At 43.8% G+C, this 72,089-nt stretch overlaps 1 protein-coding gene and 2 long non-coding RNA genes across 3 annotated transcripts; all 3 read right to left on the bottom strand.

The window, feature by feature from the left end:
- Positions 1–47,050: 47,050 nt before the first annotated feature.
- LOC109776735 (nicotianamine synthase-like 5 protein) lies at positions 47,051–49,607 on the bottom strand. Its single transcript, XM_020335402.4, has one exon. The coding sequence runs from the start codon at positions 48,916–48,918 to the stop codon at positions 47,932–47,934; it is 987 nt and encodes a 328-aa protein (XP_020190991.1). The 5' UTR covers positions 48,919–49,607; the 3' UTR covers positions 47,051–47,931.
- A 12,995-nt stretch (positions 49,608–62,602) lies between these two features.
- LOC123494394 (uncharacterized) lies at positions 62,603–66,441 on the bottom strand. The gene is made up of 3 exons (XR_012188271.1): positions 65,889–66,441; positions 63,998–64,123; positions 62,603–63,490 (listed from the first exon to the last, which is right to left on the bottom strand). It is a non-coding gene; the product is annotated as an uncharacterized lncRNA (long non-coding RNA).
- A 3,257-nt stretch (positions 66,442–69,698) lies between these two features.
- Positions 69,699–70,858, bottom strand: LOC120966000 (uncharacterized). The gene is made up of 3 exons (XR_005758957.3): positions 70,702–70,858; positions 70,362–70,610; positions 69,699–70,109 (listed from the first exon to the last, which is right to left on the bottom strand). It is a non-coding gene; the product is annotated as an uncharacterized lncRNA (long non-coding RNA).
- Positions 70,859–72,089: the final 1,231 nt, after the last annotated feature.

Here is a 72,089-nt window from a genome sequence, read left to right as displayed (position 1 = left end):
CTGCAACGTCTTCTGGAAGATCATTGCGGCTGTGTCTCTGCGGGTCATCCTTTCGCCCTGTGTACTCACACATTAAGCCGGGGCGGCGGCTCAATGGGATCACCCGCCATGAGATCCAGACCCGGACCAGGTCGATTCCGTTCAGACCGTTGCCCAGGAGGGCCTTGATTTTGTTGATAGTAGGAAGCAGAGGCTGGCGCTCCGCTGGAGTCAGCTTGTCCGACAGTGGGTGAGTCGGCTCTAGACGTGTTGGGCGAAAGCCTGGCAGCGGGCTTTCATCAGCCGGGGACGTATCTTGGCAGTAGAACCAAGTCATGTTCCAGTCCTTGGGGTGGCTCGGCGGCTCTGCGTAAGGGAAAAGACAGTCCCTATGCCGCTGGATGGAAATGCCACCTAGCTCCAGACTTGGCCCGTTGGCGCACTCATTCTGGCGGTTTAAGTAAAAAAGCTCTCTGAAGAGCAGCAGAGTAGGTTCTTCTCCTAGGTAAACCTCACAGAAGACTTGAAAATTGCAGATGTTGGATACGGAGTTGGGTCCTATATCTTGAGGCCGCAAGTCGAAGAAGTTGAGCACGTCCCTGAAAAACTTTGAGCCGGGCGGTGCGAAGCCCCGGCTCATATGATCTGCGAAAATCACTACCTCCCCGTCCTTTGGCTGTGGTCTCTCTTCTGACGGGTCAGGGGCACGGTAGGACATGATTTCCTTCTTAGGCAAATATCCGGACTTAACAAAATTGGCTAGGGTCTCGTTGGTGACGTTGGACCTCATCCAGTTGCAAGTGATGGGAGCCTTGGGAGGCATGGTGAAAGTTGGCGGTTTATGACAAAAAGGAAAAATGTCCGGGTTAATTATAAGCCGGAAATCTACAGTTCAAAACTGAGGTGGCGGCTTATGAAGGGGACTAATGATATATACTCAGGTACAGTGGGTTATTTAAACCGCAGGGGCATTCAGAATAAGTTGGTTATCTACGGCCTTACCACAGTTAAGCCGGAGGATTCTACGAAGCATGGTTTTCTTTAAGCCGGAGGATTCTATGGCGTGTGGTTTCTTTAAACCGGAATTGTAAGCCGCCAAGATTCAATGGTTGCAGTTTTTACTAAATGTGGTAAAACAGGTTTCACATGTTGCAGTAACTTTTTTGGAACAAAATGGTCGGGTGAAATGAAAATTTCTAGACCTAGAAACAGACGAGCGGATGTTCTTGAGCTCGAACGAAGCTTTTATGCAGTGGAAAGAGATCTACTGGCATTTGAAATGAGGCCTAAACAACTGCCGCACTAGTTCTATACAAGGCTAAAGATCAAACAAGGGCAGTAACTATGAGAACTACCGAAGCTTATGGCAATGGAGATGAACACGAAGAACACGAACGAACCCTACGGTATATCTATCCTACAGGACAAGCAAGACTTACCGGAGCTGGAGAGCCGCGGAGGTTGTCACGTTTCTCTGGTCCGTTCAGGGTGATGCAACGGCCTAAGCTGGTGACGACGAGGAGACCCGCGGCGACGACGGCGGAGGAGCTTGAGCAGCACGGGACAGTGAGAGGAGGAAGATGACAGAGAAGGGAGCGTGAGAAGAGCCTGTCGGGCCGGCCTATTTATAAGGCAAGGTTATAAGTGGGCGCAAGATTCAAGGAGACCACGGCGTGGTTATCTCCCCCCATGACGCCTCGATTTTCAGGATGACAGTAAAAGCAAAGATCCGTTGCGGATCTGGTGGAGTAAAAAACGGGCTTAATGGACGATGACGTCACGGCGGATTACCCGGAGTCCAGAGGATGACGTCACGCCGGGTTATGGCCTTCACATGAAGGGTAAGCCGGAGATTTTTTCTGTCGGCAGAGTTGAAGATTGACATGAGCCGGCTCAAATCAATCTGGGGCCTAATGTTGAGGATATAGACCTTAGAGTCACCCGCCAGGAGGGGCCGGGTTACTTATATGGTCATTGCCAGAAGCCCGGAGCCAAGCTTGAAGACGATGGGCCAGAGATGGGCTAAGACCTGGATATGGCTTAAAGCCCGTAGTTACAATCATTATTATGGTAGAACTTGTATTGTAAGGCAAGTATAGTTGAGAGTCCGAGCCGGACACTCTTATGAGCCGGCCGGGACTCTAAGGGCTACTGGGCGTCAGCCTCCCTATATAAAGGGACGACCCGGCAGCGGTTTAGGGACAAGAACGATTTCATCGAGAGCCGGCCATAGCAGTTTAGCTCCCTGGTGATCGTAACCCTAATCAATACCACCTCAAACTGGACGTAGGCTTTTACCTTCACCGTAAGGGGCCGAACCAGTATAAACCCTCGTGTTCCTTGTCCCGCATTAACCCCTTCAAGCTTCCTAGTTGCGATGGCTCCACGACTAAGTCCTAGCCCGAGGACATCTGCCGTGACAATTCCACGACATGTAGCATGTTAAGTTCCTGTAGCATGTTGATTTCATGCTCTGAACATTGCTAACTGATGTTGTTTTCTGCCATGTCCAGTAATTTCACCAAGTCTGAGAACCTGTTATCTTTTGCACTTTTGCCATGCTTGTTTGAGCTTGATATGTTGTGATCTAGCCGTAGCTCACTGTTCATCTTTTGTCAAGCATCTCCTGTAGATTACTGTCATATGCTTTGTTGCTATGTTGGAGTGCTTTAGCATTGTTGCTTGTTGCATTTTAAGTGCTATCATGCTGTTAATCGCAGATTCGTGTCATTCTTGTTTTGCTTGCCATTTGCAAACCGTGCATCCGTTTCCGGTGATCTTTATATCGATTTCGACCGAAATCATCTCATCTTTCCAGTGGCATGCTTGGTTTACCAAGTTACTGCCATGTTCATCATTTTCCTTCCGGAGCACGCATATGCATCGCATATCATATCTTGCATATCATACATGTTTTGCATCATGTTGCTTATGCATTTCTCGTGATTGATTGTGGTTCCGTTGCTTGTGTTCTTGTCTTGGGTAGAGCCGGGAGACGAGTTTGTGAATGAGGAACCTGTTGAGTACGCTTATGAGGATCAAGCTTTCGACAACTCTGAGAACCTTGCAGGCAAGATGACCACCCCTCGAAATCACTTCTATCTTTGCTTTGCTAGTTGTTCGCTCTATTGCCATGCTACGCTACCTATCACTTGCCATATCATGTCTCCCATTTTGCCATGTCAGCCTCTAACCATCCTTTCCTAGCAAATCGTTGTTTGGCTATGTTACCGCTTTTGCTCAGCCCCTCTTATAGCGTTGCTAGTTGCAGGCGAAGTTGAAGTTTGTTCCATGTCGGAACATGGAGATGTTGGGATATCACAATATCTCTTATTTAATTAATGCATCTATATATATGGTAAAGGGTGGAAGGCTCGGCCTTATGCCTGGTGTTTTGTTCCACTCTTGCCGCCCTAGTTTCTGTTATACCGGTATTATGTTCCTTGAGTTTGCGTTCCTTACGCGGTCGGCTGATTTATGGGACCCCCTTGACAGTTCGCCTTGAATAAAACTCCTCCAGCAAGGCCCAACTTTGGTTTTACCATTTGCCACCTAAGCCTTTTCGCCCCGGGTTTTCGCGAGCCCGAGGGTCATCTTTATTTTAAACCCCCGGACCAGTGCTCCTTCGAGTGCTGGCCCAAACCGAGCGATGTCCGGCGCCCCCTGGGCAACCAAGGTCTATGCCAACCCGACGTCTGGCTCATCCGTTGTGCCCTGAGAACGAGATATGTGCAGCTCCTATCGGGATTTGTCGGCACATTCGGGCGGCTTTGCTAGTCTTGTTTTACCATTGTCGAAATGTCTTGTAAACCGGGATTCCGAGACTGATCGGGTCTTTCTGGGAGAAGGTTTATCCTTCGTTGATCGTGAGAGCTTATGATGGTCTAAGTTGGGACACCCCTGCAGGGTATTATCTTTCGAAAGCCGTGCCCGCGGTTATGAGGCAGATGGGAATTTGTTAATGTCCGGTTGTAGAGAACTTGTCACTTGACCCAATTAAAATACATCACCTGCGTGTGTAGCCGTGATGGTCTCTTCTCGGCGGAGTCCGGGAAGTGAACACGGTCTGAGTTATGTATGACGTAAGTAGGAGTTCAGGATCACTTCTTGGTCATTGCTAGATGACGACCGTTCCGTTGCTTCTCTTCTCGCTCTCTTTTGCGTATGTTAGCCACATATATGCTTATTGCTGCTGCAACTCCACCTCATTACACCTTCCTTTCCTATAAGCTTAAATAGTCTTGATCTCGCGGGTGTGAGATTGCTGAGTCCACGTGACTCACAGATTCTACCAAAACAGTTGCAGGTGCCGACGATGCCAGTGCAGATGATGGGGTCGATCTCAAGTGGGAGTTCGACGAGGAACGTGGTCGTTACTATGTGTCTTTTCCTGATGATCAGTAGTGGAGCCCAGTTGGGACGATCGGGGACCTAGCATTTGGGGTTGTCTTATTTTCATCTGGATCTTGACCGTGGTCGGTCTATATGTTTGTATTTTGGTTGATGTATGAGTTATATTTATGTATTGTGTGAAGTGGCGATTGTAAGCCAACTCTTTATCCCATTCTTGTTCATTACATGGGATTGTGTGAAGATGACCCTTCTTGCGACAAAACCACTATGCGGTTATGCCTCTAAGTCGTTATCTCCCACGTGTCGAGGCACGACTTAGAGGCATAACCGCATAGTGGTTTTGTCGCAAGAAGGGTCATCTTCACACAATCCCATGTAATGAACAAGAATGGGATAAAGAGTTGGCTTACAATCGCCACTTCACAGAATACATTAATATAATCCATACATCATCCAAAATACACACATAGACTGGCTACGGTCAAGATCCAAATGAAAATAAGACAACCCCAAATGCTAGATCCCCGATCGTCCCAACTGGGCTCCACTACTGATCATCAGGAAAAGACACATAGTAACGACCACGTTCCTCATCGAACTCCCACTTGAGATCGACCCCATCATCTGCACTGGCATCGTCGGCACCTGCAACTGTGTTGGTAGAATCTGTGAGTCACGGGGACTCAGCAATCTCACACCCGCGAGATCAAGACTATTTAAGCTTATAGGAAAGGATGGTGTAATGAGGTGGAGCTGCAGCAGCAATAAGCATATATGGTGGCTAACATTCGCAAGAAAGAGCGAGAAGAGAAGCAATGGAACGGTCGTCTTCTAGTAATGATCAAGAAGTGATCCTGAACTCCTACTTACGTCAATCATAACTCAAACCGTGTTCACTTCCCGGACTCCGCCGAGAAGAGACCATCACGGCTACACACGCAGTTGATGTATTTTAATTAGGTCAAGCGACAAGTTCTCTACAACCGGACATTAACAAATTCCCATCTGCCTCATAACCGCGGGCACGGCTTTCGAAAGATAATACCCTGCGGGGGTGTCCCAACTTAGCCCATCATAAGCTCTCACGGTCAACGAAGGATAAACCTTCTCCCGGAAAGACCCGATCAGTCTCGGAATCCTGGTTTACAAGACATTTCGACAATGGTAAAACAAGACCAGCAAAGCCCCCGAATGTGCCGACAAATCCCGATAGGAGCTGCACATATCTCGTTCTCAGGGCACAACGGATGAGCCAGACGTCGGGTTGGCATAGACCCTGGTTGCCCAGGGGGCGCCGGACATCGCTTGGTTTGGGCCAGCACTCGAAGGAGCACTGGTCCGGGGTTTAAAACAAAGATGACCCTCGGGCTCGCGAAAAACCTGGGGGAAAAAGGCTTAGGTGGCAAATGGTAAAACCAAGGTTGGGCCTTGCTGGAGGAGTTTTATTCAAGGCGAACTGTCAAGGGGGTCCCATAAATCACCCGACCGTGTAAGGAACGCAAACTCAAGGAACATAATACCGGTATGACAGAAACTAGGGCGGCAAGAGTGGAACAAAACACCAGGCATAAGGTCGAGCCTTCCACCCTTTACCAAATATATAGATGCATTAATTAAATAAGAGATATTGTGATATCCCAACATATCCATGTTCCGACATGGAACAAACTTCAACTTCACCTGCAACTAGCAACGCTATAAGAGGGGCTGAGCAACAGCGGTAACATAGCCAAACAACGGTTTGCTAGGAAAGGATGGTTAGGGGCTGACATGGCAATATGGGAGACATGATATGGCAAGTGATAGGTAACGTAGCATGGCAATAGAGCGAACAACTAGCAAAGCAAAGATAGAAGTGATTTCGAGGGGTGGTCATCTTGCCTGCAAGGTTCTCAGAGTTGTCGAAAGCTTGATCCTCGTAAGCGTACTCAACAGGTTCCTCGTTCACGAACTCGTCTCCCGGCTCTACCCAAGACAAGAACACAAACAAACGGAACCACAATCACCCCGCATGTAACTTGCCATATTTGTAACTCCGCGTCTTGCCATTTTCGGCTTTGTGTTATGAGATTCCCTCCGTGGTCGGGTTTTGTCTTTTGTTTTGCATTTTGTTCTTGTCATGCATTTCATATCATGTCATCATGTGCATTGCATTTGCATACGTGCTCGTCTCTTGCATCCGAACATTTTCCCCGTTGTCTGTTTTGCAATCCGGCGCTCCTATCTCCTCCGGCGCACCCCTCTTGCTTTCTTTCGTGAGCGGGTGTCAAACGTTCTCGGAATGGACCGAGGCTTGTCAAGTGGCCCTAGTATACCACCCGGAGACCACCGGTCAAGTTTCGTTCCATTTGGAGGTCGTTTGGTACTCCAACGGTTAACCGGGCATCCGCAAAGTCCATTTGAGTGTGCAGCAAAACCCCCTCTAAAACCAGCCCAAAACCCACCAAACTCTCTTCCATGCTCTGGTCGTTCGATCACGATCGTGTGGGCGAAAACCGCACCTCATTTGGAGCCTCCTAGCTCCCTCTACCTATAAATATGTGAGCACCCCGAAATTACAATCTCAGTCCAAACCCTAGCCCTCGTCCCTCTCCGCCGCCGGACACGTCCGGGCGGAGCCGGACGCGTCCAGTGCTCCGCCGCCGCCACGTGGCACGCCGCCGCGCCCCGCACCGCCGCGGCCCGCCGGCCCATCCGCGGCCCCCGAGGCCCGACGCCTCCTCCACGCCCGCGCCTGCCTCGCCCTGCCCCGCCACCGCGCTCGCCGCCGCCGGCCGCCGCCGCCGCCATCGCCGGCCCCGGCGTCCGCGCACTGCTCCGCCGCCGCGCCGTCCACCGGGCGCCCGAGCCCCGCCGGCGTCCTCTCCCTCCGGCAACCCGCGCCGGCCCCGCCATCTCCTCCGGCCGCCGCGCCCTCCTCCACGCCGGCGAGCACCGGAGCCCGAGCCCGAGCTCTCCCCGATCCAGATCCGTTCGGTTACTGTAGCAAGGTTGACTTTCCCGATCCCGTTTTTTCCCCAAGTCTTTTTCTGTCACGATATGTGCCCCTGTTCATCAGTGTATAACTTCTTGCATGTAGCTTCGATTCGCGTGTGTAATATGTTAAATTGTTCGCCTCGTGATGCTCTACATTTTGTTCAATTGCACCATGTTCCTTAGAGGTCATCTTGATGCCCAAATCTCTGTTGCAAGAGGGCTAGTTGCTGTTATCTGCAGGTTCTTAACAGAACTTGGAGATTTGTCATTTTTGTATCATTAAATCTGTGCATCTTATGGGCATGAGCTGTACATATGTTTTGTTGTATGCCATGCCATCTTTCCAAGGGTGTATTCCATGTATTTGTGTGATATCTGTGGTGACTAGCACAAGCATGCAAAGTAGGCTCCGTAATGTTTCTGATTTCAGGGACTTAGTGATTTCTCTAAGTCTTTGTCTGCTGTTATTTTGTTGCCATGTAAACTTGATGCTACAGAGAGATTCATGCATATTTTGGAGATGTTCAGTAAGGATGTTTTGTAGATATAGTTGTAATTGATCCATTCCTGCCCTTTTTTTGCAATTATGGAGTACCATAGCATGACTCAATCTTGCTCTACTTTTGCTATAAAATAATTTTGGCAGATTCTTAACATGATATGCAATTTTGCCAAGCTTATTGTAGTTGATCCATACATGCTATGTACTTGTTCTTACCATGGTTAGCTTCATAAACATGCCATCTTGCTGTAGGTATGCTTATTTTGTCATGCATTGTTTTGTGGTGAGTGCATCACCAACATGCCTACATATTATTGTTTCTGCCATGCTCTGTTTTCTGCGAAGTCTGAAACCTGTTAACGAAACTTGCTATGTTTACATGCTTGCCATCATATCTTCTGGTCCTTTTTGGCTTATGGTCAGTAAGGGACTTTTGTCATATGCATTTAGTAGAATACTTCCATGCCTTGTTTTGCTATGTTAACTTCCTGTAGCGTGTTGATATCGTGCTCTGAACATTGCTACCTGATGCTATTTTCTGTCATGTCCAGTTTTTCACCAAGTCTGTGATCCTGTTATCTTTTGCACTTTTGTCATGCTTGTTTGAGCTTGATATGTTGTGAACTAGCCATTGCTCAGTGTTCATCTTTTGTCAGGCATCTCCTATAGATTACTGTCATATGCTTTGTTGCTATGTTGGAGTGTTGTAGCATTGTTGCTTGTTGCATTTTAAGTGCTATCATGCTGTTTATCGCAGATTCGCGTCATTTTTGTTTTGCTTGCCATTTGCAAACCGTGCATCCGATTCCGGTGATCTTTATATCGATTTCGAACGAAATCATCTCATCTTTCCAGTGGCATGCTTGGTTTGCCAAGTTACTTCCTTGTTCATCATTTTCCTTCCGGAGCACGCATATGCAACGCATATCATATCTTGCATATCATACATGTTTTGCATCATGTTGCTTGTGCATTCCTCGTGGTTGATTGTGGTTCCGTTTGTTTGTGTTCTTGTCTTGGGTAGAGCCGGGAGACGAGTTCGTGAACGAGGAACCTGTTGAGTATGCTTACGAGGATCAAGCTTTCGACAACTCTGAGAACCTTGCAGGCAAGATGACCACCCCTCGAAATCACTTCTATCTTTGCTTTGCTAGTTGTTCGCTCTATTGCCATGCTACGCTACCTATCACTTGCCATATCATGTCTCCCATTTTTCCATGTCAGCCTCTAACCATCCTTTCCTAGCAAATCGTTGTTTGGCTATGTTACCGCTTTTGCTCAGCCCCTCTTATAGCGTTGCTAGTTGCAGGCGAAGTTGAAGTTTGTTCCATGTTGGAACATGGAGATGTTGGGATATCACAATATCTTTTATTTAATTAATGCATCTATATATATTTGGTAAGGCTCGGCCTTATGCCTGGTGTTTTGTTCCACTCTTGCCGCCCTAGTTTCTGTTATACCGGTATTATGTTCCTTGAGTTTGCGTTCCTTACGCGGTCGGGTGATTTATGGGACCCCCTTGACAGTTCTTCGATACAATGCACCTAGGCATCTGGAAAGTGCTCTTCAAGGCCGGTGAGACACCACCGCCCACGACCGAGGATCGCGGGCTTGGCTTGAAATGCCAGGCTAATTCGGTAGGTTCTTTCATGTTTTCAAGGTGTACCCTTTACTGGCATACTTTGAAGGAAAGGTCTAAGCATTCCTATTAATTTTTCAGGCCTGGATAGAGATAGCGGAGCAGATTAACTGTTCGGCTCTGCTACCCGAAGACCAAGAATTCCCACTTCTGACGAAGATATTGTTTCCGGCACCTTATGAGGTGCCGGAGAAGATGGCTAAGAAGGCGGCCCAAGGGGCCAAGAAGGGCCCTCGCCGTAAAAGCACTCCGGACGTGACGTCCGAGAGCGAGACTTCCTCCTCGTCTGCAGACGATGACGACGAGGAGGAGGAAGAAAACGACTCCCCACCCGCAGTGGGGAGGAGGAAGAGAGCGGCCCCCACAAGTCCGGGGGCGAAAACGCCCAAGAGGGTTAGAGGCTCCCTCGCGGATGACTCCGTGTGGGATGTTGATAGCAGTCCGGAGCGACCTCATCGGACTAAGCCTCGGGCCGCCTCGTAAGTACCAGAATCCGAAACGTCTGGCCTTCTTGGTATGTGATATTGATATACCTTAAACCATGTTATTGCAGTCCGGCACGCGATGGCTCCCCGCGATCCTCGACAAAGGAATCGCTAGACTCAAAGGAGATGGCTAGCATGTCTCTGCCACCTGCTCATTCCGTCTCTCCCAAGGGTGATGACGAGGTGGTGTCGCAAAAGACCTTCCCCAACTGGTGGGAGCTTCCGGAGATCATCGGGGTGGCGCCCCAGGACGATTCTTCAGTCGCCGGACGCATGGGGGAAAAAGTTTCCGTGGGGACTGGTGACGGGGCCCGAGTTCCCATCGGGCCTCAGCCGGATACCTTTACGGAGATCCAGCACGGCTTCGGGGTCCAGCGAACGGCACTCTCCACAAGGAGGGAACGTGCCTGCTCCACCGGTGACCTCTGTCCAGCCAGAGGCACCGGATAATCTGCTGGAGGCGCTACGAGGCGCCTCTATCGTAGATGAACATCGTGTCCTTATGGACACGGTAATAGAAAAGGTTCAGTCCGTCAAGAGCGGACAGACCGAAGCCTGCACTAGCCTTCTAACGGGCTTTGAGGTAAGTAATTCGGTTGTAAGAAAAATATCATAGTATAGACAGTAGCCCCTGATGCTCTATTTGGTGTTCGGGAAGAAAAGCTGAACAGAGGATCAAAAATAAATATCGCAGGAGTCTAACATTAGTTGTCTATGTGAATAAGCAGGTGTCGCTGCAGGCTGCCACTGCTCATGCTGCGGAGGTCTCCGGACTGAAGCAGAAACTGGAGCGGACCGAGGAGGAACTCGGCCTCGTGAAGAAGCAGCTGGAGGATAGCCAAGGTATGCAGTAACCTGTGGGTATATTTCGAAAAAATGAATAGTCTGAATGGACTAAAGTGCCAGAAACTGTATTAGGTGCCATGACCGAGGTGGCAACCCTTAAGAAAGCGCTAGTCGAGGCCGAGGACAAAGCGGCCAAGGAACGCGCCTCGCGCGAGAAGCACGAGGCCCGGGTTGGCGAGGCACAGCAATAGCTCCAGGGCGCGATAGAGAGATTTGAGTCCCTAGAGCGCAAGTGTGAGGCGCAAGAGTCTGAATTGGCGAAGGTCCGCCAGGGCGCGCAGGATGCACGAGCCGAAGCCCAGAGCGTCCTCCAGAAAATTCAAGCGGCCAAGGAGATTACGGCGTGTAAGCCTTTCACCATGCATAGCAAGTATATAGAAGAAATGTTCCTTGTACTTATCCTGAATTTGGATTTTCCAGGGGTATTTACAGATCTGCCGCAGAGTGTATCCGATGCTGCCGAGCATTACAGATCCGAAGAAGGGATGTCTACGGAGAAGCTATTCTAGTCCCAATATCTGGGATCCGAACATCCGGCGTCCTTCAGCGACCAGCTAAAGCAGTTGGTCGAGCTGCACAGGTTGGCAGAGCTAGCCATGAAGGACTTGATAGTCCGGCTGTGGCATGCCGATCCCGTATCCAGCAACTACTTCGGACTGGTGCAGCGGCTGGTGAGTGCCTGTCCGCGGCTCGAAGCCGTGAAGCGGTCGGTTTGCATTGAAGGTGCGCATATGGCATTTGCCCGCGTCAAGACGCATTGGGCGAAGCTGGATGCCAAGAAGCTGATGACCGAGGGACCGCCGGAGGGCAAGGAGCATCGTCGACCCGAGCACTATTTTGATGGTGTTCTGGAGGGGTCACGCCTTGTGGCGGAGCAATGTTCGAAGGATGTTATATTCCCATGAGATCATGTATATTACCTTGAACAATGATGATATGTAGTATAATGTTTATGATTTTAAATTTTACCTCCTGTGCGGCCGTTTATTAAATCTGAGGGTTGACCAGTCGTCGGCTTCTGCCCCCACGTAAATGGTACGGGGGTGTTCGGGATAAATCTAAACACTCTTTACTCCACATTCTGGTCCTTAAAGGAGGTGTTTAGCGCAACGAACAAGGCAATCAGACTATGCGGCCTTTACCGCCCTCACTTAGCCATAGGAGTTTGACGATTAAGAAAGTTGGCGAAGCCCCTTGTGTTCAGAAGGCCGAATTAGGGGCGTTATACACGCCTAATCGGAAGAACCGATTCTTCGCAAGAAGCGGAAAAAATCTCCAATGATTTGGAACCTTGCGAACAGCTGACCGGCTCTCGCCGCATCATGACAGTCAGTTTTTGGCTTTCTCTACTGAGGTGCTCGTCCAGAATAACCGGGACACAATCGCAGTGGCCCTTTACTACCCTAGCCGATATAGCAGAACGTAAGGTAGTAAACACAGGAGCCGGGCAACCCAACTATTGACCAAAGACATGATTCGGAGCCGATGCATATAATGCTATAAGTTCGGGGTGCCGAACTGTACTGTAAAAGTGTTCGGACTTTTATTGCCGTAGTGCGAGGTGTAATGAAGCCCCTGGCGTAGTAATACGTACCATGATGTACGTGTGCAATAAGCAACAAATACTAAGGTGAGAAAACGGGAAAGTGAAATATTAAGCTGGCGCTGCTGTGCATTCACCATTGTGATGTAACTAGTACGTCGAAGCATACTTTGTACAAGTAATGCGATAAGCAAATAAGGTTATTTAACATGCCGCAACCAAGGGCGAGCTACGTGCGGGTATGTAAAGCAAGTATGGCGATCGTTTAGAGACCACCTGGATATTCCCTTGTAAGCCGGAGCTCCTTGCCTCCTTGGTGTGTTCTTGCAAGCAGGTCGTCAGTATGAACCTTGAAAAGAGAAAAAAAACCGTAATAAAAGGAGAAAGTAAAAGCGTGCGAATCCATTGTTTGGTCGAGCCGCACTGTGGATCACGAGCGAGTTATGCTTCCCATGGGGTTTTGAGTGCGCAGTTATGTACGCGCGGTACCCATGACATTCCCTCACCGGGGTTGGGGTGGAGGCCAGATTGCTAATTCGGTTCTTGACGAGCCAAGTTGTCCTGTTCAGTGTAGTCCGAACTCTCTTGACGGTGTCCAGGGGCTCGACAGCCGGATTACGGTGCTGCTTGAGAAGGCCGCTATGTACTTCTGCTGCTAGGGCGGCTGTGTGCTCCTCTATACGGAGGGAGTGTTCCGTATTTCCATTGACTGTTATGACGCCGCGTGGACCGGGCATCTTGAGCTTGAGATAAGCATAGTGTGGCACCGCGTTGAATCTAGCGAACGCGGTTCGTCCGAGCAGTGCGTGATAGCCGCTGCGGAAGGGGACGATATCGAAGATTAGTTCTTCGCTTCGGAAGTTGTCCGGGGATCCGAATACCACCTCCGGCGTGATTGAGCCCGCACAACGGGCTTCTACGCCTGGGATGACTCCTTTGAAGGCAGTCTTGGTGGGCCTGATTCGTGAGGGATTGATGCCCATCTTCCGTACTGTATCCTGATAGAGCAGGTTAAGGCTGCTTCCACCGTCCATTAGGACTCGTGTCAGGTGGAATCCGTCGATGATTGGGTCAAGGACCAATGCGGCCGAACCGCCATGACGGATACAGGTTGGATGATCTCGACGATCGAAGGTGATCGGGAATGACGACCATGGATTGAATTTAGGGGCGACTGGCTCTACCGCGTAGACGTCCCTGAGTGCACGCTTGCGCTCCCTTTTGGGGATATGTGTAGCGTATATCATGTTCACCGTTTTGACTTGAGGGGGAAATTTCTTTTGCCCCCCAGTGCTCGGTTGCCGGGGCTCCTCGTCATCGTCCTCGCTCTGTGACTCCCCTTTTTTGCTGTTTACCTTGCTGGCTTGCTTAAAGACCCGGCAATCTCTGTTAGTATGGTTTGACGGTTTGTCTGGGGTGCCATGTATTTGGCAAGGACGATCGAGTATGCGGTCCAAGCTGGATGGTTTTCCGCTGCTCCTTTTGTAGGGCTTCTTTCGCTGGCCGGACTTGGAGCCACTGAATCCGGCATGAACTGTTGTGTCATCAGTGTTATCACCATTGCTGCGGCGTTTGTGTCTGTTGCGCCGGAGCTTGCCGGTGCTGCTTTTGTCCTCGGAGGGGCCTGTCTCGCTGGCTGTGTTGTTACTACGAGCCAGCCAACTGTCCTCACCCGCGCAAAAGTGGGTCATGAGTGCCGTGAGGGCTGCCATGGACTTCGGCTTTTCTTGGCCGAGGTGGCGTGCTAACCATTCGTCATGGATGCTATGCTTGAAGGCTGCTAAGGCCTCGGCATCTGGACAGTCAACAATCTGGTTCTTTTTGGTTAGGAACCTAGTCCAGAATTTTCTGGCTGTTCTCCAGGTTGTTGAACTATGTGGCTTAAGTCATCGGCGTCTGGCGGCCGGACATAAGTTCCTTGGAAGTTATCAAGGAAAGCCTCTTCCAAGTCCTCCCAGCTGCCGATAGAATTTTCAGGCAGGCTATTAAGCCAGTGCCGAGCTGGCGCTTTCAGCTTTAGTGGGAGGTATTTAATGGCGTGGAGGTCATCTCCTCGAGCCATGTGGATATGGAGGATAAAATCCTCGATCCATACTGTAGGATCGGTTGTGCCGTCGTATGATTCCATGTTGACAGGCTTGAACCCCTCGGGGAATTCGTGATCCAGCACCTCGTCTGTGAAGCAGAGAGGGTGTGCGGCGCCTCTATAGCGGGCCGCATCACGGCGGGGCTCTGATGGAGTCCGTCTGCGGCATTCGGTCCGGGCGTGGTTAGGTTTGTCACGTCCGAATAGGTATCCGTCGTCGTGCCTCGAGGCACGGCCTCGCGATCCGTAGATCGATCTTGTATGTCCTGCTCTACTATCCAGTTCCTGTCGGAGATCATATGTATGGTCCTGAGCTGGTATGTCCCTGTTTTTGCGAGGCGGTGGGTGATACGTCTCCGTCGTATCTACTTTTCCAAACACTTTTGCCCTTGTTTTGGACTCTAACTTGCATGATTTGGATGGAACTAACCCGGACTGACGCTGTTTTCAGCAGACTTTCCATGGTGTTATTTATGTGCAGAAACAAACGTTCTCGGAATGACCTGAAACTCCACGGAGCTTATTTTTGGAAAATAAGAAAAGTACTGGAAGAAGAATCCACGTCAGGGGGCCCACACCCTGTCCACGAGGGTGGGGGCGCGCCCCCTGCCTCGTGGGCCCCCTGACGCTCCATCGACCTCAACTCCAACTCCATATATTCGTGTTCGGAGAGAGAAAAATCAGAGAGAAGGATTCATCGCGTTTTACGATACGGAGCCGCCGCCAAGCCCTAAAATCTCTCGGGAGGGCTGATCTGGAGTCCGTTCGGGGCTCCGGAGAGGGGGATTCGTTGCCGTCGTCATCATCAACCATCCTCCTTCACAAATTTCATGATGCTCACCGCCGTGCGTGAGTAATTCCATCGTAGGCCTGCTGGACGGTGATGGGTTGGATGAGATCTATCATGTAATCGAGTTAGTTTTATTAGGGTTTGATCCCTAGTATCCACTATATTCTGAGATTGATGTTGCTATCACTTTGCTATGCTTAATGCTTGTCACTAGGGCCTGAGTGCCATGATTTCAGATCTGAACCTATTATGTTTTCATGAATATATGTGAGTTCTTGATCCTATCTTGCAAGTCTATAGTCACCTACTATGTGTTATGATCCGGCAACCCTGAAGTGACAATAATCGGGACCACTCCTGGTGATGACCATAGTTTGAGGAGTTCATGTATTCACTATGTGCTAATGCTTTTTTCCGGTACTCTATTAAAAGGAGGCCTTAATATCCCTTAGTTTCCAATAGGACCCCACTGCCACGGGAGGGTAGGACAAAAGATGTCATGCAAGTTCTTTTCCATAAGCACGTATGACTATATTCGGAATACATGCCTACATTACATTGATGAATTGGAGCTAGTTCTGTGTCACCCTATGTTATGACTATTACATGATGAACCGCATCCTATATAATCACTGATCCAATGCCTAAGAGCTTTTCCTATATTGTTCTTCGTTTATTTACTTTTTCGTTGCTATTGTTACAATCACTATAAAAACCCAAAAATATTACTTTTGCTACCGTTACCTTTGCTACCGTTACCACTACTATCATACTACTTTGCTACTAAACACTTTGCTGCAGATATTAAGTTTCCAGGTGTGGTTGAATTGACAACTCAGCTGCTAATACTTGAGAATATTCTTTGGCTCCCCTTGTGTCGAATCAATAAATTTGGGTTGAATACTCTACCCTCGAAAGCTGTTGCGATCCCCTACACTTGTGGGTTATCAGTGGGGCGGGCTGCTGTTCGGTCTGAGTTGCCGTTTTGCCTCGACCACGGGGTGGTCGGTCCGCCGCTCTATCCCGACCACGTGGTGGTCGGTCCGCGTTGCGCGAGGGAGGTATGGGATCCGGCGCCTCCTCATCGAACTAAGGTAGCAGTCTGCATTTTGGGTAGGTCTTGGCTGGGCGCTTGAGGCCGTATTCTTCGGCTGTCAGGACGTCAGTCCATCTGTCGACGAGCAGATCTTGCTCGGCTTGAAGCTGCTGCTGTTTCTTTTTCAGGCTCCTTGCGGTGGCTATGAGCTGGAGTTTAAAGCGCTCCTGCTCTAGAGGATCCTCAGGCACGATGAAATCTTTGTTGCCGAGGCTTGTCTCCTCTTCGGAGGGTGGACGGTAACTATTGTCCTTCGAGTCATCTTCTACGACCTGCTCATTAGGGTTGTCTTGCCTGTCGTCGTGTTCCTCTTGTTCGAATGTAGCTCCGATAGGGTCTTCGTTGTTTTCAGCGTCGCCCGGAGTACTATTTTCTTCGGTGCCAGTGTTGCTATCTTTTGAGCGACGAGGTTTAGAGCGGCGTTTGGGGCGCCGGCGCTTGGACTGTGTCTTAGAGGGTTTATTTGCATCTGGCTCTCCATTGTCGTCGTCAGATCCTTTAGGTGTATCAACCATGTAGACGTCGTACGAAGAGGTGGACATCCAATGTCCAGTGAATGGCGGGTTTTGGGACTCCTCTTCTCCGGCATCGTTGTCCATACCATCGATGTCTTCGGAGTCGTAATCGAGGTCGTCTGTTAGGTCTTCGACAGTGGCGATGAAGTGGGTGGCGGGTGGGAAGCAAAATTCCTCGTCGTCCGCCTCTACCTCGAACCGAATATAGTTCGGCCGTGGGTCCTTCTCCAAGGACAAGTTCTGCAAAGATTTTAGCACGTCACCCAAAGGTGAATGCTAGAAGATGTCTGCGGCGCTAAATTCGAAAATCGATAACCGATCCAGCTCGGTGTCCACAGGCGTGCCTGGTCCGGAACGTATGGCCGGAGACGAGTCCGGATTTCCATTGACGCAGACATGGCAGGATGTCAAGTCCTGGTGGCCTTCCGAGGGCACGATCTGCTTCGGTTCTAAGGCCGTTGCAGCAACAGGAATCATCTCCTGGATGTGATCTGATGACAGATTTAAGTCGTGTTCATCGGGGAGAGGGGGAGCGATTGCTGCGGTCTCAAACCCATTGAAGATCAAGTCTCCACGGGCGTCCGCAACGTAGTTCAAGCTTCCGAATCTGACCTGATGGCCAGGGGCGTAGCCGTTGATCTGCTCCAGATGGCCAAGCGAGTTGGCCCGCAGTACGAAGCCGCCGAATACGAAGATCTGTCCGGGGAGAAAGGTTTCTCCCTGGACAACGTCATCACTGACGATCGAAGGGGCCATCGAACCTTTCGTCGACGGCACAGTGGAACTCTCAATGAAAGCTCCAATGTCGGTGTCAAAACTGGCGGATCTCGGGTAGGGGGTCCCGGACTGTGTGTCTAGGATCGATGGTAACAGGAGATGGGGGACACGATGTTTACCCAGGTTCGGGCCCTCTCTATGGAGGTAATACCCTACTTCCTGCTTGATTGATCTTGATGAATATGAGTATTACAAGAGTTGATCTACCACGAGATCGTAATGGCTAAACCCTAGAAGTCTAGCCTATGTGAATATGGTAATGAGTATCCGTCCATCTGGACTACTCCCTCCGGTTTATATAGACACCGGAGGGATCTAGGGTTTACATAGAGTCGGTTACATAGGAAGGAATCTTCATAGTTGATCGCAAAGCTTGCCTTCCACGCCAAGGAGAGTCCAAACCAGACACGGGTATAGTCTTCGGCCTTCATATCTTCACAGCCCATCAGTCCGGCCCATAGATAACAGGCCGGACGCCCGAGGACCCCTTAGTCCAGGACTCCCTCAGGGGGCACCCCAAAGGCACTCGATGATTGGTCTTAGCCGTGTGCGGTGCCCCCCTCCACAGTTACATGATACGTCTCCAACGTATCTATAATTTTTGATTGTTCCATGCTATATTATATTCTGTTTTGGATGTTTAATGGGCTTTATTATACACTTTTATATTATTTTTGGGACTAACCTATTAACCGGAGGCCCAGCCCAAATTGCTGTTTTTTTGCCTATTTCAGTGTTTCGCAGAAAAGGAATATCAAATGGAGTCCAAACGGAATGAAACCTTCGGGAACGTGATTTTCGGAACGAACGTGATCAAGAGGACTTGGAGTCTACGTAAAGCAATCAACGAGGAAGGCACGAGGCAGGGGGGCGCGCCTACCCCCTGGGCGTGCCCTCCACCCTCATGGGCCCCTTGTTGCTCCACCGACGTACTTCTTCCTCCTATATATACCCATATACCCTGGAAACATCAGAGCAGGAGCCAAACCCTATTTCCACCGCCGCAACCTTCTGTACCCGTGAGATCCCATCTTGGGGCCTTTTCCGGCGCTCTGCCGGAGGGGGCATTGATCACGGAGGGCTTCTACATCAACACCATAGCCTCTCCGATGATGTGTGAGTAGTTTACTTCAGACCTTCGGGTCCATAGTGATTAGCTAGATGGCTTCTTCTCTCTTTTTGGATCTCAATACAAAGTTCTCCTCGATCTTCTTGGAGATCTATTCGATGTAATCTTATTTTGCGGTGTGTTTGTCGAGATCCGATGAATTGTGGGTTTATGATCAAGTTTATCTATGAACAATATTTGAATCTCCTCTGAATTCTTTTATGTATGATTGGTTATCTTGGCAAGTCTCTTCGAATTATCAGTTTGGTTTGGCCTACTAGATTGATCTTTCTTGCAACGGGAGAAGTGCTTAGCTTTGGGTTCAATCTTGCGGTGTCCTTTCCCAGTGATAGCAGGGGCAGCAAGGCACGTATTGTATTGTTGCCATCAAGGATAAAAAGATGGGGTTTATATCATATTGCATGAGTTTATCCCTCTACATCATGTCATCTTACTTAAAGCATTACTCTGTTCTTATGAACTTAATACTCTAGATGCATGCTGGATAGTGGTCGATGTGTGGAGTAATAGTAGTAGATGCAGAATCATTTCGGTCTACTTGTCGCGGACGTGATGCCTATATACATGATCATACCTAGATATTCTCATAACTATGCTCAATTCTATCAATTGCTCGACAGTAATTCGTTTACCCACCGTAATACTTATGCTCTTGAGAGAAGCCACTAGTGAAACCTATGGCCCCCGAGTCTATTTTCCATCATATTAATCATCCAACACTTAGCTATTTTTATTGCCGTTTATTTTACTTTGCATCTTTATTTACTCTTTATTATAAAAATACCAAAAATATTATCTTATCATATCTATCAGATCTCACTCTCGTAAGTGACCGTGAAGGGATTGAGAACCCCTTTATCGCGTTGGTTGCGAGGTTCTTGTTTGTTTGTGTAGGTGCGTGGGAGTTGAGCGTGATCTTCTACTGGATTTATACCTTGGTTCTCAAAAACTGAGGGAAATACTTACGCTACTTTGCTGCATCACCCTTTCCTCTTCAAGGGAAAACCAACGTAGTGGTCAAGAGGTAGCAAGAAGGATTTCTGGCGCCGTTGCCAGGGAGATTTGCGCCAAGTCAAGTCAAGATTTGACTCCCAACAACGAGCCATTTCTGGCGCCGTTGCCTAAGTCAAGACATACCAAGTACCCATCACAAACTCATCTCCCTCGCATTACATTATTTGCCATTTCCCACTCGTTTTCCTCTCCCCCACTTCACCCTTGCCGTTTTATTCGCTCTCTTTTCCGTTCGCCTCCCTCTTTCTCTTGCTCCTCGCTTTCTCTGTTGTTATGTCTGAAATTGGGGAAATTATTGTCGATTTGGACAATAATAATAACATGGAAAAATCTGATGCTTCTGCTGAAGAACCCCCTATCTTACATACAAAAAAAATTCAAATCGGTAGTGGTATTATTATGTGAAAAGGGGTTATTCAAGATTTCTTTACTTGTGCCGGTGCTTTACCTTCTATGGGTAGTTCTATTCTTCATAGAACTAGTAGTCTTGCGGACGTTATTGCCATGCTTATAGTCGAACTTGAAAGGCAATTTATGCACATGCATCCTTGCATACAAAGGATTTTCCTAGAATTCACTAATATTGAGCACTCTTCTGTTAAGCGCGCCGCTACTATCTTTTTGGCACATGAATTCAGATTTATAATAAAAGAGGCTAAAGAAATTTTTGCGCACTATAGGGTGGACGCTGGCCGTCCTCCTATAGAGGCAATCCTCTTTGATCAAGAGGAAATAATGCGTTTCCAATCTTTAGACTATGTTGCTTTCAATGAAAACCTTAGAAAAAAGGTTCCTACCAATGTTCTAGTTGATAGAATTTCTGAACTTAATGATGATTTTGCTATTCGAAATAAGGAGCTAGGATATTCTCTCGAGTATAGGCTCACGAAGTTCTGTCAAAAGAATGCTTATAGATGAATTGGTTGTGCAATATGAAGGGCCGAAGGAGGAACCTATACCTCCCAAAATTGATCTTGGGGACTTCTGTCCCATTAAATTTAGCCCTTTTGATTACTTTTGCTTGCCTCAAAGAAAACTTGCTGCTGAACGTAGAGAATATGAAATGAGTTTTCGTTATCTATCCTATTATTATGGCAATACTTAGATCTATCCTTGCTTTTATACCTAGCTAGGGGCGTTAAACGATAGCGCTTGTTGGGAGGCAACCCAATTTTATTTTAGTTTTTTGCTTTTTGCTTCTGTTTAGGAATAAATATTTGATCTAGCCTCTGGTTAGATTTGTTTTTATGTTTTAATTAGAATTTGCGCCAAGTAAAACCATTAGGATAACCTACGGTGATAGTTATTTGATCTTGCTGTAAAAAACAGAAACTTTGTGCGCACGAGATTAGTTTTCATAAATCACAAAAACGTGCTTTTCAGTTTATTCTTTTTGAAGTAGATCAATAAAAAAATTATATAGGACTTCCTAATTTGGTAGAATTTTTTAGGTTCCAGAAGTTTGCGTTAGATACAGATTGCTACAGACTGTTCTGTTTTTGACAATTCTGTTTTCCGTGTGTTGTTTGCTTATTTGGATGAATCTATGGCTAGTAAAATAGTTTATAAACCATAGAGAAGTTGGAATACAGTATGTTTAACACCAATATAAATAAAGAATGAGTTCATTACAGTACCTTAAAGTGGTGGTTTGTTTTATTTCGCTAACGGAGCTTACGAGATTTCCTGTTGAGTTTTGTGTTGTGAAGTTTTCAAGTTTTGGGTAAAGATTTGATGGATTATGGAACAAGGAGTGGCAAGAGCCTAAGCTTGGGGATGCCCATGGCACCCCAAGATAATCTAAGGACACCGAAAAGCCAAAGCTTGGGGATGCCCCGGAAGGCATCCCCTCTTTCGTCTACTTCCATCGGTAACTTTACTTGGAGCTATATTTTTATTCACCACATGATATGTGTTTTGCTTGGAGCGTCTTGTATGATTTGAGTCTTTTCTTTTTAGTTTACCACAATCATCCTTGCTGTACACACCTTTTGAGAGAGACACACATGATTCAGAATTTATTAGAATACTCTATGTGCTTCACTTATATCTTTTGAGCTATATAGTTTTGCTCTAGTGCTTCACTTATATCTTTTAGCGCACGGTGGTGGTTTTGTTTTATAGAAATTATTGTTCTATCATGCTTCACTTATATCATTTTGAGAGTCCTACAAAACAGCATGGTAATTTGCTTAAATTGTGAAATTAGTCCTAATATGATAGGCATCCAAGATTAGTAAAAACTTTCTTCTAAGTGCGTTGAATACTATGAGAAGTTTGATGCTTGATGATTGTTTTGAGATATGAGGATGGTAATATTAGAGTCATGCTAGTTGAGTAATTATGAATTTGAGAAATACTTGTGTTGAAGTTTGTGATTCCCGTAGCATGCACGTATGGTGAACCGTTATGTGATGAAGTTGGAGCATGATGTATTTATTGATTGTCTTCCTTATGTGTGGAGGTCGGGATCGCGCAATGGTTAACTCCTACCAACCCTTCCCCTAGGAGCATGCGTGTAGTACTTTGTTTTGATGACTTGTAGATTTTTGCAACAAGTATATGAGTTCTTTATGACTAATGTTGAGTCCATGGATTATACGCACTCCCATCCTTCCACCATTGCTAGCCTCTCTTATACCGCGCACTTTTCGCCGGTATCATACACCCACCATATACCTTCCTCAGAACAGCCACCATACCTACCTATTATGGCATTTCCATAGCCATTCCGAGATATATTGCCATGCAACTTACCACCGTTTCATTTATTATGACACGCTTCATCATTGTCATATTGCCTTGCATGATCATGTAGTTGACATCATATTTGTGGCAAAGCCACCATTCATAATTCTTTCATACATGTCACTCTTGATTCATTGCATATCCCGGTACACCGCTAGAGGCATTCACATAGAGTCACATTTTGTTCTAAGTATTGAGTTGTAATTTTTGAGTCGTAAGAAATAGAAGTGTGATGATCATCATTATTAGAGCATTGTCCCATGTGAGGAAAGGATGATGGAGACTATGATTCCCCCACAAGTCGGGATGAGACTCTGGATGAAAAAAAAAAGAGGCCATAAAAAAAGAGAGAAAAGGCCCAAATAAAAAAATGGGAGAAAAAGAGAGAAGGGACAATGTTACTATCCTTTTACCACACTTGTGCTTCAAAGTAGCACCATGATCTTCATGATAGAGTTATCACTTTCATATACTAGTGGGAATTGTTCATTATAGAACTTGGCTTGTATATTCCAATGATGGGCTTCCTCAAATTGCCCTAGGTCTTCGTGAGCAAGCGAGTTGGATGCACACCCACTTAGTTTCTTTCGTTGAGCTTTCATACATTTATAGCTCTAGTGCATCCATTGCATGGCAATCCCTACTCACTCACATTGATATCTATTAATGGGCATCTCCATAGCCCGTTGATACGCCTAGTTGATGTGAGACTATCTTCTCCTTTTTGTCTTCTCCACAACCACCATTCTATTCCACATATAGTGCTATATCCATGGCTCACGCTCATGTATTGCGTGAAAGTTGAAAAAGTTTGAGAATACTAAAGTATGAAACAATTGCTTGGCTGAAACCGGGGTTGTGCATGATTTAAATACTTTGTATGATGAAGATAGAGCATAGCCAGACTATATGATTTTGTAGGGATAGCTTGCTTTGGCCATGTTATTTTGAGAAGACATAATTGCTTAGTTAGTATGCTTAAAGTATTATTATTTTCATGTCAATATTAAAATTTTATCTTGAATATTTCGGATCTGAACATTCATGCCACAAATAAGAAGTTTACATTGAGAATTATGCAAAGAAGCATTCCACATCAAAAATTCTGTTTTTATCATTTACCTACTCGAGGACGAGCAGGAATTAAGCTTGGGGATGCTTGATACGTCTCCAACGTATCTATAATTTTTTATTGTTCCATGCTATATTATATTCTGTTTTGGATGTTTAATGGGCTTTATTATACACTTTTATATTATTTTTGGGACTAACCTATTACCCGGAGGCCCAACCCAGATTGCTGTTTTTTGCCTATTTCAGTGTTCCGCGGAAAAGGAATATCAAACGGAGTCCAAACGGAATGAAACCTTCGGGAACGTGATTTTCAGAATAAACGTGATCCAGAGGACTTGGAGTCTACGTAAAGCAATCAACAAGGAAGGCACGAGGCAGGGGGCGCGCCTACCCCCCTGGGCGCGCCCTCCACCCTTGTGGGCCCCTCGTTGCTCCACCGACGTACTTCTTCCTCCTATATATACCCATATACTGTTGGGAAACGTAGTAATTTCAAAAACATTCCTACGCACACGCAAGATCATGGTGATGCATAGCAACGAGAGGGGAGAGTGTGTCCACGTACCCTCGTAGACCGAAAGCGGAAGCGTTAGCACAACACGGTTGATGTAGTCGTACGTCTTCTCGATCCGACCGATCAAGTACCGAATGCACGGCACCTCCGAGTTTAGCACACGTTCAGCTCGATGACGTCCCTCGAACTCTGATCCAGCTGAGCTTTGAGGGAGAGTTCTGTCAGCACGACGGCGTGGTGACGGTGATGATGATGCTACCGACGCAGGGCTTCGCCTAAGCACCGCAACGATATTATCGAGGTGGATTATGGTGGAGGGGGCACCGCACACGGCTAAGAGATCCAAGGGATCAATTGTTATGTCTATGGGATGCCCCCTTCCTCCGTATATAAAGGAGGGGAGGAGAGGGCCGGCCAAGGGGAGGAGGCGCGCCCAAGGGGGGAGTCCTACTCCCACCGGGAGTAGGACTCCTCATTTTCCTATTTGGAGAGGGGGAGGGAAGGAAGAGGAAGGAGGGAGGAAAGAAAGGGGGGTCGGCCCCCTCCCAATTCGGATTGGACTTGGGGGGGGCCTCCCTTGCTCCTTTCCCCTCCTTTCCACTAAAGCCCATTAAGGCCCATATACCTCCCGGGGAGTTCCGATAACCTCCCGGTGCTCCGGTATTATCCCGATCTCACCCGGAACCATTCCGGTGTCCAAATATAGTCGTCCAATATATCGATCTTTACGTCTCGACCATTTCGAGACTCCTTGTCATATCCGTGATCACATCTGGGACTCCGAACTACCTTCGGTACATCAATACACATAAACTCATAATACAAATCGTCACAGAACTTTAAGCGTGCGGACCCTACGGGTTCGAGAACTATGTAGACATGACCGAGACACGTCTCTGGTCAATAACCAATAGTGGAACCTGGATGCTCATATTGGCTCCCACATATTCTACGAAGATCTTTATCGGTCAAACCGCATAACAACATACGTTGTTCCCTTTGTCATCGGTTTGTTACTTGCCCGAGATTCGATCGTCGGTATCTCCATACCTAGTTCAATCTCGTTACCGGCAAGTCTCTTTACTCGTTCCGTAATACATCATCCAGCAACTAACTCATTAGTTACAATGCTTGCAAGGCTTACAGTGATGTGCATTACCGAGTGGGCCCAGAGATACCTCTCCGACAATCGGAGTGACAAATCCTAATGTTGAAATACGCCAACCCAACAAGTACCTTCGGAGACACCTATAGAGCACCTTTATAATCACCCAGTTACATTGTGACGTTTGGTAGCACACAAAGTGTTCCTCCGGTAAACGGGAGTTGCATAATCTCATAGTCATAGGAACATGTATAAGTCATGAAGAAAGCAATAGCAACATACTAAACGATCAAGTGCTAAGCTAACGGAATTGGTCAAGTCAATCACATCATTCTCCTAATGATGTGATCTCGTTAATCAAATGACAACTCTTTGTCTATGGCTAGGAAACATAACCATCTTTGATCAACGAGCTAGTCAAGTAGAGGCATACTAGTGACACTTAGTTTGTCTATGTATTCACACATGTATTATGTTTCCGGTTAATACAATTCAAGCATGAATAATAAACATTTATCATGAAATAAGGAAATAAATAATAATTTTTGTTATTGCCTCTAGGGCATATTTCCTTCAGTCTCCCACTTGCACTAGAGTCAATAATCTAGATCACATCGCCATGTGATTTAACATCAATAGTTCACATCATCATGTGATTAACACCCATAATTCACATCGTCATGTGATCAACACCCAAAGGGTTTACTAGAGTCAGTAATCTAGTTCACATCGCTATGTGATTAACACCCAAAGAGTACTAAGGTGTGATCATGTTTTGCTTGTGAGATAATTTTAGTCAACGGGTCTGTCACATTCAGATCCGTAAGTATTTTGCAAATTTCTATGTCTACAATGCTCTGCACGGAGCTACTCTAGCTAATAGCTCCGACTTTCAATATGTATCTAGATCGAGAATTTGAGTCATCCAGATTGGTGTCAAAGCTTGTATCGACGTAACTCTTTACGGCGAACTCTTTATCACCTCCATAACTGAGAAATATTTCCTTATTCCGCTAAGGATAATTTTGACCGCTGTCCAGTGATCTACTCCTAGATCACTATTGTACCCTCTTGCCAAATTCTTGGTGAGGTACACAATAGATCTGGTACACAGCATGGCATACTTTATAGAACCTATGGATGAGGCATAGTGAATGACTTTCATTCTCTTTCTACCTTCTGCCGTGGTCGGGCTTTGAGTCTTACTCAATTTCACACCTTGTAACACAGGCAAGAACTCTTTCTTTGACTGTTCCATTTTGAACTACTTCAAAATCTTGTCAAGGTATGTACTCATTGAAAAAACTTATCAAGTGTTTTGATCTATCTCTATAGATCTTGATGCTCAATATGTAAGCAGCTTCACCAAGGTCTTTCTTTGAAAAACTTCTTTCAAAAACTCCTTTATGCTTTCCAGAAAATTCTACATTATTTCCGATCAACAATATGTTATTCGCATATACTTATCAGAAATGTTGTAGTGCTCCCACTCACTTTCTTGTAAATACAGGCTTCACCGCAAGTTTGTATAAAACTATATGCTTTGATCAATTCATCAAAGCGTATATTCCAACTCCGAGATGCTTGCACCAGTCCATAGATGGATCGCTGGAGCTTGCACATTTTATTAGCACCTTTAGGATCGACAAAACCTTCTGGTTGCATCATATACAACTCTTCTTTAAGAAATCCATTAAGGAATGCAGGTTTGACATCCATTTGCCAAATTTCATAAAATGCGGCAATTGCTAACATGATTCGGACAGACTTTTAAGCATCGCTACGGGTGAGAAGGTCTCATCGTAGTCAATCCCTTGAACTTGTCGAAAACCTTTTGCAACAAGTCGAGCTTTATAGACAGTAACATTACGGTCAGCGTCAGTCTTCTTCTTGAAGATCCATTTATTCTCGATGGCTTGTCGATCATCGGGCAAGTCAACCAAACTCCATACTTTGTTCTCATACATGGATCCCATCTCAGATTTCATGGCCTCAAGCCATTTTGCGGAATCTGGGCTCACCATTGCTTCTTCATAGTTCGTAGGTTCGTCATGGTCTAGTAAGATAACCTCCAGAACAGGATTACCGTACCACTCTGGAGCGGATCTTACTCTGATTGACCTACGAGGTTCAGTAACAACTTGATCTGAAGTTTCATGATCATCATCATTAACTTCCTCACTAATTGGTGTAGACGTCACAGGAACCGGTTTCTGTGATGAACTACTTTCCAATAAGGGAGCAGGTACTGTTACCTCATCAAGTTCTACTTTCCTCCCACTCACTTCTTTTGAGAGAAACTCCTTCTCTAGAAAGGATCCATTTTTAGCAACAAATGTCTTTCCTTCGGATCTGTGATAGAAGGTGTACCCAACTGTCTCCTTTGGGTATCCTATGAAGACACATTTCTCCGATTTGGGTTTGAGCTTATCAGGATGAAACTTTTTCACATAAGCATCACAACCCCAAACTTTAAGAAACGACAACTTTGGTTTCTTGCCAAACCACATTTCATACAGTGTCGTCTCAACGGATTTAGATGGTGCCCTATTTAACATGAATGCAGCTATCTCTAATGCATAACCCCAAAACCATAGTGGTAAATCGGTAAGAGACATCATAGATTGCACCATATCTAATAAAGTACGGTTATGACGTTCGGACACACCATTATGCTGTGGTGTTCCATGTGGCGTGAGTAGTGAAACTATTTCACATTGTTTTAACTGAAGGCCAAACTCGTAACTCAAATATTTTACTTCTGCGGTCATATCGTAGAAACTTTTATTTTTCTTACGATGATTCTCCACTTCACTCTGAAATTCTTTGAACTTTTCAAATGTTTCATACTTGTGTTTCATCAAGTAGATATACCCATATCTGCTCAAATCATCTGTGAAGATCAGAAAATAATGATACCTGCCGCGAGCCTCAATATTCATCGGACCACATACATCTGTATGTATGATTTTCGACAAATCTGTTGCTCGCTTCATTGTTTCGGAGAACGGAGTCTTAGTCATCTTGCCCATGAGGCATGGTTCGCAAGCATCAAGTGATTCATAATCAAGTGATTCCAAAAGTCCGTTATCATGGAGTTTCTTCATGCGCTTTACACCAATATGACCTAAACGATAGTGCCACAAATAATTTGTACGATCATTATTAACTTTGCATCTTTTGGCTTCAATATTATGAAAATGTGTATCACCACGATCGAGATCCAACAAACCATTTTCATTGGGTGTATGACCATAGAAGGTTTTATTCATGCAAACAGAACAACAATTATTCTCTAGCTTACATGAATAACCGTATTGCAATAAACATGATCCAATCATATTCATGCTCAATGTAAACACTAAATAACATATATTTTTAGGTTCAACACTAATCCCGAAAGTATAGGGAGTGTGCGATGATGATCATATCAATCTTGGAACTGCTTCCAACACACATCATCACTTCACCCTTAACTAGTTTCTGTTCATTCTGCAACTCCCGTTTCGAGTTACTACTCTTAGCAACTGAACTAGTATCAAATACCGCAGGGTTTCTATAAACACTAGTAAAGTACACATCAATAACATGTATATCAAATATACCTTTGTTCACTTTGCCATCCTTCTTATCCGCCAAATACTTGGGGCAGTTCCGCTTCCAGTGACAAGTCCCTTTGCAGTAGAAGCACTTAGTCTCAGGCTTAGGTCCAGACTTGGGCTTCTTCACTTGAGCAGCAACTTGCTTGCCGTTCTTCTTGAAGTTCCCCTTCTTCCCTTTGCCCTTTTCTTGAAACTAGTGGTCTTGTTAACCATCAACATTTGATGTTTTTCTTGATTTCTACCTTCGTCGATTTCAGCATCACGAAGAGCTTGGGAATCGTTTCCATTATCCCTTGCATATTATAGTTCATCACGAAGTTCTAGCAACTTGGTGATAGTGACTAGAGAATTCTGTCAATTACTATCTTATCTGGAAGATTAACTTCCACTTGATTCAAGCAATTGTAGTACCCAGACAATCTGAGCACATGCTCACTAGTTGAGCTATTCTCCTCCATCTTGTAGGCAAAGTACTGTCAGAGGTCTCATACCTCTCGACACGGGCATGAGTATGAAATACCAATTTCAACTCTTGGAACATCTTATATGCTCCGTGGCGTTCAAAACATTTTTGAAGTCCCGGTTCTAAGCCATAAAGCATGGTGCACTTAACTATCAAGTAGTCATCATACCGAGCTTTTGTAAAAAAACGTTCATAACGTCTGTATCTGCTCCTGTAATAGGTTTTTCACCTAGCGGTGCATCAAGGACATAATTCTTCCGTGCAGCAATGAGGATAAACCTCAGATCACGGATCCAATCCGTATCATTGCTACTAACATCTTTCAACTTAGTTTTCTCTAGGAACATATAAAAATTAAACGGGGAGCAACATCGCGAGCTATTGATCTACAACATAGATATGCTAATACTACCAGGACTAAGTTCATGATAAATTTAAGTTCAATTAATCATATTACTTAAGAACTCCCACTTAGATAGACATCCCTCTAATCATCAGTGATCACGTGATCCAAATCAACTAAACCATAACCGATCATCACGTGAAATGGAGTAGTTTTCAATGGTGAACATCACTATGTTGATCATATCTACTATATGATTCACGCTCGACCTTTCGGTCTCAGTGTTCCGAGGCCATATCTGCATATGCTAGGCTCGTCAAGTTTAACCCGAGTATTCTGCGTGTGCAAAACTGGCTTGCACCCATTGTAGATGGACGTAGAGCTTATCACACCCGATCATCACGTGGTGTCTGGGCACGACGAACTTTGGCAACGGTGCATACTCAAGGAGAACACTTTTATCTTGAAATTTAGTGAAAGATCATCTTATAATGCTACCGTCAATCAAAGCAAAATAAGACGCATAAAAGATAAACATCACATGCAATCAATATAAGTGATATGATATGGCCATCATCATCTTGTGCTTGTGATCTCCATCTCCGAAGCACCGTCATGATCACCATCGTCACCGGCGCGACACCTTGATCTCCATCGTAGCATCGTTGTCGTCTGTCCAACTATTGCTTCTACGACTATCGCTACCGCTTAGTGATAAAGTAAAGCAATTACAGGGCGATTGCATTGCATACAATAAAGCGACAACCATATGGCTCCTGCCAGTTGCCGATAACTCGGTTACAAAACATGATCATATCATACAATAAAATATAGCATCATGCCTTGACCATATCACATCACAACATGCCCTGCAAAAACAAGTTAGACGTACTCTACTTTGTTGTTGCAAGTTTTACGTGGCTGCTACGGGCTGAGCAAGAACCGTTCTTACCTACGCATCAAAACCACAACGATAGTTCGTCAAGTTAGTGATGTTTTAATCTTCTCAAGGACCGGGCGTAGCCACACTCGGTTCAACTAAAGTTGGAGAAACTGACACCCGCCAGCCACCTGTGTGCAAAGCATGTCGGTAGAACTAGTCTCGCGTAAGCGTACGCGTAATGTCGGTCCGGGCCGCTTCATCCAACAATACTGCCGAACCAAAGTGTGACATGCTGGTAAGCAGTATGACTTGTATCGCCCACAACTCACTTGTGTTCTACTCGTGCATATAACATCAACGCATAAAACCTGGCTCGGATACCAATGTTGGGAAACGTAGTAATTTCAAAAAAATTCCTATGCACACGCAAGATCATGGTGATGCATAGCAACGAGAGGGGAGAGTGTGTCCACGTACCCTCGTAGACCGAAAGCGGAAGCGTTAGCACAACGCGGTTGATGTAGTCGTACGTCTTCACGATCCGACCGATCAAGTACCGAACGCACGGCACCTCCGAGTTCAGCACACGTTCAGCTCGATGACGTCCCTCGAACTCCGATCCAGCCGAGCTTTGAGGGAGAGTTCTGTCAGCACGACGGCGTGGTGATGGTGATGATGATGCTACCGACGCAGGGCTTCGCCTAAGCACCGCAACGATATTATCGAGGTGGATTATGGTGGAGGGGGGCACCGCACACGGCTAAGAGATCCAAGGGATCAATTGTTGTGTCTATGGGGTGCCCCCTTCCTCCGTATATAAAGGAGGGGAGGAGAGGGCCGGCCAAGGGGAGGAGGCGCGCCCAAGGGGGGAGTCCTACTCCCACCGGGAGTAGGACTCCTCATTTTCCTATTTGGAGAGGGAGAGGGAAGGAAGAGGAAGGAGGGAGGAAGGAAAGGGGGGCCGGCCCCCCTCCCAATTCGGATTGGACTTGGGGGGGCGCCCCTCCCTTGCTCCTTTCCCCTCCTTTCCACTAAAGCCCATTAAGGCCCATATACCTCCCGGGGAGTTCCGATAACCTCCCGGTGCTCCGGTATTATCCCGATCTCACCCAGAACCATTCCGGTGTCCAAATATAATCGACCAATATATCGATCTTTACGTCTCGACCATTTCGAGACTCCTCGTCATGTCCGTGATCACATCCGGGACTCCGAACTACCTTCGGTACATCAATACACATCAACTCATAATACAAATCGTCACAGAACTTTAAGCGTGCGGACCCTACGGGTTCGAGAACTATGTAGACATGACCGAGACTCATCTCCGGTCAATAACCAATAGCGGAACCTGGATGCTCATATTGGCTCCCACATATTCTACGAAGATCTTTATCGGTCAAACCGCATAGCAACATACGATGCCCGAGATTCGATCGTCGGTATCTCAATACCTAGTTCAATCTCATTACTGGCAAGTCTCTTTACTCATTCCGTAATACAACATCCCGCAACTAACTCATTAGTTACAATGCTTGCAAGGCTTATAGTGATGTGCATTACCGAGTGGGCCCAGAGATGCCTCTCCGACAATCGGAGTGACAAATCCTAATCTCAAAATACGCCAACCCAACAAGTACCTTTGGAGACACCTGTAGAGCACCTTTATAATCACCCAGTTATGCTGTGATGTTTGGTAGCACACAAAGTGTTCCTCCGGTAAACGGGAGTTGCATAATCTCATAGTCATAGGAACATGTATAAGTCATGAAGAAAGCAATAGCAACATACTAAACGATCAAGTGCTAAGCTAACTGAATGGGTCAAGTCAATCACATCATTCTCCTAATGATGTGATCTCGTTAATCAAATGACAACTCTTTGTCTATGGCTAGGAAACATAACCATCTTTGATCAACGAGCTAGTCAAGTAGAGGCATACTAGTGACACTTAGTTTGTCTATGTATTCACACATGTATTATGTTTCTGGTAAATACAATTCTAGCATGAATAATAAACATTTATCATGAAATAAGGAAATAAATAATAACTTTTATTATTGCCTCTAGGGCATATTTACTTCATATACCCTGTAAACATCAGAGCAGGAGCCAAAACCCTGTTTCCACTGCCGCAACCTTCTGTACCCGTGAGATCCCATCTTGGGGCCTTTTCCGGCGCTCCATCGGAGGGGGCATTGATCACGGAGGGCTTCTACATCAACACCATAGCCTCTCTGATGATGTGTGAGTAGTTTACTTCAGACTTCGGGTCCATAGTTATTAGCTAGATGGCTTCTTCTCTCTTTTTGGATCTCAATACAAAGTTCTCCTCGATCTTCTTGGAGATCTATTCGATGTAATCTTCTTATGCGGTGTGTTTGTCGAGATCCGATGAATTGTGGGTTTATGATCAAGTTTATCTATGAACAATATTTGAATCTCCTCTGAATTCTTTTATGTATGATTGGTTATCTTTGCAAGTCTCTTCGAGTTATCAGTTTGGTTTGGCCTACTAGATTGATCTTTCTTGCAATGGGAGAAGTGCTTAGCTTTGGGTTCAATCTTGCGGTGTCCTTTCCCAGTGACAGCAGGGGCAGCAAGGCACGTATTGTATTGTTGCCATCAAGGATAAAAAGATGGGGTTTATATCATATTGCATGAGTTTATCCCTCTACATCATGTCATCTTACTTAAAGCATTACTCTGTTCTTATGAACTTAATACTCTAGATGCATGCTGGATAGCGGTCGATGTGTGGAGTAATAGTAGTAGATGCAGAATCATTTCGGTCTACTTGTCGCGGACGTGATGCCTATATACATGATCATACCTAGATATTCTCATAACTATGCTCAATTCTATCAATTGCTCGACAGTAATTCGTTTACCCACCGTAATACTTATGCTCTTGAGAGAAGCCACTAGTGAAACCTATGGCCCCAGGTCTATTTTCCATCATATTAATCTTCCAACACTTAGCTATTTTTATTGTCGTTTATTTTACTTTGCATCTTTATTTACTCTTTATTATAAAAATACCAAAAATATTATCTTATCATATCTATCAGATCTCACTCTTGTAAGTGTCTGTGAAGGGATTGACAACCCCTTTATCGCGTTGGTTGCGAGGTTCTTGTTTGTTTGTGTAGGTGTGTGGGAGTTGAGCGTGATCTCCTACTGGATTGATACCTTGGTTCTCAAAAACTGAGGGAAATACTAATGCTACTTTGCTGCATCACCCTTTCCTCTTCAAGGGAAAACCAATGCAGTGCTCAAGAGGTAGCATTACACACCTCGGTCATATCGTCGTAGTGCTTAGGCGAAGCCCTGCGCCGGTAACTTCATCATCACCGTCGCCACGCCGTCGTGCTGACGGAACTCTCCCTCGGCCTCAAATGGATCAAGAGCTCGAGGGACGTCATCGAGCTGAACGTGTGCTGAACGCGGAGGTGCCGTACGTTCGGTGCTTGGATCGGTTGGATCGCGAAGACATTCGACTACATCAACCGCGTTACTAAACGCTTTGCTTTTGGTCTACGAGGGTACGTGGACACACTCTCCCCGCTCGTTGCTATGCATCTCCTAGATAGATCTTGCATGATTGTAGGAATTTTTTTGAAATTACTGCATTCCCCAACACTACTATCCATGTGTTTTACCTTATTGTCGCCGCATGTTCCACCCGACTAAATAAAAACTCTTGTCCGATCTACAGAGAGGTAAGGCCCGAGTTAAGTGGTGATAATCAATCCATCCATGCTATCTCCCATAGACAATCAAGCCAGAGCCACTCATGCCACCGTGCATGTCTGTCGGCTAGTTTTTATAGCATTTTTGCAGGAAAACTCTCGATTTATTCATCAAACATCATGACAATACAAAGAACAGGAGAAGTAATATAAATTACTCCGTTTGTTCCTTTATATAAGGTGTATTTGTTTTATGATAAAATTCTATAATGTAAGGTGCATTTCTTCTAATTTCTCCCTTTTGATAGCCCTCCAGAAAAAGAAGTATCTCTCTCCCGATTGCATATATCTCTTCCTTTCCTGGCCTAACTGATTTACTTGTCGCTAACCAACAAATTAGCGAAGGATAGTTTCATCCTAAATTCTAGATAATTTGGTGCCTTGGTCACCATGCCAAAAAATACACCTTACATAAAAGGAACGGTGGGAGTACATCAGTGTTCGTAGACCACTTGGTGACGACTACGAACACTGGAGCGAGTCGAAGGCACGTCGACATCATCACCCCGCCCTCACTAGTATTCCTAGTTGCTCTAACATGGGAAGACAACGAGTGAATGTGGTGCTGTAATATAACCCGTAGAACTCATTAATTAGTTCAATTAGCTCATCACTTGTCTAAAATTTACATTATATTTGTAGTATGTTATTATTTGCCAGCCCGCCTCGTCTGCATCCCTAATCCCGAGGTTGGTGAACGGAGGGGCTTACGATAGTGAGCTCACTCTTCGATAAGTAAATTTACCAGAACCGGTAGCTAGTGGTGAAGTATCGACCATTGACTATTTAATCTAAGATTCACGCAAGTTTTATGCAATATTTTCGTATGTGTAGATACATCAGATTTTATAAATGAATACATGTACTCGCGTCAGAGCAGTGTCAGCTTTTACAGAACACACACACACACACACACAGAGAGAGAGAGATGAAGGAAATATGCCCTAGAGGCAATAATAAAGTTGTTATTTATATTTCCTTATATCATGATAAATGTTTATTATTCATGCTAGAACTGTATTAACCGGAAACTTAGTACATGCGTGAATACATAGACAAACAGAGTGTCACTAGTATGCCTCTACTTAACTAGCTCGTGAATCAAAGATGGTTAAGTTTCCTAACCATGGACATGAGTTGTCATTTGATGAACGGGATCACATCATTAGAGCATTAGAGAATGATGTGATTGACAAGACCCATCCGTTAGCTTAGCACTATGATCGTTTAGTTTGTTGCTATTGCTTTCTTCATGACTTATACATGTTCCTATGACTATGAGATTATGCAACTCCCGAATACCGGAGGAACACTTAGTGTGCTATCAAACGTCACAATGTAACTGGGTGATTATAAAGATGCTCCACAGGTGTCTCTGAAGTTGTTTGTTGAGTTGGCATAGATGGAGATTAGGATTTGTCACTCCGATTGTCGGAGAGGTATCGCTGGGCCCTCTCGGTAATACACATCACTATAAGCCTTGCAAGCAATGTGACTAATGAGTTAGTTATAGGATGATGCATTACGGAACGAGTAAAGAGACTTGCCGGTAACGAGATTGAACTAGGTATGGTGATACCGACGATCGAATCTCGGGCAAGTAACATACCGATGACAAAGGGAACAACGTATGTTGTTATGCGGTTTGACCGATAAAGATCTTTGTAGAATATGTAGGAGCCAATACGAGCATCCAGGTTCCGCTATTGGTTATTGACCGGAGATGTGTCTCGGTCATGTCTACATAGTTCTCGAACCCGTAGGGTCCGCACGCTTAATGTTCGATGACGATTTGTGTTATGAGTTATGTTATTTGATGTACCGAAGTTTGCTCGGAGTCCCGGATGACATCACGGACATGACGAGGAGTCTCGAAATGGCCGAGAGGTAAAGATTCATATATTGGAAGGTTGCATTCGGACATCGAAATGGTTCCGAGTGATTCGGGCATTTTTTCGGAGTACCGGGAGGTTACCGGAACCCCCGGGGGAAAGATATGGGCCTTATGGGCCATAGGAGGGAGGCTAACCAGTCCACAAGGGGCTGGTGCGCCCCCCACAAGGGAGGAGGCCAAATTGGACTTGGGAAGGGGGTGCCACCCCCCTTTCCTTCTCCTACTCCCTCTCCTTCCCCTTTTCCCCCTCCGGTAGAAGGAAAAAGGATGGGGCCGAATCCTACTAGGACTGGAGTCCTAGTAGGACTCCCCTCTCCCTGACGCGCCCCTTGTTGGCCGGCCTCCTCCTCCCCTCCTTTATATACGGGGGCAAGGGGGCACCCCAAAGGCACAACAGACAATCTCTTAGGCGTGTGCGGGGCCCCCTCCACAGTTTTACACCTCGGTCATATCGTCGTAGTGCTTAGGCGAAGCCCTGCGCCTGTAACTTCATCATCACCGTCACCACGCCGTCGTGCTGACGGAACTCTCCCTCGGCCTCAGCTGGATCAAGAGTTCGAGGGACGTCACCGAGCTGAACGTGTGCAGATCGCGGAGGTGCGTGCGTTCGGTACTTGATCTGTTAGACCGCGAAGACGTTCGACTACATCAACCGCGTTACTTAACGCTTCCACTTTCGATCTACAAGGATACATGGACACACTCTCCCGCTCGTTGCTATGCATCACATAGATAGATCTTGCGTGATCGTAGGTAAATTTTTTGAAATACTGCGTTCCTCAACAAGAGAGAGAGAGGAGAACGGTGCATGCGTGCATTCTCCCTCTCCATGCATATGACATGCATTTTACTTTGAACCTCGTATTTATAATGATCCATATCTTATTAACCAAATGTTCATTATTGAAACTTTTTAGATATCTGAATTCGTGGTGACAAGACCTTCAAAACAAGATTAATTTTGGATATATTTGAACTACATTTTATTTTGTATATTTCACTTATCTTTGAAGTCACTTTCAAAAACATTAGAATGTTTCACTATTTCATAAAAGTGATTTGTACTGTTTCGAACATTTTCACAAACTGGACTGTGGAACTCGCAAACACAATGAAATATCTTTCATTAGAAAGAAAAAAAGTCTAATAAATTTGTAATCAATTTTCACACAATGAAACAACAAAATTCACATATTTCAAATAACTCATTTCACATATTTTCACACACTGAAACAAGCAACTTGACAAACACACTGAAAAAGATTGAATGAAATAAAAGACTGCAATGCTACAATTTAAACATGTCCGAAATAATCAATTTCACATATCTTAAATAACTCATTTCACATATTTTTGCACACTGGAATAAGCAAATTGACAAACATACTGAAAAGTGTCTCATATATTTGAAACGTTATCCCCATCTCAGCCCAGGCTAACGGAGCCTGACTTATTCAGGGGAGAGAGTGGAGCCTATCGAAGCACTCTTGAGAGTAAGATCCTTGGCTACCAGTTTCATATATTTGAAATAATCAATTTCACATATTTTCACACACTGGGATAAGCAAATGGACAAACACACTAAAATATGTTTCATATATTTGAAAACTACCAATTTCATATATTTGAAATAATCATTTCCACACAAGGAAACGTTCGATTTCACACATTCGAAATAACCCATTTCACAAATTTATAGATTTTTTATGCAGTGTATTTGAAATAATCAATTTCACACAAACTGATTTCAATCATTTAAGGAAACTAAATTCAGAAAAATGGCTTCAATCATTTGAATTATTAAAAAAATGAGTGAAATTAATATTTTGATATGATTGAAATAGTAAAAATTAAACTAGTTGAAATATTCGAAATTGGTCTTGTTTTAAAGATCATGTGTCCAGGAATTTGAATATACAAAAAAATTCAATAAAAAAACATTACTGTAAAAGATATTGACCATCTAAAATTTTGAATAAATATAAAACGCATGGATTTGTTGGAGAGAGAGGAGACATGCTACAGCCTGCATGCACGCATACCATCTCACTTCCAAAAGTACTACCTATTCATGACATGTGTCCCATTAATCTGACATTGGTTTGATTTAATACAAGAGGTTGACTGCCACATATACGTATCTATACATTGGATGTGGGCCACCATAGCATGAATCACGACGCTATTGGCTTGTTGATTTTTCGCCGGTAGGTACAACAATCGGTAAAAAGAGCTTTGCGGCTCCGCAAAGCACTTTTTACTGGTTCCGGCTGCTAGCGGTGAAACATCCACCGTTCCCCGACTCCGTGATTCGTGCTACGGTGGCCCACATCCAATGTATAGGGATTATATTTGTGACAGTCAATCTCTTCTATCTAGTCAAATCAACGTCAGATTAGTGGGGCCCATATCAGAAAGAAGATAGTACTTTTTGGAGTGGATGGTACGCATGCATGCAACACTCTCTTCTCTCTCTCAAACAAATCCATGCATTTTATCTTTGTTTAAAATTTTAGATGTCCAATATCTTTTACAGTAATGGTCTATTATTGAAATTATTTATATATTCAAATTCCTGGACATAGGATCTTTAGAACAAGACCAATTTTGAATATTTTAAACTATTTTATTTTTTACTATTTCAATTGATGTCAAAATATTAATTTCACTTGTTTTAGTTTTACTTGTGTGAAATAATTGAAACCAGGTATTGAAATGATTGAAACCACTTTTCTTAATATAAGATTCTTAAATGGTTGAAACCAGTTTCTGTGAAATTTATTATTTTGAATACACTGTATAAAAAAACTATAAAATTAGGAAATGAGTTTTTCAAGTATGTGAAATTGAATGTTTCATTGTGCGAAATTCATTATTTAAAATATATGAAAATTGCACCTTTCAAATATATAAAACATATTTCAGTGTGTTTGTCAATTTACTTAATCCCGTGTATCAAAATATGTGAAATGGGTTATTTAAAATATGTGAAACCATTTTTATAATTGAATCAAACTAATTTTTGAAATGAGTGAAATCTTTATTTCACACGGTGATTTAATTTTTTTAAACTAATTATTTAAAACGTGTGAAACTGATTAGTTCAAATATTTTTTATAAATGAGAAAAATTTGTTTTATGGAGTGAAATTGTTTTCTGAATTGAGTGAAATATTTTTTTGAAGTAAATGAAATTAGTTTTTGGTATTGAGTGAAATCAATTTCAAAATATGTTTTCTCAACTGAGTGAAATATGTATTTGAATTTGAGTGAAATTATTTGTGTGAAATAAGTGGCATCAGTTTCTTCAAATGAGTGAAATTAGGTTTTTGAACATAAAGAAATGAGTTTCTTGAATGATTGCAACTTTCTGAAATGAGTGAAACCATTTATTTTGAAACGACGAAAATTTGTGCATTCTATTGTGTGAAATAGGTATTTTACAACTAGTGAAATACATTTTTTTAATGAGTGATATCTTTTCCTGTAATGTAAGACTGACTGAAACAAAATTGAAACTAGCCAAAATGTATCCAAAAGTGGTTTTGTTTTAAAGCTCGCATCACCTTGAATTCAAATGTATAAAATAAATCACAAATGGAAAATTTGTTCAGAAGTTATTAGCCATTCAAAATGTGACCACGAAATAAAATGCTACTATTTTGTTTGGGATGAGAGAACGCATGCGTAGTCATTTTCTATACTTCCATATTATCTCTCTCGTACCTAAAGCTGCCACAAACCTGACATGCACAAGTGTATTACTTTCTCCACTGTTTGTATTGCATAGCAAAACATTTTTTACTTTACACATAAAAAGTTGTCACGAACTCAGAGAAGCAAGGAACGGCCGATTCTTCACCGCTAGCTACCGGTCCAGTTAATTTACTTGCCCTGGCTCAAATCGGAATTTTCACTTTATTTCGACGCTTATTACCGTTACAAACAACTGGTATTTTTGGGTACTTACCACCGTTACAAACAACTGGTGTCTCATTCTCGATACGGTGTAGGCTGACTTCTAGTCACACCATACTTTTAGATCGAAGGCTCAGGACGAGTCCGACTTTGAAGTTTGAACTAACAAAGCCTACCCCTGGATTTAATCACCACACGTGCCTCCGGATTTCGTCCATGGCGTCAAGGTGGCAGCTCGTTGACGGCACACTTCCGCGCGCCTTCTCCACCTCGCAGCAGTTGCACGGCGGTGAGGGCTCACCGCCGGTGGCACGAACTCGAGGTAACCTTTTGCGTGTGACAATGACGGAGTAGACCACCTCGGAATTATCGGGATGGTGCACGGCCAACACCTGGAACCCGCCCCCAGGAAGCCGCGGGCACCGTGCGCGCTCCTCACGACGAGGGCGGCGTCGGCGGCCATGTTCCGGCCGAGGTGCGCTATCACGCGGGCTTTCTCCTCCGGTGTCACCCCGACGGGCGCTGCCAGGAAGACCACGTCGTAGGCGGCGAGCTCGTGCGTCAGGTCCTCGACGTCCACCGTGCGGAACGACAAGCTCCATCACCCGAAGAAATTTCATATTCAATATTTTCAGTAGGTGCAGTAGGTTGAGGGGTAGCTAATTGTGGTTCCGTTCGAGGTGAAGATACCCCGAACAAACCCCTCAAACGATTGTTTTCCATAGTAACAAGTGACAATAAATTTCAGCACACTATATAAATGTTTCCTTACCAAATTCCACTTACCAACGGCGCTTCACTCCCCGGCAACGGCGCCAGAAAATAGCCTTGATGACCCACAAGTATAGGGGATCAATTGTAGCTCTTTTCGATAAGTAAGAGTGTCGAACCCAACAAGGAGCAGAAGGAAATGACAAATGGTTTTCAGCAAGGTAATGTCTGCAAGTGCTGAAACTGTAAGTAGCGTTGTAGTTTGATAGCAAGATAATTTGTAACGAGCAAGTAACAATAGTAGTAACAAAAGTGCAGCAAAGTAGCCCAATCCTTTTGAGGCAAAGGACAGGCCAAAACGGTCTCTTATGATAAGCAAAGCATTCTTGAGGGTACACGGGATTTTCATCTAGTCACTTTCATCATGTTGGTTTGATTTGTATTCGCTACTTTGATAATTTGATATGTGGGTGGACCGGTGCTTAGGTGTTGTTCTTACTTGAACAAACCTCCTGCTTATGATTAACCCTCCCGCAAGCATCTGCAACTACGAGAAAAGTATTAAGAATAAATTCTAACCACAACATTAAACTTTTGAATCCAATCGGTCCCTTACGGAATAGCGCATAAACTGGGGTTTAAGCTTCTGTTACTCTCGCGGCCCATCATCTAATTGCTACTCCACAATGCATTCCCTTAGGCCCAAATATGGTGAAGTGTCATGTAGTCGACGTTCACATGACACCACTAAGGGAATCACAACATACATACTATCAAAATATCAAACACATATCAAATTCACATGATTACTTGCAACATGATTTCTCCCGTGACCTCAAGAACAAAAGTAACTACTCACAAATGATAATCATGCTCAAGATCAGAGGGGTATTAAATAGCATATTGGATCTGAACATATAATCTTCCACCAAATAAACCATATAGTAATCAACTACAAGATGTAATCAACACTACTAGTCACCCACAAGCACCAATCTATAGTTCCTGTAACAAGATTGAACACAAAAGATGAACTAGGGTTTGAGATGAGATGGTGCTGTTGAAGATGTTGATGGAGATTGCCCTCCCCAAGATGGGAGAGTTGTTGGTGATGATGATGACGATGATTTCCCCTCCGGGAGGGAAGTTCCCCTGGCGGAATCGCTCCGCCGGAGGGCAAAAGTGCTCCTGCCCAAGTTCCGCCTCGAGACGGCGGTGCTCCGTCCCGAAAGTCTTCTCTTTATTTTTTCTAGGTCAAAATGACTTATATACCAGAAGATGGGCACCGGAGGTGGGCCTAGGTGAGCACAACCCACCAGAGCGCGCCTAGGCTGCCTGGCACGCCCAGGTGGGTTGTGCCCACCTGGTGGGCCCCCTCTGGTAGTTATTTGCTCCAATATTCTTCAAATATTCCATAAAAATTCTCCATGAAGTTTCAACTCATTTGCAGTTGTGCAGAATAGGTAGCCTGGCGTAGCTTTTTCAGGTCCAGATTTCCAGCTGCCGGAATTCTCCCTCTTGGTGTGGACCTTGCAAATTATGAGAGAAAAGGCATTAAAATTACTCCAAAAAGCATTATTATTCATAAAAAACATTATAAATAACAGTAAAAAAACATGATGCAAAATGGACGTATCAGGCACCAAATAACAATTATTCAGGTCTAAAACTAATCCCGAAGGTAGATGTAGAGGTAGCGTGCCAACGGCGATCACATCGACCTTGGAACCATTTCCGACGCGCATTGTCACCTCGTCCTTGACCAATCTTCATTTAATCCGTAGCCCCTGTTTCGAGTTGCAAATATGAGCAACAGAGCCAGTATCAAATACCCAGGCGCTACTACGAGCATTAGTAAGGTACACATCAATAACATGTATATCAAATATACCTTTCACTTTGCCATCCTTCTTATCCGCCAAATACTTGTGGCAGTTCCGCTTCCAGTGACCAGTCCCTTTGCAGTAGAAGCACTCAGTTTCAGGTTTAGGTCCAGACTTGGGCTTCTTCCCGGGAGTAGCAACTTGCTTGCTATTCTTCTTGAAGTTCCCCTTCTTCCCTTTGCCCATTTTCTTGAAACTAGTGGTCTTGTTAACCATCAACACTTGATGCTCCTTGATTTCTACCTCCACAGCCTTAAGCATCGCGAAGAGCTCGTGAATTGTCTTTTCCATCCCTTGCATGTCATAGTTTATGACGAAGCCTTTATAGCTTGGTGGCAGTGATTGAAGAACTCTATCAATGACACTATCATCAGGAAAATTAACTTCCAGCTGAGTCAAGTGGTTATGGTACCAAAACATTCTGAGTATGTGTTCACTGACAGAACTGCTCTCCTCCATCTTGCAGCTATAGAACTTGTTGGAGACTTCATATCTCTCAACTCGGGCATGTGCTTGAAATATTAACTTCAACTCTTGTAACATCTCATATGCTCCATGACGTTCAAAACGTCTTTGAAGTCCCGATTCTAAGCCGTAAAGCATGACACACTGAACTATCGAGTAGTCATCAGATTTAGCTTGCCAGACGTTCATAACGTCCGGAGTTGCTCCTGCAGCAGGCCTTGCACCTAGCGGTGCTTCCAGGACGTAATTCTTCTGTGCAGCAATGAGGATAATCCTCAAGTTACGGACCCAGTCCGTGTAGTTGCTACCATCATCTTTCAACTTAGCTTTCTCTATGAACGCATTAAAATTCAAGGGAACGGTAGCACGGGCCATTGATCTACAACAACATAGATATGCAAAAACTATCAGGACTAAGTTCATGATAAATTAAAGTTCAATTAATCATATTACTTAAGAACTCCCACTTAGATAGACATCCCTCTAGTCATCTAAATGATCATCTTATACCTTGAAATTTAGTGAGGGATCATCTTATAATGCTACCGCCATACTAAGCAAAATAAGAAGCATAAAAGATAAACATCACACGCAATCAAAATATGTGACATGATATGGCCATCATCATCTTGTGCCTTTGATCTCCATCTCCAAAGCACCGTCATGATCTCCATCGTCATCGGCTTGACACCTTGATCTCCATCGTAGCGTCGTTGTCGTCTCGCCAACTATTGCTTCTACGACTATCGCTACCGCATAGTGATAAGGTAAAGCAATTACATGGCGATTGCATTTCATACAATAAAGTGACAACCATAAGGCTCCTGCCAGTTGCCGATAACTTTTACAAAACATAATCATCTCATACAATAACTTATATCACATCATGTCTTGACCATATCACATCACAACATGCCCTGCAAAAACAAGTTAGACGTTCTCTACTTTGTTGTTGCAAGTTTTACGTGGCTGCTACGGGCTTCTAGTAAGAACCGTTCTTACCTACGAATCAAAATCACAACGATTTTTTGTCAAGTGTGATGTTTTAACCTTCAACAAGGACCGGCCGTAGTCAAACTCGATTCAACTAAAGTTGGAGAAACAGACACCCGCCAGCCACCTGTGTGCAAAGCACGTCGGTAGAACCGGTCTCATGAACGTGGTCATGTAATGTTGGTCCGGGTCGCTTCATCCAACAATACCGCCAAATCAAAGTAAGACGTTGGTGGTAAGCAGTATGACTATTATCGCCCACAACTCTTTGTGTTCTACTCGTGCATATCAGCTACGCATAGACCTGACTCTGATACCACTGTTGGGGAACGTAGCATGCAATTTCAAAAAATTCCTACGACCACGCAAGATCTATCTAGGAGATGAATAGCAACGAGAGGGGGAGAGTGTGTCCACGTGCCCTCGTAGACCGAAAGCGGAAGCGTTAGGTTAACGCGGTTGATGTAGTCGAACGTCTTCACGATCCAACCGATCTAGTACCGAACGTACGGCACCTCCGAGTTCAGCACACGTTCAGCTCGATGACGTCCCTCGAACTCTTGATCCAGCAGAGGGTCGAGGGAGAGTTTCGTCAGCATGACAGCGTGGTGACGGTGATGGTGATCTGATCCGCGCAGGGCTTCGCCTAAGCACTACGACGCTATGACCGGAGGAGTAAACCATGGAGGGGGCACTGCACACGGCTAAGAGATTAACTGATGTGTTATGGGGTGCCCCTGCCCCCGTATATAAAGGAAGGGAGGAAGAGGTGGTCGGCCAAGAGGGGCGCGCCATGGGGGGGAGTCCTACTAGGACTCCACTCCTAGTAGGATTCGCCCCCACCCCCCTTTTCCTTTCTCATCGGAGGGGGGAAAGGAAGGAGAAGGAGAGGGAGAGGGAAAGGGGGCCGCGCCCCCGCCTCCTTGTCCTATTCGGACTCCCTAGGAGGGGGGCGCGCGCCACCCTTGCGGGCTCCCCTCTCTCTCCACTAAGGCCCATGTAGGCCCAATACTTCCCCCGGGGGGTTCCGGTAACCCCTCAGTACTCCGAAAAAATACCCGAACCACTCGAAACCATTCCGATGTCCGAATACCACATTCCAATATATCAATCCTTACCTCTCGACCATTTTGAGACTCCTCGTCATGTCCGCGATCTCATCCGGGACTCCGAACAAACTTCAGTCACCAAAACACATAACTCATAATACAAATCGTCATCGAACGTTAAGCGTGCGGACCCTACGGGTTCGAGAACTATGTAGACATGACCGAGACACATCTCCGGTCAATAACCAATAGCGGAACCTGGATGCTCATATTGGTTCCTACATATTCTACGAAGATCTTTATCGGTCAAACCGCATGACAACATACGTCATTCCCTTTGTCACCGATATGTTGCTTGCCCGAAATTCGGTCGTCGGTATCCTCATACCTAGTTCAATCTCGTTACCGGCAAGTCTCTTTACTCGTTTCGTAATGCATCATCCCGTAACTAACTCATTAGTCACATTGCTTGGAAGGCTTTAGTGATGTGCATTACCGAGAGGGCCCAGAGATACCTCTCCGATACACGGAGTGACAAATCCTAATCTTGATCTATGCCAACCCAACAAACATCTTCAGAGACACCTGTAGAGCATCTTTATAATCACCCAGTTATGTTGTGACGTTTGATAGCACACAAGGTGTTCCTCCGGTATTCGGGAGTTGCATAATCTCATAGTCAGAGGAATATGTATAAGTCATGAAGAAAGCAATAGCAATAAAACTTAACGATCATTATGCTAAGCTAACGAATGGGTCTTGTCCATCACATCATTCTCTAATGATGTGATACCGTTCATCAAATGACAACACATGTCTATGGCCAGGAAACTTAACCATCTTTGATTAACGAGCTAGTCCAGTAGAGGCATACTAGGGACACTCTATTTTTTCTATGTACTAAGTTTCCGGTTAATACAATTCTAGCATGAATAATAAACATTTATCATGATATAAGGAAATATGAATAACAACTTTATTATTGCCTCTAGGGCATATTTCCTTTAGAAACATCCACCGCTCACTAACTCTGTGATTCGTGCTATGGTGGCCCACATCCAATGTATAGGGCTTATATTTGTTATAGTCAATCTCTTATATATAGTCAAATCAATGTCAGTTAGTGGGGCCCATGTCAAAAAGAAGGTAGTACGTTTTGGAGTGGATGGTACTCTCTTCTCTCTCTCTCAAACAAATCCATGCATTTTTATGTTTGTTTAAAATTTTAGATGTCCAATATCTTTTACAGTAATGTTCTATTATTGAAACTATTTATATATTCAAATTCTCGGACACAAGATCTTTAGAACAAGACCAATCTTGAATATATTTGAACTAGTTTAATTTTTACTATTTCAATTGATGTCAAAATATTAATTTCAATTGTTTCAATTTTACTTGTGTTAAATAATTGAAACCAGATATTGAAATGATTGAAACCACTTATCTGAATATAAGATTCTTAAATGGTTGAAACCAGTTTGTGTGAAATTTATTATTCAAATACATTGTATAAAAAACTATAAAATTAGGAAATGAGTTATTTCAAATATGTGTAATTGAATGTTTCATTGTGTGAAATTGATTATTTAAAATATATGAAACTGGTAGTTTTCAAATATATAAAACATATTTCAGTGTGTTTGTCAATTGACTTAATCTCGTGTATTAAAATATGTGAAATGGGTTATTTAAAATATGTCAAACCATTTTTATAATTCAACGAAACTAATTTTTGAAATGAGTGAAATCTTTATTTCACACACATGACACATATTTCGGAGATTTGAAAATAATAATTAAAGTAATTATTTAAAACGTGTGAAACTGATTATTTCAAATCTTTTGATAAATGAGAGAAAATTATTTGATGAAGCGAGTGAAATTGTTTTCTGAATTGAGTGATTTTTTAAAGTGATTGAAATCAGTTTTTTGTATCGAGTGAAATCAATTTCAAAATATGTTTTCTCAACTGAGTGAAATATGTTTTTGAAATTGAGTGAAAAAAGTGACATCAGTTTCTTCAAAGGAGTGAAACTGGGTTTTTGAACATAAAGAAATGAGTTTTTTGAATGATTGAGATCAGCTTTCTGAAATGAGTGAAACCAGTTTTTTGAAACAACTAAAATCCGTGTTTTCTACTGTGCGAAATAGGTATTTTACAAGTAGTGAAATCCTTTTCTTAAATGAGTGAAATCTTTTTTTGTAACGTGAAACACTGACTGAAATTGTAAACTTGAAATTAGCCAAAATGTATCCAAAACGGGTCTTGTCTGATGAGCAAAACATTTTTTAACTTTACACATAGAAAGTTGTCACGAACTCAGAGAAGCAAGGAACGGCCGATTCTTCACTGCTAGCTACCGGTTCCGATAAATTTACTTATTCGTTTGCGGCTCACTCTTGCCCTGGCTCTCTTGAAATAGGCTTTCGCCCCGTTTTATAAATAAAGCAACGATTCATACAATCCAAGTTCAACAACACTCGACATACCACTGCTGGGGCCACAGCACAATCAAGCCAAGGAAGCAAAAGAGAAATAGAAAAAAAACCACCTAGTGGCGTCCGCATAGCGTCTTTCCGTGGCTCAAATTGGCATTTTCACTTTATTTCGACGCTTATCACCATTACAAACAACTGGTGTTTTTGGGTACTCACCACCGTTACAGACGACTGGTGTCTCATTCTCACAAAAAATATAGGGTGTAGGCTGACTTCCAGTCACACCATGCTTTTAGATCGAAGGCTCAAGACGAGTCCGACTTTGAAGTTTGAACTAACAAAGCCTACCCCTGTGGATTTCAATCACCACGCGCGCCTCCGGATTTCGTCCATGGCATCAAGGTGGCAGCTCGTTGACGGCACACTGCCGCGCGCCTTCTCCACCTCGCAGCAGTTGCACGGCGGGCTCACCGCCGGTGGCACGAGCTCGAGGTAACCTTTACGTGCGACAATGACGGAGTAGACCATCTCGGAATTATCGGGATGGTGCACGGCCAACACCTGGAACCCGCCCCGCCTGACCTCCGCGGGCTCCACAACGGGGCACAGGAAGCCACGGGCACCGTGTGCGCTCCTCACGACGAGGGCGGCGCCGGCGGCCATGTGCCGGCCGAGGTGCGCTATCACGCGGGCTTTCTCCTCCGGCGTCACCCCGACGGGCGCCGCCAGGAAGACCACGTCGTAGGCGGCGAGCTCGTGCGTCAGCTCCTCGACGTCCGCCGTGCGGAACGTCATGCGCGAGGCCGCGCCGCCGCCGTCGTTCCCGCGGAGCAGCAGCCTCCGCGCGCGCTCGTTGGCCGCGCCGCACCGGTCGAAGCAGTCGACGGCCGCGTCCGGCATGTGGCGTGCGGCGAGCAGGAGCGCGCTGAGCGGCAGCGAGCCGGACCCGACGAACGCGACGCGCGCGGGCACCGCGAGGTGGTCCGGCGCGTGGCGGGACAGCAGCGCGTGCTCCAGCTCGCCCAGCCGGACGTAGTTGTCGTGGTAGGGGAAGAGCCTGAGGTGGTCGAGCGGGGCGTCGAGGGCGGCGAGTGCGTCGGAGCAGTGCGCCTCGAGGCGCGCCTCCGCGTCGGCGCAGAGGCGGACGAGGTCGGCCCGCATCCTCCGGGCCCTCGGGCCCAGCGTGGCCACGTCGACGGCGGCGCTCGGTGGGGTGCACACGGCCACGAGGGCGGTGAACAGCGCGTCCGCCTCGGGAGACGGGCTCAGCGACGGCAGCTTGGAGATGGCGGCGTGGAGGCCGGCGATCTTCTTCACCAGGGCAGCCGCCTCCTTGTTCTCGCAGCCCATCTGATCGACGTACGAGGCAACAGGTAGCTGCTGATGCTGGAGCTCCGAAAAATGGCAGGTTTGATGGGCTCTGGACTTTGACGGGTGATGGAAGCGTTACATATATACTGCAGCACGATCATGTCGTGCTCGTGCAGCCAGCACACTGCGTGGCTCGCTTCACGCGTCCATGCCTAAGGCTAGTTTCATGCCTGTGTTATGACTGGTACCTACGTACCACTGGGAATTTATATATTTCTAGCCCTCACGTGACATGCAACACTTTCGGCGCACTTTATGCAAAATCATTCGTACATTCATACTTGGTTGCAAGGTAGTCTCCTTTTAGGGACTGGCTAGGCGCCAGTCGCCTGAAAAATAATTCTGGGTCAGTCGATTTTTAGATCTGCCTTTAATTTCGGATCAAATGGCCAAGCAGAAAATCTGTACAAGCAAAATTGACTGACCCAAATTCAGAGTCAGTCAATTCTGTGGAAAAAGATTAAACCAGAATTCTGAGACAGTGAACAAGCCCATTTTCGCACTACAAAACCCACCAAAAACAAACCACTGGGCCTGACCCGTTAACCCGATGTCCTAGTCAGCACAGAAACCACAAAAAACACAAAACACACTTGGTCGCAACGCCGGTTCAGTTCTGTAGGGTCACTTTCTTTCCTTCCATTCCTTTCCTTTCTTTCCCCCTCTCTTCTCTTCACAAGCAACGGCAGTGCAGCCATGGAAGACAGTGCAGATCTGGAAGGATGGAGTGGAGTAAATCACAAGGGGAAGAAGAAGAGGCAACAAGAGGAATCCAAAAAGTCTCACCTCCAGATGCTTCTGTTTTGATTCGGTTTCTTCAGTTCTGAAATTCAAATTCATGGATCACGTCAAAATGGATTAGGGAACACTCACAACTAGCATTAGCGCTCAAAATAAAAAGATTGGTCAAGGGACAAAGAAACACCAGAACAGAAATGCTTCATCTCTCTCTCATATGTCTATGTGCTTCATCTACCTTCGAATTTGCTCTTCTCAATATAATCGAAATTTCACATCAATACAAGGGCAGAAACTATGAGATCATGGATAGATGGGTAGATACATTGGTGCAGAAACAAAATATTTAAGATATGAATATCATAAGCAGAAACCTTTTTCAAATTCCTCTCCTGCAGATTTGATTATCATATGAATGCATCACATAAATTTGGATTAGGAAACACACAGGACTAGAATTACACCTACAAAGTCAGAAACCTGTACATAGGCTGAAGAAACTAAGCATAAATAAGACATTAAACTAAAATCAAAAGATGAAGATAAAATGCAAGCAAATGACATAACAGAATGGATTTTTTTTCTGTAGATGAAAGGATTTTTGGAATATTATTACCCTTCCAGATGCAAAAGATAGAATAGAATGAAGTTTTTCTATTGCTGAATGAATTTTGGAAAGCCTATTACCCTTCTTGAAGATAAAAAAAAATAAACATAATGAAGACACAAGTTTTGTTGTGTAGCAACCATTCCTATTACAGTATCCAGCTATTATAAAAAAACAGAATGCTAATGAAACTGGTTATCTTAATTGCACATGAAGGATAAAGAAGTTGCACAGAATAAGAATAAGCAACAACACCAATCTTGCTGACAGGAACCACCGTTGTGTTAGCAGACAATTGGAGCAGCTACTGTTATGGTTGTCATCATTGTCAGCCATTAGTAATACGATTAACTGCCACATGATGACACTCATTATATCAAAGTTGCATTTGCAAGATACATAATTTGCAGACATTCGAAATTAGCAGGAACAACTACATTGTGGATAAAAAAGAATTCTATACAAGGTAAGCAACAGTTATATAAAAATAAGTGCAGAGACATAGCTACTTTGCATGCCATGGAAACCATTATGCCATCATTGCATCCATTACTAATATGCTTTAATGTCATATCAAGATATTAAAAAGATAATTGCATATGCAGCCTACAGAAGTTGCACAACATCAGTGTGAGCAACAACAACTACATGGTGGAGATATAGATGAAGATAAAATGCAAAAGCAAATAGCATAATAGAATGAAGTTTTTATATAGATGAATGAATTTTGGGAAGCTTATTGCCCTTCCATATGCAAAAGACCAAATACAACGAGGTCCTTTTCTATAGCTGAATGAATTTTGGAAAGCCTATTACCCTTCCAAATGCAAAAGAAAATTGCATAATAGAATGAAGTTTTTCTATAGTTGAATGAATTTTGGGAAGCCTATTACCCTTCCTGAAGATAAAAATCAGAATCATAAACATAAGTGTAGAAGTTTTGTTGCCATAGAAACCATTCCTATTACAGTCTGCCGCTATTGTAACAAAAAATAAAAATAGAATGTTATATAATGAAAGTGGTTATCTTAATTGCACATGATGGATAAAGAAGTTGCACAAAATAAGTATTAGCAACAACACCAACATGTAGTAGCAAAACATTACCTGCAAGCATTGTTTTTAAGGCGTCCTGCCTTAGAAGCTTAGGCGATAAGGCACCATGGCAGCGCCTTACGAATATGCCCGCCTTAGGCGCTTAGGCGTCACCTAGGCGCTAGAGCGGGTGGTGCTCACCTTAGGTCGCCTTACCGCCTTATAAACAATGCCTGCAAATGACATACAAAACAAAAAGAAAATAATTTTCAAAGTAAACTTCAATTCCAAAAGAGAAAGAGTAACAAGGTGTTACTAATCAAACCACACATAGTAGATTCAAAACAACTGAGACAAAAGGCCCTATAATAACTCAAATGAAACCCTACCAAGAATATACCAGAAAATTGCATCAGCAGTAACCCATACTTGCACAAATCAAACTACAACAACCTACTAAAACTATTTACAAGGGAATCCAAGTAACCATCCTACATAAAAAAATGTTGTCATGGAAGCTATTCCAGCCCTAGTTTGAAGATATCGATGCCATAGCAACCATTTATAACATGATTTAGTACCATAACAAGGTACAAATCAGCTAAAATTCTATATGGGACCTACATAAAATAGTCCTATAATTTACTTCCAGAACGAAGCTACTGAAAATTACATCATTAGGAACTAGTACTTGTCCCAAACACACTCCAACATCCTACAAAATCAAATTCAAGGGCAGAGAATGTAAGGCATGGATGGTTCCACATGATAATAACCACAACTAGGATCAAATTAAAACACAAGTACAAGGCACAGATTGCTGCATAGAATAGCACATGAACTGCAATCAGAGCAAAAACATACACACACACACACAGACACACACACATATATATATATATGTATGTATATATATCACAGATTCATCCATCCCCCACCAGTAACAACGACAAACAAGTACTAGTTCAGGGTACAACTAGGGATAGAATTGAAAAATCTTTGCATGATGAACAACAAGAACTATCAAATCAAACTGAAACTAGTTAGGGTCTCTTCTCTTTCAAAACTTCTTTCCCTGCCGGCTCTCCTATTTCATACAATTTAACAAAACCCAAGAAACACATGGTACAACATGAATCAAAAGCAAAATCAACGGCTACAGGACCGACTGACCCAAAAATTAAATTTAGGCGACTTACATGCAGCTAAATTGCTCCTTTTAACACAGTACAAATGCAGGAGCCTATAAATAGGTATATACACTCACTCTTATGAACACACCTACATACACCCTATCCCTATAAGCACCTTCAAGATACCGAGCCGGCGCGAACCAATCTGTTGTTGGATGGTTAGGAGGACAGTGATATCCCCCGCCCACCAGAGTTCAACTCTCAGACTTGACATCGGTGTATGCATTTTTCTAGATTTATTTCAGGCCTTCCAGCAATACACGTTCAGTGGGAGGAGACGTTCCCGTCGACTACGAAGACATCTGTGACTACCTTATTGGTCATGTTGTAAGAATCAACCTCTTATCGGTAGGCCATGTGGGCTGCCTACCTCCAAGCATCTCCAACCTCCAATATATGTAGAACATCAACCTTAGGAACAACTCCGTCTCTACCCTACTCCCTTCGTTCCATGTCATGTCCAGCCTCCTCAACGGAACCTTCTGAAACTCAATTATCCAGGACTTCTTCACAGGCCTGAAAAATGTTGTCCACATCTCCCCGCCGAACAATATAATGAACGCATCATCAGGAGGCTGACCGCTGACTTCGCTTCCTCGGTGCAAAAGCTGCATTGGTGCATGATCCTAGATGGCATTGGCGCTTGCAAGCCCTTGTGTATCCTATTTATCCAATACTTGACATTACTGGAGGAGGGCACTTGCCCCCGCCTCTACACTATTTGTATTTAATACTCATACATTAAAGTATATATATCACCGTCACATCCACGAGTACGGCACCCATGGCGGCACACCTAGCAGCCCAAGTAAAGATCTTGTCTCTTTTCGTTCCAAAATCCTTTTCTTTTTATTGTTTAATTGATGACAAATCGCTTGCTCGTTTGGTTAAGGAAACTTAAATCGTTGCATTAAATCGCAACGCGCAACTCTTATGTTATTAGATATGCTAATTAAATTCTAGCTGACTAATTGGGTTTTTTTTTTCTCGGAGATGATCTTATAGTTGGGGTTTCCTTCTCCTTTTGGGTTAAGTTCTTCCTATTCCTAGCAGTTTGGGTTTTTCATCTTCCTTTCGGGGATGATCTTACGGTGCAAATTAATCTATACTAGATCTGAAGTCTAGTGTAATGTAATTAGATCTGCAAGTCTTGTTTTGCAGTCGCTAAATGGAGGATCTAAAAACCCACTTATGTGTTTCCATGTTCTTGCTTAAAATGCTTACTAGTACTAGAATTCAGATACAGTGAATTTTCCGTGTGTTGCAAATTACTTAAAACTTAGGTGAAACGGATATAACATTTTGTGGAAGATGTTAATATTTTCATAAAATAGACATGTGTATTAAGTAATGTAACAATTCATCACTATGATTTAAACTACTATAATTAAACTACTTAGTTTTCAGGGATGTTTTCACGGTTTCAGATTTAACATTTCACTCATTTTTATTCTAATTTTGGGAATCAAATTGTCAGCATATGTCAATCCTAAATTTTTTGTGCTTCCTTTAAATGTCTAAGTGAAATGATAACATTTTGCACCTGAATTTAATGGTAAAAAACTTAGTTTGACGGTAGATTTAATCTTAAACTATTCCTGGGACCGGTTCAATAAATTATTGGGACCACAACGATTTAATAGAACATTTAGAAGTTATTTATACTAAACTTCTTGACTTACCACTCAGTAGTCTTACTTGATTAACTATCACAGTTTCTATTATAGTACCAAGATTAAGCACATAACAATATAACTAAATATTAATATATAATGATTTTATTATTAAATTTGAACATCACTATTGAAAGATACACTTGTACTAAAAACACACATTGCAAAGAAAGCGATGTTATTGTTTCATTTCAAGACATTGCCTCTAATTTTTGTTGGTTAAACCAAATTTTCTAGATTACAGAAAATAGAGAACACAAATAACATGTCTTTACAAATTCATTTTCGCAACTTAGATGACTTGTATTTATATGTGTATATATATATTTGTGTCTATTTTACTATCCTTAAACGTCATGACAGAAAGCGCTAGAGTTGATATGTATTTCTAGATTGCTTGATTTTAGGTGTAAGTAAGCATAAGGGATGACGTTAAAGCAAACAAAATATCTTTGAGTGATTTATTCTTCAATTGTTTCGATTACTTGTTTACTGGCTTTTCCTTGCTGGATATGTCTTGCGTGTTTCCGGGTTCAACAATAAGTATGCATCGTGTGGTTTGTACATGAAATAGCATCATTCAACTTGCATCAAATGCATCTAGTATTTTTTCTCTAGCAATAGAATAGTACCATTTGGAAATTCGTGCATCATAGTTTTTCTTCTTTGAATGATATGCATGGTGCATATAGAATGTCCATGTCAACCCCAAAAGTGACAATACATTACACTTACATTAACTCGCACAAAATCAAGCCAACTCATCATGATTTATGCATTAACCAATTGATTTGCAAAATCATATATAGATACATAACTCTTCTATATTTATTGGAATAAAGATTTGTGCAAATAGTTGCCCATGCACACGTCTTATTCCATTTCTTTTTTTCCATTTCTGGTCTCAAGAAGTGTGGAATAATATTAATGGATGTATGTCATGCTATGTCACGTGAACTTACTAAATTTTAAGAAAATAAATATGACTGTTTGATCAACTCACAATCCCACATGGGTTTTAGATTGACTGGAGAATGCTACATGGGCTGGGCCGCTACTCTCATAACGACATCAATGCTGTTAAGTTATTTGGACTCTATGGGCCTTAGGCGTGTGAGCGGCGGCCGAAGAAAACAGCGTACAGGCGAGGCGAGCGACGAAGAGAAAAACCGCAGCCGTAATACTCATGGGTGGGTCCGTAGGTGTCATCTGCTGCTCTTCATAAGACAAAACCAATTCTTGTCAGTCGGACTCACAAGTGGACCAACCATCTACTCCCTCTGTTCCAAAATAGATGACTCAACTTTGTACTAATATGATTATGAGGTGAGTAACCCTCGCCACTGTACGCCACGGAAACGTCCGTACGAGGTGAGCGACAAAATGAAAGTTCAGGCATCTCACGGAAACGTACTTGCCCCATTTTGTTTTGGCAAACGTCCTAAAATTCTTACAATCTGACATTTTCCTCATACAACAACACATACCCACAAAAATTCCCAAGTATCTTTTTTCCCAATAGCTAACATTAAAAAATAAAAATACTACTGCTCTAAATAGTGTTATCAAATACCAACATTAAAGTGCCAAAATTGACTGGCGCAGCAACGCACATCTTCAAATATTTTTTAGAACTAGAGAAAGTTTTGTGAAGCTCCTATTGGACGATCGATGCGTGATGCCTCCAATAGAGGGGTGACCCAGTGGGAATCCGAATGGACCAGCCCGTTGGCAAACAACGTAGCAAACAGTATGCTAGCGACGTGATACTGTATCACCCGGTTCACCATAGTACTTCCGTAACCCGGTTCACTTTAGCGGCTCCCTGTAACACAGTTTTAAAAATGTGAACAGTTTCTGAAAACACAAACATTTTCAACTTTTTTTTCAAATATGAATACTTTTAAAATTTTAAAAAATATTCAATAAAGGCAAGCATTTAATTTGGAGAAAACATTTTGATTTTTATTGAAACTACAAACAAATTTTGAATTCCAAACATTTTACGGAAAATGCAAATTTCTATAACATTTTTAGTAAATTTGGAACTTTTATGAAGTTTCTGACTTAAAAACACAAAAGGAGAAGAAAATAATAAAATTAAAAAGAAAGTAGATGGTCATTTTGGCTCTCGGGTGCATAATCTCTTGGATGATCATTCAATTCAAAATAAATAGTAAATAAATTTTAAAATACTATTTTTTGCGCAGATGTTCTTTTTAGAATGACTAGTGTGCTTGACAATTTACATATGAAACAAGATAGTATTGTTCCATTGGTGAAAAAAAAAACTAAATGTAACATTTGGAGGTAACATTTGGCGCCCCCTTGTTTATTTTGCGCAGGTCAAAATTCTTAAGGTTTCTCTTTAAAAATTTGACATAGCATATGAGTGTGACTATGAACTCTTATTTTTTCAAACTTTTTTTGACATTATAAAAAAAAACATTTTTAGTATGCAAGAGCAAATGCTCCCAAGAACCGATTTGGATTTCCGAAAAGAAAGAGAAAAGGGGAAAAAGAAGAAGAAAAGAACACAAAACCAAAAAACCAGGTTCAGGAACCTTCAGGTTCCTTCCCGAAACCGGTTCGCTTGCAGCACGAAGAGTGGGCCAGCCAACTTTGTCGCTCGCTCAGCCGGCGCCCTTTCCGTTTTTGGCAGCCGTGGCTATGTACTTTTTTTTTTTTGAGAATCAAGCCGTGGCTATGTACTGCTTGCTGCGAGGCGCACGGCTGCCTCTCAAGCAGTGTGACGATGGTGGCCCGGCCTAGTAACACATTTTTCTTTTATTAATATTTAAATGCATATATTTGAAAAACCGAAATTTAGTTAAGAATTTTAAAAACACGAATTTACAAATATTAATACAGTATAAATTTTAGTTGGCGTAATGTTTTAAATAATGTTGATAACTTTCAAAAACAACGTTCGTACCAATGAAAAAATGTCCCCTAATTCCAGAAAAATGTATGCGGAATCTTTTTAAAATGGCTGTACAATTAAAAAATGTTAGAGTGATGTAAATAAAAGTTTTGTACCATTAAAAACATGTACTTCACATTTATGGAAATATTCACTTTTTCAAAAAAAATGTCCATGATATTTTTGAAGATGTTATATACAATGTAAAAAGATGTTCACATAAGTAAAAAAAATCTTAATTTCAATGAAATTGTACGTGATGTTTTAAAAAAATTATCATGTGTTTCCATAAAAAGGTCTGTGAAATTTTCGAAAATGTTTGTTGCCATTAGAAAAATGTTCAACGCGTATTTGAATGTTATGGTGTATTCAAAAAATTGCTCAAAATATGTATTTAAAAATGTACATCATTTATTTGAAAATGTTTAACATGTATCAGAAAAATATTCACATGTGCTCTCAAAATATACATTATGTACTTAGAAAAAATTAGACATGTTCTGAAAAAACGAGAACCGGTAAAAACCGGCAAAGAAACAAAAAGAAAAGTAAAAAATCAAGGAAAAGCAAGAAAGAAACAAAGAAAACCAAAGTACAAAAAAGAAAGGAAAACAAAAAAACCCAATGAGAAAACAAAGAAAACTAAAGCAAAATGAGGAAAAGGAAAAACTGAAGAAAACCGGTGAAAAAAAGTAAAACCATAGAAAAATGGAAAGAAAGAAAGGAAAAACGAAGAAAAACAGAGTACAATGAAGCTACATTTTCTTGAGATAAGCACATCGAACCTACAGCGCACGCAGCGAATAAACCGCACTAATGGCCAGGCCTATCATCGTGTGTGCATGATCCCTATATTAGGAATCGACAAGTTTTTTTTAGGGTGAGGAATCGGCAATTTCGGACAGGAGACAGAAGTTTGGGCGGGAAACAAAATTCCGACCTGTACCGGATGTGATTGGTCGGATCGGCATGAAGATCGAAATCCGAAGAACATGAGTTGCCCATGAAGGCCGTCCTGCAAATAAAAAAGGGCATGTATCCCTAGTACGGACTACGCGTTGGCTCCCTGTGGCCTTCACGGGACTGGAGCCATGACCGCATGCACTCGACCGGAACCGGTGCATGCCAAAATAGAGTGCTCTATTTTCATCATTAATTGTGCATGGTGTCTCTTCAACGAAAGCAAGAGCAAACGATGTGGGAAGAGTGGAGCCAAGACATAATCGAAATTGTGAGGGAGGGACATGCGGCCACTTTCTTAAGCGGTCGTTGCGCTTCGGCACAAGACGACGCATGGTGCAGATGCGTCCGGAAGGCGGAAGGTAGTCTCCCCTGGCCGCCGTCTCCACGAGGCCTGTCCGATGGGACCGGAGTTCCCAGGCCCAGAGCACATATGCATCGGTTGCGTATCCCTCCCCGAGGCTATCCTACGTTGCCCAGGACAAAAGAAATGCCCATTTACCCCTATTTTTTTACACCATCTCGGGATTGGGGGCCACCAAACTCCGTGCTTTGTGCCTACACCCGTTTCTAGAACCCCGGGAGCACTTTGAGACCGTCGTCATGTCAAACTAGGGTGTGCTATTGTTCACCATTTCCAAGGCGTCTCCCCGACAAACAAAAACAAAAATACAAGAGGGCGGGATCCAAACATGAAGAACAGGCGTGAGACTAAATTTCGGACAGGAGATGGAAGTTTGGGCGGGAAACGAAATTGCGAACCTTACTGGATGTGATTGGTCGGATCGGCACGGAGCTCGAAATCAGAAGAACATGAGTTGTCCGTGAAGGCTGTCCGGCAAATAAAAAAGGGACTCCGCATTGCCTGCCCGTGGTTTTCACGGGACCAGAGCCATGACCGCAAGAACTCGACTAGAACTAATGCATGCCAAAATAGAGCGCCCTATTTTTCATCATTCATTGTGCATGGCGTCTCTCCAACGAAAGCAAGAGCAAACGATGCGGGGAGAGTACGCATGGAGCCAAGACAGAATCGAAATTGTGAGGGAAAGACATGTGGCCGCTTTCTTAAGAGGCCGTTGCGCTTCGACGCGAGACGCGTGGTGCGGACGCGTCCGGAAGGCGGAAGGTAGTCTCCCCGGGCCGCCGTCTCCATGAGGCCTATCCGACTGGACCGGACTTCCCAGGCCCGGAGCACCGATGCATCAGTTGCGTATCCCTCCCCGAGGCTATCCTACGTTGCCCAGGACAAAAGAAATGTCCATTTTGCCCCTATTTTTGACACCATCCTGGGATTAGGGGCCACGAAACTCCGTGTTATGTGCCTACACCCGTTTCTAGACCCCGGGGAGTGCTTTGAGACCCTCGCCGTCATGGTCACTTTTTCACGATTTTGGGCGGGAAAATTCCGCCGTCGTGTCAAAATAGGGTGTGCTATTGTTCACCACTTCCAAGGCATCTCCCCGACAACAAAACAAAAATACAAGAGGGCGGGATCCGAACATGAAGAATGGGCGCGAGACGAAATTTCGACAGGAGACGGAAGTTTGGGCGGGAAACGAAATTCTGATCCGTACCGGATGTGATTGGTCGGATCGACACGGAGACCGAAATCGGAAGAACATGAGTTGCCCGTGAAGGCGGCCCGCCAAATAAAAAAGGGTGTGTATCCCACGTATGGACTACGCGTTGGCTCCCCATGGCCTTCACAGGAGCGGAGCCATGACTGCATGCACTCGACCGGAGCCATACTCCTTACACACGAAGTGAGACTAAAAGATGTAGTTTTTATAGAAAATGTTTACATGCCGATTGGGTACTTGCCCAACATATCATCCTCAAGGGTCCGATGAATTAGAACTGGCGGTTGTGGATATAGTCTCAAAGACTGCAACAATGATAATATTCTCATTCAGTAACAAATCTTATTATGTGAGAAGGTAACACATTTGGTGCTTACTTCGTAAATAACTCGAGTAACATTCAGTAACAAATCTCCTAGAACATCATTCACCTGTCGATAATTTTGCAAAGAAAATGACAATTGTCATTTTTTACAATTCAGAATTGTGAGCCTCCATGTAAAAACCACATTAGAGGTAAAAGATGAGTCTATCTCGGCTTGGAGCTTGGACATTACTTTTGGGTACTAAAAGTTCACCATGTATACACAATGAGAATAAAAAAAAGGTTTAATGAATTTGAAGATGAACAATGATATAATATCACATGATATGGATATACTACTACAACATATGGGCTAGACTGGGATTGACATAATTGAATGTATGATCCAGTGTATTCTTTTGAGGGGAGGGGGCACCCCCAACCCAGGTCTTATTCTCATAGGATCCCATAATAAAGATAATTCACATAGATCTCGAAGATAACTTGGTCTCATATTACAGATATTATAACAAGTGGCCAAAAATTTGGTTGTCTTCCATCTCCCCAAAGCTCCCAAGCTTGAGCCAATATAATCACCGATCAAGTTGCTATATTTTATTGGACTGATGAAATTTTGTTGATCACCGATGCTAAATCGCAAAGTGAATTGTCACATCAATACTTTATCAGCTCATTAAAGTTGCCAAGCTTGAGCCAATAGAATCACCGATCAAGTTGCTACATAGTTTATAAGGTTGGAGAAGTTTGTGAGTTGCGATGACGTGATTTTAGTGCACTTATGATCTCCAACAGAAAGACCCAGAAGTTATAAACATTTTCTTTATAGACAATTCACCTCCCATCACATATTCATGCGACATGTAATTGTTTTTTCAGTCATTTGAACAAAAAGGATAGCAAGAAATTGTTGTTTCAATACATAATTTTGAGGGTAGGGAGCCAAGGCCCCCCCCCCCCCCCCCCCCCCCACCCGTTTTTATTCTCATACGATCCCATATTAAAGATAGTTTACAAGATAAAAAATTCGTTGGTTTTAGAACAAGCATACATGATACACGATCCATAAAAACTGTGTAGCGTGATGGCAATATATAGAATGGGCCTCGTGTCTTGAGTTGATTTTGGGGTTCTGTCCCAGCTTGTGGAAATTTGACTATTTCCGTCCAGATCTAAGTTGAATTCCCCTGCCCGGGCAGCTTTTGTTTATGCAACCTTGTCATTTGTTCATCTTTAGCCTTTTAACTCACCCAAATCGTGACTTTTATCTCTTAACTCATTTTTGTGCAATAAGAGTTGTATTCCTTTGCCCGATTTGACTTGGCATAGCATGATTTTTGGCCACATTGTCACTCTAGGTTAGCATATGCGTGCATGTCATTGAGATAATCATCTCTCGTCGTCTCTCTCTCTCTCTCTGCCCTCATGTCACCGAGCAGGTGGCTCATCTTCGATGACGGGAGCTCCTCCCGCTTTAGAAGTGCATCAGGGCATGGAGATCGAGGTGGCATTGCTGCTCTATGAGGCTGGACTGGCTGGTGTTGGAAGATACTCCTCCCACTTTAAATGTGCATCAGAGCACATGGATCGAGGTAGTGGTGCCACTCTAGGAGGTCAGAGATGTGGATAAGTTCTCTATCCCCCCCTCCGCTGGCCATTACGAGCTCCAACACCGGGCACATAGGCTTCACGCCCTCAACTAGAAATCGATGACCGAGCCCTTCCACCACAACCTCAAACTCCATCGAGCATGTGTCGTGTCACTGAGTTCGTACAATACATCCGGCCTCTGCCTACAGGCCTCCACGTGACAATGCTGTTGGCTCTTATCGACAAAGGGTCAAATGTCAATGTGGAATATCACGTTTGCCTAGTAATAAGAGTCAAGGAACAAAGGTTACACACACAAAAAAGTCAAACCCAAGTTTAACCAAGGAATACCGCCACCAGCGACTAAATCTACCAGGTATTAGGAGTTGTGGGACAAACTTTACATAAAAAAAGTTTTAAGGACAAAACATTTGGCAATAATTCCTTTAGGGGAACATTTGGTGATAAGTTGATAGACGAGTCAAATATCTCCTTTATCCATTTCATGGGGAAAAGGTCCATAATGGAAAAGCTACCATATTTTGGAAAGATCGTTGGATTAGGGGTGAAGCTCTATTCATTAACAATTTCTATAGCCGTCTCCTTCCCCAAACAAATCTAGGGTTCCTCTGCCTCCCGCTAGCGCCGCCGGTGGTCCACCTCGTCTTCGGAGGCCTTAGGGCCATTGTGGCGCGGTCGATCCCAGCCCTTGCTGGCGGGAGGGCTTCGTTTTTAGACGTTTCCTCAAGTTTTGTTATGGTGCTATGAACTGGTCGTAGATCGTCTATATTCGTGTGTCTTCAGATTGAATTCTTGCGATCTACGCTACTCTTTAACGGCGGTTGTTGTTGTTCTGGTGCACTGGTTCTATGAGATCTTAACACGACAACTTCCCGACTGTCTACTACAGTTTTTCCCGTCTTTGGAGAGGGAGGGGCGACGACGACGGCGCGTTATCGGCTTGCTTCAGTGCTTGTAGTCGTCGCTAGATGGTCTACGAATCTAGATGTAATTTTTACTCCCTCCGTCCCGAAATTCATGTCGCAGGCGTAGTTCATTGCCAATTTTATAAAAAAGCCCTCGTAGTTTCAAAATAATCACAAACAAGTCCCTCCACCTCGTCTTCTTCCTCCGCTGTCGCCCGTGCGTCTCCAGGGGCCGGCGCCGCCAAGCTGCGCGATTGCCGCCCACCAGGAAGTGTTCCGCCTCCGTCGCCACGTACCTTCAACGCGGCCGCCGTCGCCAAGTACTTGCTCCGCCACCGCCGCCCAGACCTGCACGGCTGCGCCGCTGCGATCCCCTCCCGCGGCGATTACCTGCGGGCGTCGCCGGAATTTGCCACCACGATCCGGTGGAGCAGGAGCTCCCTCTCATCGTCCTCGAGCTCCTGCGAGTCCTCCTCGTGCTCCCGCGAGTCCACCTTGAGCTGCCTCCCGTGCGCCACCACGATCCAACTACGGGCATCGCCGGAGCCGGCCTCCACGATCCGGTGGACAGCAGCTCGCGCGCGTCCTCCGTGGTCTCCCGCGATTCCTCGTCGACCTCCCACGCGCCGCCGTGGTGCTCCTTCTCTGCCTGCGTGCCCGCCGATGGTGCTAGCCCGTGCTGCTGCATCTTGTTTCTCCTCTGTTTCTCCCCTGCCGCCGGTGGAGCTAGCCCGTGCTGCTGCTGCTCCTCTCCCCGTGTTGATGCTACTGCTCCTCTGCCTGTGCCGCTGTTGCTGATCCGCGTTGATGCTACTGCTCCTCTGTTGTTGCTGTTGACTGCCGCCGTGACTGCTGCTGCTGGTGCTATTTGCCCTCTGAAGAAGGTACTCCATCAGAGTACTGCTAGCTGATCTTGGACTGCTAGCTGAAGAAGGTACTCCATCAGATGAAGTGTTTGTTTCCTTTGTGCATGGTTCTTTCCAAAATGTGGGAAAAACTAACTGAAAAAAGCATGCATGAGCAAAAATATGAGAGCACATACATAAAAATTGCACACTTCCATGTCTTACAGATACCGCCATTGGAGCTGAATTAATCGAACTGAGCAAGTTTCTTGTATGAGCAAAAATACTAAGCATTCGACCTTACGGCTCACAGCCAATTTGATAATGCATGCGTGGAAATAAACACTTCTGACAGATTACTTAAACACCCAACAGCGTCTGAATTCTGTCAGAATCCATACATGAACACAAAATAAATAAGGGAGGAGTGCCTTTGGAGATGGAACTATTTTCATCTGGAAAATGAGTTAATCATGCTGCAAATTAGGATGCATGACTAAACATCTCACCAGGATGTTTAATGAGGTAAAATGTTCCTATTTAGACAATAATAACACTACAAAGTAGCTAGAAGATCTTGCCTACTGGTAAATGCATGCTTATATTTTTCTTACATAAAAAAGAACAGATTAGATAGAACAAATAGAGCAGTTGTTATCATACCATCTCTTCAGTTCTTTACTTCAGCCAATTGATTGGAATGTGCTGTAGTTTCAGTTAACTGACAACAACAATTCTGCAAAAATAGTATTAACTGAATTCTTTGTGTTGCCGCCAGAGCTCATGTTCCTAAGGAAGGAAGAAGGTAAAATTCAGTTAAAATGTCAGGTTTCAGTTAATCTATACTCCAAACTGTTAAAATTTACTGTCAATTTTCACGGTGAAACTGATAGTCATCTGGTGAAATTGAATGTTTGTCTAGATCAATTATTGCTAGCATTGTGGAATTAGAGCAGATCAGCCAATTTTGAACATACGCAAACACTGTACTTTGCTATCCGTCAAACTGTTATGTCACTGAACATATGCAGTCACTAAACATATGCAAATTTGGAGTAATGTTTGGTACTGCTGGAATTACTCTAGTTTGGAGTACTCCAGAAACTATGATCCCCACAAGTTGTACAGAAGCTTTATCACATTAGAAGTAGTTATGTTTGAATTAATTTGGGTTATTTGGATTTATTTGAATTGATTTGGATTCATTTTAGTTATTTGAATTATTTGGATTTATTTGAATTATTTGAATTGATTTGGATTAATTTTAGTTATTTGAATTAATTTAAAATATTTGGATTTATTTCAATGAGGCATCGTAATGTCACAATCAGTATACTTTTAAGGTTAGTAGATTTATTTCAATGAGGCATGTTCTAAAGTTTTGAGTAAGTTGGAGCAGTACAAAAGCAAGTCTAAAGTTTTCAGTACAAAAGAAATCTACTGAATTCTTGTAAAAATGTCTACTGAATTTGCTCCATGTTCTAAACAGAGTACTCCTATATTAATACAGCAATCTGCCATAACTACTCCATGCCATGGTCTTGAAATCTTAAGTCCAAGAAATCTATCAGAACTACAATGATGGCACGATTTCTTCAGTCTAGTGAACAATTTTTTTCTATTGGATCTACAGTGAACAAATTTATTTGGATTAATTTGAATTAATCAGAATAATTTGAAAATTTTGGTCACTACAGGGCCACTACACTACTATACATGGCCACTACACCGCTCCATGTCAGTACTATTCAGAAACAAACTTGGCTGAAAATTCAGTCATTATAAAATTTGCTTCAGTCAGTCTACTCCTAAAATTCAGTAAACAACTACTCTGCATACATGCTGGAGATCAACATCAACAGCTACTCTGCATATTTTCCAAGATGTTTCAAAGATATGCACACTACTTTTTTACACACAACAAACAGAACTTTTTTGCATCTAAGAAAACCTCATGGATTGTCCTAAATACTCCGTGTCAATAATTATGGTACTAACTGATTGTCAACAATTTCTTTTGGTGCACAATTCAAACAGAAAAATGACAGTACAAGCAGATCTTCGGTACTCCAATTTCTTTCAGTTTTGACAGCTTATTTTCAGTTTCAAAATGGAAAATACAGTTCTTCAGCACTCTAATTTTACAAACTGAAAATAGCAGCACCAAGAATTGAGTATAACATGATTGTTGTGAATTGCCAAATACTCCTACAGGTCAACATGTGTATCAACTTTATTGGCAATAATTTTGTTGATCAACATGAACTACAAGTCACTGTTCTCCTTTGTACTAGAGCATCTCTGTATAATACAGACTCGAGTATAACTAGAGCATCAACTACCGAAGCATGAACTTGAGTACATCTTCAACAAATAATTACTGAAGCACATGAACTTGAGTTTCTCAGAGTTGACTTGTTAGCAGTCGATTTACTAGCTAGCTCGTCATGTTTGGCAGCAATAATTTGGATCTGGAGCGCAGGGAAGAAGAAAATAAGCTGCAGATCTAACCGAGGAGGAGGAGGTGGGGAACAGCAAGGAAATCTGGTCTTACGTGGAGCGTGCGGGCGGCGAACTTGACGCCGATGGTGGACTTGGAGTCGAGGCAGAACTCCTTGCGGGTGAAGCGGGAGAGGAGATTGGACTTGCCCACCACAGAGTCGCCAGTCAGCACCACACCGGCGAGCTCGACGGTGAGCTCCTCCACCTTGAGCGCGTAGCCGTCCGAGGAGCGGAAAAGGGGCACCTGAGCTCCTCCACCTTGGTCGACGGCGTCATGGAGGGGGCGAGCTTCGTGGTCGAAGGTGAGGAGGTGGTTGACGATGGACAGAGGCGGAAGGAGAGCGAGGACTCCGGACAGTGGTCTCCAAAAAATCGAACCTTCACGGCCGGCGAGCAGAGGGGAACGAGGCGGCGGGGGCGGAGAGGACGGAGACCACCGCGTGGGGCGATGGCGGGGGGGGGGGGCGGGGGGGGGGGGGGGGGGGGGGGGCGTGCGGCAGCGGGAGGGGGAGCAAGGCCGCGGGGGCGAGGGCAAGGGAGGCGCGACCAAATCGGCCGGCGTCAGAGAAGAGTGAGGAAGGAGACAGAGGACCGCGGGTTTGGTCGGGAAAACCACAAGGGCTAAATTGCAAAAATGCCGCCGCGACATGAATTTCGGGACGGAGGGAGTATTATTTATTGATGTCATGATTAAAATGAATAGATTAAAAGTATCCCGATCAAAATAAGTCATTAAACTTAGAGGTCTGTACCCTAGGGAAACTCTAGCACTTTCTCCTAGAACATGGTTGTGGACAACGTGATTCAGAGTGATCTAGAACTATTTTTTCTTAACTGTGAAGGAACGACTACACTCCCCCGCGGAAAAAAGAAGACTGCACTCATGTCCTGAGCAACGTTCATATATAGCAGATCCAAGCAGCGCAACACGTCACATCATTTTGCAAATATTTTTTAGAACTAGAGAAAATTCTGGGAAGCTCCTATTGGACGGTCAGGAGGGGCGACGCACTGGGAATCCGAATGGGCCAGCCCATTGGCAGGCAACGTAGCAAGCTGTACGCTAGCGAGCGATAGTGTAACACCTTCTTTTAGGGGAAGGATACTGTAAAACCTGGTTCACCGTAGTGGTACTGTAACCCAGTTCACTTTAGCAGCTCCCTGTAGCACAGTTCAAAAAATGCGACAATTGTTGAAAGCGCGAACGGTTTTCAACTTTGTAAATAAATTTTAAATTTCAAAAATATTCAACGAATGCAAACATTATTTGATAAAAGTAAAATTTTAGAAAATTTCATTTCTATTGAAAATTACGAATAAAATTTGAAATTACAAAAAAATATATATATATCAATTTTTTATAAATTTTCGAACATTTCGTGTACGAGAATTTGAAATTTTAGAAATATCCTAATATTTTTAAAAACTTCTATTTAAAAATCTCAACCAGTCTTTGAAAAAGCAAATAACTTCAGAAAATTTGGAACATTCCATGAGACAGAGGATCCCCTCGCTTCAAGGACAACCTCTAGTGGGCCGGTTCATAGCCTTTTTTTTGTTTTCTCTTTCTCAGTGCGATTTTTTTTTCTTACTTATATTTACTAGTATTTATGCATGTGCAATGCACGTAAATTATGAAGTTATTTTTGTATAAAGAAAATGGTCATATACATGCTAATAGATTTAAGGTAAACAAATATTGGTGATATAAGAATGCAGAATATTTTTCTTTTGATAATATACCAAAATACAAGTATTGCTGAGGTAGCAATTAGTATGGAAGCCCTAAGGACACGACAAGAATTCGAAAATTGTACTACTTTTATTTTCTCTTCTTCCCATTATCCTCCTAGCTCCTCTCGCTGGTGTTGTTGCGGTATACTCAATCTGTAACATGGCGCAACATTTATTATGTATGGGACTTTTTTCTGGGAAGGGTGAGGCGATGGTTCCATGTATCTTGTATGGGCCTTTTTTCTAGGAGGGGTGAGGCGATGGTTCGAGATCCTGAAGCTATTGTGGTCTACTGTACACTACGAGTCCCGCTTCTCTCAGCTGTTAGATTTAGTAGACCAATGGTTAAGATTGATGCTCCAGATCCAATTCAAAACTTGTACACGATATAGTAGTGTATAAATTTCCAAAATTATCTAAAACATAGATATGTAAGATTTTTCTTTATTTTCAATACGTTATAAAAAAGTTTGTACATTTTTTAAAAATGTTCATGATATTGTTTTAAAAATTTCATGCAATGTTTAAAATGTACACGTGTTAAAAAAACCATTGTGAATATTTTAAATTTTCTTGTAAAATGCAAAATAAGGTCCATACCATTTGAAAAAAACATTCGTGACTATAACACTTTACAAATCTTTGCATATTTAAAAAGTTATCCCTAGCATTTATGAAAAAACACATGCGTCAAATAATGTTTAATGCATACTTGTATTTTTAAAACATATTTAATGTGTATTTAAAAAATATTCAATGTGTATCTGAGAATCGTTCAGCATGTATCATAAAAATTTCAATCTCTATACGAAAGAATGTTCAACATGTACTTGAAAAAAGTTTACATCTATTTGAAAAATGAAGAAAAACAATTAGGAAAACCGAAAGGAAAAAACAAAGATACCATTAAAGAAAACACATAAAAAATCACGCATAAGCTCCTAAACTTGATCTGTACCGGTCCATAGACGATTTCCAAAACCACTCCAGGAAGTTACAGGACTGGCACACTAGCGTTCGCGCCAGAGGCAAGATAAGCTATTATCTCGCATTAGGCGAGATATAGCTCTCACAATAGACGACCCTGCTAGGCACGCCTCTAGGACAACAGAATCACGTCGGGCCGCCTTGGCACGGTTCTCGTCCAAATCCAGTTACACATCTTTTTCGTTTTATGTCAGGCGTGGTAGCAGGCAAAAATTCTTGGGCTGAAAGACCTAACCACCATACAAAATGCTCTTGGGCTGTAGCTAGTATTGGCCTATGAGTATGAGTACAATCTAGATCAAGCATTCGTCAAGTTCTATTTGTCGTTCACAAGGGTATATATGGCGATATTCAGCGGATATTCGTTTATGAGCCCAGGCTCAGCTGATCCTGAAATCACCACCATTCGCTTGCATGGGGATGCGTGAAGTAGTGCTGTATTTTACTCTGTATAGCATATGTATGGACGGAAAATGAAGCCTGCCCGCGGGCGCATTAAATGCGGCCACAGCATAAGGGAGAGACGGAACAACTAATTGGAGAACGGCTCAGGCACTATCTACTGTTCTCTGCTTGCTTCCCCTGCAAATTAATTAATGTAAAATGTCAGCCCCAAAAATATGAACAGTTGTATGTTCAATTGAATGTCCTGCCTCAAAGAGCAATTAAGCATTTTTTTTCCAGTACGCACGAAGTTAACTTTTCCGTAACAAGTAGAGAGGAGAAGAAATATGCAAACCTCAGGTAAGCCTATTACCTAAGATGAATTTCTACTACCCCGTTTGTCCTTCCTCTTGCATGGAGCACATCCTCCTGCAAAATATCTTGAAATGTCAAAAATGGAAGTACCGCAGACGTAACAGTGCACAACAACAAATTATCCATGATTTCATATGCAGACTCTAGAGCATCTACAGTTAACAGAAATACGAAGAAACCCACATATAATGGAAATTAAACATGTAACTTTCAGTTTCTATACACTTAGATAACCTCAAACTCAGATGAAGGTTTCAGTACACTGACAGCGAGTATCAGAGATATGCTGCTGCAGTGCATTACATGAGAAAAATCACTAAATACATCTTCGGTGATGCAATTATCTCAGAGAGACTGTAGGACGCGAAAAGGATATGCTCTATTCCAGTGGATTCTTTCCAATCAACAACTATCTAACAAACAGATATACATGCATGTTACATATAGTTGCTTCTCAGTATAGCATGAAACTTGCAAATCAGCTGATCTGCAGGTAACAAATTTGAAGTCCATTTTCTTAGTACACAACCAACATCCGCAAACGATCTCCTGCACTGATTTGGTCCTCTCGGCATTCAGCCTGTTCTTTCCATACCTAACTCCCAAGCCGACCTCTCACGAATACAAGGTGTAGAAATCATATCCATCGCCAAGTGAGTCGAAACTAATTCCTAGTTCTGGTGTAATAACACTTTGTGTTGGCTCCTCCACGTATTTGCAAATCGACTCCTCTTGTGCACTCATCCTAGAGGGGCACGGCATCCTGTCGGGTGGTGCACTGCCGAGACGCAACCTGCATTTTTCAAGAAAACCATTACTTTTCATTAGGTTCAACTACAAAGTATGACTGTTCAAAGTAATTGCCGGACTAGGAGAACTAACAAGTTATCTGCAGGAACAAGTTCTCATGGGCAGTGAACTTGATTTAAATCTCTCTAGGGAGAAGGAAAACTACAATACGAAGATATAGACCATACTACAACAGTTTAACATCCAGCCATCTACAACAAAATGCAGAGAAATTGGGTATGCATCCAGCGCATACCTTTTTGTCCAATCGGGCGCCTTGGGGTTGAACCTGTCGGACGATTGGGAAGACCGAGTATGCCTCACGCCACCGGCGCATGCCGCCCTGCGACTCCTCCGGCCGGCGACACCAACTTGTTGCCCTCATCCAGATCCTGCGTTTGACTCCTCCAGCACAACAGGGCTGGCTTCTCCCGTCCGCAGCACAGCGACAGGGACCGGATCTGGGTGTTCTAGGCTGCCGACGAACTCCTCCCGAAGTGGGAACCTATAACGCACCGCCGGTCGTGGTGTCAGCCCCCAGTTTAGAAACAAATCTCTGCAACCACTAGATCTCAATCGAGGAATGATGCACTTACCTGTCAAGGCATCCAGCAAAAACAAAGACCAGCATCCACCATTAGTACGTCGCCGGCGGGAAGCAGCGGCCGCCGCAGCTGAAAACCGGATTTTGGGAGGCTCCTTGGGCGGTGCGGGGATGGGAGTGGGCTGTGTTGGCGACGGCCGACGTGGTTTCTAGAAACCTTTTCTTTTAGTTCGACCTTCAACGACGAAATCATTAATTAAGGAGTACTCGTTGCAAAGAACACTTCATTTTTCCAGGTCGCGATAAGTGATGCACATGCAGCATGCCACTTGTCGCAACCTGTGAGTTTTCCCTTTTTTTCGTAGATCCGTTTATTTAAAATGTTTTATCTCTTAAACCGTGCGTTCAAATCTCGAACCGTTTTCATCATTGGATTACTCGCGTCGAGACCTTCAAAACTAGATCCCATGTTGATAGGTTTTGACGAACTTTTTTTTCACGAAAAAAACCGGGCGAAAAAACCGAACCGGGAGCACGGTTTTTTTCCCTTTCCGAAAGAGGCACGCCCGTGCCTCTCGCGAAATCACAACCGTGCCTCTCGTGAAAGCAAAACCGTGACTCTCGTGAAAGGAAAAAAAAACAGAAAACGCGTTTTTTTTTGTTTCTGAGAGGCACGGCCATGACTCTCGCGAAAGCAAAACCGTGACTCTCGCGAAAGGAAAAAAAACAGAAAACGCGTATTTTTTTCTCTTTCCTAGAGGCACGGCCGTGACTTTCGCGAAAGCACAACCGTGCCTCTCGCGGAAGAAAAACTGTGACTTTCGCGAGGAAGAAAAACCGTGACTTTCGCGAAAGGGGAAAAAAAAAGAAAACGCGTTTTTTTCGCGCAAAAAAAAATTTCGAATTTTTTTTATCAAAAAGCTAAGAAAGACCGGGGGAAATCAAAACATCGAAAAAACCCGGAAAAAACCGTTTAAAAAGCTGAAAACGCGTGCGGAAAAATAAAAAAACAAAATCCGAAGGGAGCGTCCAGAGCGCGACACGTGGCGAATGGCTGAGAGCGCGCCAAGTGGCGCTGATCGTTGCGAGGCTCCCGAAGGAGCGCTCGTTAACTAGTTGCTCCCATAAAACGAGGCGTTCTAATCCATGGACCAGGACCCTGCGCCTGACGGGCTGTACGCAAATATGATTTTGGCCCACAAAGACGTACTATTCCATACAGTATACGGGCCGTACGTCCTTTTTTCCAGCGCCTCCTGTCAAGCTGTCAGACCGAATTACTCGAATCCCAAACGAAGAACGAACGCCAGCGATTTCGTGCTCAGCTGGGCTCGAGCACCGAATCATCGCTCCCGATATTCAGGTCATTTCCTCCATCCACTGATAGACGACATGCCACATGAATTCGAATCTGGTTCGACTAGGTGGCCTCATCGATCT

Source organism: Aegilops tauschii, chromosome 6 (assembly GCF_002575655.3).
Source record: "Aegilops tauschii subsp. strangulata cultivar AL8/78 chromosome 6, Aet v6.0, whole genome shotgun sequence".
NCBI classification, from domain to species: domain Eukaryota; kingdom Viridiplantae; phylum Streptophyta; class Magnoliopsida; order Poales; family Poaceae; genus Aegilops; species Aegilops tauschii.
The sequence above is the reverse complement of the archived record's forward strand: the minus strand, read 5'-3'. Positions and strand labels throughout refer to the sequence as shown.

Coding starts and splice junctions, on each gene's coding strand:
- LOC109776735 (XM_020335402.4), bottom strand. CDS start 48,918: ATGGGCTGCGAGAACAAGGAGGCGGCTGCCCTGGTGAAGAAGATCGCC.